Raw genomic sequence first — 72,089 nt, forward strand, 5'->3', positions numbered from 1 at the left:
AAATCTAAAATTCATGTATTCCATGTATCAAATGCTCAATCAGAATATAATCTGTAAAACACTCGATGTGTATGTAACTAAGGTATTACACAGAATATAACTAACAACAGTTAGACAAACAAACAAGTACTGAATATCATGTAGTATCTTGACTTGCCCCAATTAATATATCAATACACACAAACGCGAGAAACATACATAAACATACACTATTTCAGAAGAGAATAGCTCGAGGTTCTACCGAGACCTTATCTGAAATAGATAGAAATAGGCTGTTATCAAACAACATTTTTTTTTTTTTGGGTCATCAGTCTTCTGACTGTTCTGATGTGGCCCGGTACGAATTTCTCTCCTGTGCCAATCTCTTAATCTCAGAGTACCACTTACAACCTACGTCCTCAATTATTTGCTTGATGCATTCCAGTCTCTGTCTTCCTCTACACCTTTTACCCTCTACAGCTCCCTCCTGTACCATGAAAGCCTTCCCCTGATGTCTTGACAGATGTCCTATAATCCTGTCAGTGATTTCCCATATTCGTTTCCTCTTGGATTCTGCAAGAAACTTCCTCATTCCTTACCCTATCAGTCCACCTATTTTTTTTACATTCGCCTGTAGCACCACATTTCAGTAGCTCCGATTCTCTTCTGTTCCGGTTTTCTCACAGTACTTGTTTCACTATCATACAATGCTGTGCTCAAGACGTACATTGTCAGTAATTTCTTCCTCAAAGTAAGTCCTATGTTTGATACTAGTAGACTTCTCTTAGCCAGAAATACCATTTCTGCCAGTACTAGTCTGGTTTTGATATCCTCCTTGCTCCGTCCGTCAATCTTTATTTTGCTACCTAGGTAGCAGAATTCCTTAGCTTCATCTACTTCCTGACCATGAATCATGATGTTAAGTTTCTCGCTGTTCTCATTTCTGCTACTTCTTATTACTTTCGTCTTTCTTAGATTTATTCGCAATCTATATTCAGTACTCATTAGATGGTTCATTCCATTCAGCAGATCATTTAATTCCTCTTCACTTTCACTCAGGATATCAATGTCATCAGCGAATTCTGTCATTGATATCCTTTCAACTTGAATTTTAATCCCACTTCTGAACCTTTCTTTTATTTCCGTCATTGCTTCTTCGTTGTACGGATTCAGCAGTAGGGGGGAAAGACTATATCCCTGTCTTACACCCTTTTTAATCCGAGCGCTCTGTTCTTGGTCGTCAATTCTTATTATTCCCTCTTGGCTCTTGTACATATTGTGTACGTATTACCCGACTCCCCCTATAGCTTGCCCAATTTTTCTCAGAGCTGCGAACATCTTGCACCATTTTACGTTGTCGAGCGCTTTTTCTCGGTCGACAAGTCCTATGAAAGTGTCTTGATTTTTCTTTCGTCGTGCTTCCATTATCAGTTGCAACGTCAGAATTGCCTCTCTGGTGCCTTTACCTTTTCTAAAGCCAAAGTGATCGACATCTAGCACAATTTGTATTTTCTTTTCTATTTCGCTGTGTATTATTCTTATCAGCAACGGGGATGCATGAGCTGTTACTATGATTATGCGATAATTCTCGCACTTGTCAGCTCTTGCAGTCTTCGGATTTCTGTGGTTGATATTTTTCCGAAAGTCAGATGGTATGCTACTTCTCCCAATGATTTTAGAAATTCATATGGAATGTTACCTATCCCTTCTGCCTTATTTGATCTTAAGTCCTCCAAAGCTGTTTCAAATTCTGATTCTAATACTGTGTCCCTTATCTTCCCGTTTCTTCTTTGATATTAAATAAATCCCCCCCATAGAGCCCTTCAGTGTCCACTTTCCACTTATCCGCTCTCTCCTGTGATTTGAACAGTGGAATTCCCGTTACACTCTTAATGTTATCACCCTTGCTTTTAATTTCATCGAAGGCTCTAAGACGAAAGCAAAGGGAACACTCCACGTTCCTTTTCTCCACTGCATCTTTTGCCTTTCCTTCACTAGAGAGGGAGCTCAATAATGGGGTCTACTTTTCAAAGAGGGAGGAGATGGCAAAGGAGGAATTGGCAGAACAGTCACCATGGCTCCAGGATCTCGCAAAGTGAACAGACATTCTGAAGGCTGAGAATCGCACATCAAAACTCTTCTGGGAAATAGTCAGTTCACGGCAGCTGAAAAGGAAGAAGAATATACATATTAGAAAAATAACATACTGGACAGGTTATTCTGATGAAACTAACTTTCCTTTAAAAATATGATGCTGTGCTGCGTTTCTTTCCACAGTGTTTGTTTATAAATAACTTTACTATTATCAGACAAGTTTTTCTTTTATTCACGTTGCACACGACTCGTTTCGGGATATGATGCCCATTTTCAAGTGTGTACTACGCCATTTTTACGTAATATTTTCGACGTGTGGGGTTCTGCCTAGTTTTGTTGACTTGACTGCACTATATAAAAAAGTAAAAAAAAGCAGAACCTCACACATCGAAAAAATTACATGAAAATGAAATAGTACAAAGAGAAACACTTGAAAATAGGAATCGTTTTCGGAAAGGCGCCCTGTACAATATGAATAAAATGAATGTTATAAAAAAACCTGTCGTTATCACAGACGCTCGCTTTAGCAAAACCATTTATAATGGACAAATTCATACTTCTCTCCACTATATGAAAAATCATCATACCGGTTTACTAAATTCAGCTGCCCAAGTATTGCGAAACTGCTGACACGAAACTCATATTAACCCGACCGTACTGACATTGTTTTCCATTGTCTCCTTCCTATTTTGAATCTGTCCACTATCTCTTTATTAAACTGTTAGTGTCTTATTCCACTTTAGATTATCGAAAATAATCCACAAACTTACCTAAACATGGGAATGTAATAGGAGTTTCGAAAATTTCCTCCTATGCGTTTGAGATCCCTTTCCACATTACTTTCTCCTGTTTTATTTAGCTTGATAGGTCTTTCCCTTGTCTTCTGTTTCCACTGCTCTAACTCAAATCATACCAATGGACTGTCTATTTTCTTGACAACAGTCTCATTTATTTGTTCTGTAGTGGCGCTATTCCTATTGGTTGGAAATTCTTCGTTCTAGATTGAGTCACAGTGGTTTCCAAATCTCACGTCTAGTATTAACATATTAGCAGCCTTAATTCTCGCTTCTCCAAAAGTACAGTTAATGTCCGTGCATACAAAACGGTTTTGCCTTCACATCTACATTTCTTCAGATCCTTGCCTGGTCTTGCAGCTTTAGGTTCTTGAATCTATTTATTCCAATTCTGGGATGGTTCCTTCGAAAAGGACACGGAAAAATTTCCTGCCTTATCCATTACAATTCCAGTTTGCAGTCCATCTCCTTGATGCAATACACTAAGACAAAAATCATGCATCATGAAGGAACTATCCGAATGGGACGGGAACTGTAGATATCATGTACGTGTACAGACAAATAGTGATTACAGTTTCAGAAAAATCGTATGATTTATTTAAGAGAAAGCGCTACGCAAATTGAGCAACTCAGTAACGCGTTGGTCCACCACTGGCCCTCATTCAAGCAGTTATTGCGGTTGGCATTGATTCATAGAGTTGTTGGATGTCCTCCTGACAGATATCGTGCCAAATTCTGTTTAGTTGGCGCGTTCGTCGATGTCCCGATTGCAGGATCACTTTGGTTGCCGCGCGACCGCTACGGTCGCAGGTTCGAATCCTGCCTCGGGCATGGATGTTTGTGATGTCCTTCGGTTAGTTAGGTTTACGTAGTCCTAAGTTCTAGGGAACTGATGACCTCAGAAGTTAAGTCCCATAATGCTCAGAGCCATGTGAACTTTGGTTGCCATCCCGGTCAGATTGGCATCCCACTGCAGTCCAGGGCGTCTCTAGACACATCTTCGGCCTAGAATCTCATTGGCTGGAGTAAAAGTGTCTTCAGTGATGGGTCCTGCTTCATACTGAGCGCTGGTGACTAGCGAAGAAGTTTTTGGAGACCCACCGACAGCGGTGGGGTACCAACCTGATTGTCGACCTCCATATGGCCGACAATCAGGAGTAATGGTCTGGTGTAGCATTTATTGTCATGGCAGAAGCCCGTTGCTTGTCATACCTAGCCCTTACGGTACAACGGTACGTTGACGATATTCTGTGACCCGTTTTGTTACCCATCGTGACAAGCCATCCTGGGTTTACATTTCAGCAAGATAATGCCCATCCGCACGCGGCGAGAGCTCCCACTGCTTGTAGTCGTGCTTGCTAAGCCCTGACTTAGCCATCAGGGTTACTGGGTCTCACGCCAGTTGGAGCATTATGGGCAGGGCCCTCCACCATCTCGGGATTTTGATGATCTTGCACGCCAATTGGACAGAATTCGACACGATGTCCTTCAGGAGGACATCAAGGAATTCTATGAATCAGTGCCAAGCCCAATAATTGCTTGCATGACGCCAGAAGTATGAAACTATTTCTGTAGAATAAATCATCCATTTTTCTGACTTTTTTTGTCTGAGAGTGTATATTTTTTCGTCTTGTTGTACGAGGTTACTCGTGAAGTTACTCTGTATTTTATCCCTCGCATTTCCTATTGGTTTCGTTTTTGACTTGTCTGTACTGATGCATTCTGTAGTTACACGGAGTTTTCTTATGTTTCTTCAGCTTTGTGTAACGTCTGATTATCTTATAGTTTATCGTTAGCTTTATTTTCATCATGACTACCCTCTATGTGCTAGTTTAAGACAGGTATCACAGCCGCGGGGAATGTGACATTTACTACGAAATTCTTTAATTGTCCGTCGAAATTCAATTTGTGTATCATCTAATTCTTTTTTATGCCTTCCTATATAGATGTTTACGGTACAAAGCTTAAGTGGGACCGAGTATAAGTTGCTGTTGCTGTAGACGTTTTCCTGTGAACATTATCGTATTCTAGTTTCCAGAAATGTCATTCCGTCTCTCACATTTTATTAATCATCCAGTTTCCCGGTACTAGTCATTTGTCGCTGAGGAAACACTATACGTCGTTCGACCGTCCTAGAGAAACACGCTTCTTTTCAAATATGTGCGTTATCTCGACAGGTGGTCCGATAGGGAGCCACGTCGTTAGTTTACTGTGTAAGTGGTTCCCCTCTTCCCGTAACGGTAGAAACCAAAATATTAGTGGTGGGGACAAGAAGAACATAAAAGGAATGGCGGGCCGTTGCTAGGCAGACACTGTTCGGGACCACCCTTTGCACCAGACATGAAGGTCGCAGTAGCACTAGCTACCACTCTCCTGCTCGTCTCCATAGCGACGAGAGCGCTAGCGGATGGAGGTCAGTCTTGTAGTTTTCCTTCTCTAAGAAACTTGCAGTCACTTGATTTTTCTAGTTTTCAGTCTAGTAGCTGTTCTTCTATACGCTATTTCGATTGCTCCCTAAGTGTCTAGGGGGAACGCATATTAGTTTATCGTTGTAAAGCAGAGTAATTTTGAGATTTCACGACAAGTGGTTTTAAGCTTCCTACATGGGTACTGCCATTATCTGTCACATGCTACGCCCTTCTTCAAAACGATACTGTCGCTATTGACGCGGGGAATCTTCACTAGACGCTTTTTCCCCACGCAGCACAAGTAACTCTGTAAATTCCGACAGACTTTATGGTTTTTGTCCACTAAAACTTGTATTACCAAACAGAACCATGTGCCAAAGTTTATAGCTGATTCACATCCAGTGAGGATTAATGAGGATGTTCTCCCCACAACCATAGAAGGTGGGCATCATATGTGCTCTTGACGCTCCCTTTTAAGCCTCTGGGGCAAGTGTTTGAATAGGCTGTAGTTAGCTGTTATATACAGTGACTGCTTCTAATGTTTTAAAGTAACTGAAGTCAGGAGAAAATCATTTATGGTGATAACTTAAATCAAAAGATCTGTTATTTTTAAAATATCATCTTCTGTTTTCCTGAGTGGTAACGATAGAGATTTTTCCTTACTGAAATGAGAAATGTACAATACATTTACCAAGCTGCTACAACAGCAATTACAGTGGATAAATAGAGTTCTGTACCTATGTCAGTGTACACACAGTTCGTTTCACTATGTACTGTATACCAGATTTTACCGAAAAAGGTGCCACAATCGTTCAAGATACTTTACCTAGACACTCACGAGTGTTGTATCTCCGATTGAGTGCTGGAAGCGGGTAGTAAAGCATGAAATTCTTCCTTCCACGATTAAGAATTCAAGATGTTGTTTCACAGGTCATCGGTCCGAATCCCACCATTTGGCAACCGTTTTCAGAAAGTGATGAGTGTCTAAGGATGGCCGTTTGAAAGTGTACTCTAGCCCGCATCAATCTAATACTCATTTCCCGTACGTAAATTTTAAGACCTCTCTATTTCCACTACTTGATGGACACTCGGTGGTTGACAATGTTCCTCCTTAAAGTGTGCTGCCACCCTCTGGCTATCGCTGGATGTGTGTCGCAACAAACTGAGAAAGGTCTCGAGTCTGTGAAGTGTTCCTGGACACAAGATGAGATTTTAAACATGGCTGAAACAGCAACTGTTGAAATTCTTCACGGTAAATGATAACAGCCAAACAGTTTCAGGATAAAGATTTATTAAAATTCTTGACCACGGTTTCGGTATATCTGAATATACCTTCATCAGAAGTAAAATACACTCAAATCACATCCTGCAGTGCAGATACATAAAACAATTGTGCTGTGTTCGCATCAACCCTCTGTCCACAATTTTGTTGTATAAATGGAGATGATGTTTTGACTACTGACGACGCCTTTGGCACAATTGTTTTATGTATCTCCACTGTAGGATGTGATTTTAGTGTATTTTACTTCTGATGAAAGTATATTTTGATATACCGAAACCGTGGTCAAGAATTTTAATAAATCTTTATCCTGCAACTGGTTGGCTGTTATCATTTACCGTGAACACCAGATGACATGCCGGAATAGACCCCCATCGGGATTTCCGAAAGGCGACTGCCAAGGGGGAAGTGACCATGAGAAAAAGACTGAATAACAAACGAATAGATAATCTTCTACGAGTCGATGCGTAGAATGTCAGAAGCTTGAACGTAGTAGGGAAGCTAGCAAATCTGAAAAGGGAAATGCAAAGGCACATTGTAGGTATAGTAGGGGTCAGTGAAGTGAAATTGAAAGAAGATAAGGATTTCTGGTCAGATGAGTATAGGGTAATATCAACAGCAGCGGAAAATTTTATAACTGGAGTGGGATTCGTTATGAATAGCAATGTAGGGCAGAGAGTGTGTTACTGTGAACTCTTCAGTAACAAGGCTGACCTTATCAGAATCGACAGCAGACCACCAACGATAACTATTGTTCTGGTATACATGCTGACGTCGCAAGCTAAAGATGAAGAGACAGAGAAAGCATATGAGGATATTGAATGGGTAGTACAGTACGAAAAAGGAGATGAAAAATCTAATAGTCATGGGGAACTGGAATGTAGTTATACGGGAAGGAGTAGAAGAAACGGTTACAGGGGAATAGGGGCTTGGGACAAGCAATGAAAGAGGAACAAGACTAATTGAATTGTAATAAATTTCAGCTAGTAATAGGAATACTCTATTGAAGAATACTTGGAAAATGCCGGGTGATACGCGAAGATTTCAGCTAGATTACATCATGGTCTGACAGAGATTCCGGAATCATACACTGGACTGTAAGGCGTACCCAGGAACAGATACAGGCTCAGACACAACGCAGTAGTAATGAACAGTAGCTTGAAGTTTAAAAGCTTAGCCAGGAAGAATCAATGCGCAAAGAAGTGGCATACGGAAGTACTAAGGAACGAATAGATGCGCTTGAAGTTCTCGAAGGCTATAGGTACAGCAGTAAGGAGTTGCTCAGTAGGCAGGCATCTCTAAAAAAAGAGTGCAAGACAAGGATAAAGTCTTTCGCTTCTACTGTTCAATCTGTACATCGAAGAAGCCGTGATGGAAAAAAAAGAAAGGTTCAAGAGTGAGTTTAAAATCAAGGACAAAGGATATCAATGATACGATTCGCTGATGACATTGCTATCCTCAGTGAAAGTGAAGAAGAATTACATGATATACTGAATGGAATGAACAATTTAATAAGTACTGAATATGGCTTGAGAATAAATCGAAGAGAGACGAAAGAAATGAGAAGCAGCATAAATGTGAACAACGAGAAATTTAACATCACGATTGATGGTCAGGAAGTAGTCGAAGTTAAGGAATTATGCTACCTGGGCATCAAAATAACCAATGGCAGGTGGAGCAAGAAGGACATCAAAAGCAAACTAGCACTGGCAAGAAGGCCATTCCTCGACAAGAGAAGTCTACTGGTATCAAACATAGGCCGTAAAATGAGGATGAAACTTCGCAGAATGTAAGTTTGGAGCACAGCATAGTGTGGTAGTGAAACATGAACTGTGGGGAAACAGGTACAGAAAAGAATCGAAGCATTTGAGATGTGCTGGTACAGACGAATGTGGAAAATTAGGTGGATGGGTAAGGTAAAGAATGAGAAGGTTCTGCGCAGAATCGGAGAGGAAAGGAATAAGTAGAAAACACTGACAAGGAGAAGGGACAAGACGATAGGACATCACGTAAGACGTCAGGGAATAAGTTCCATGGTACCAGAGGTGCTGAGAAGGTCAAAAATTGTAGAGGAAGTCAGAGACTGGAGTACATCCAGCAAATAATAGTAAGTGCTACTCTGAGATGAAGAGGATGCCACAGGAAAGGAATGCTTGGCGGACCGAATCAAACCAGTAAGAAGACAGATGATTAAAAAAATTAACACCAAATATTTACACTCCTGGAAATGGAAAAAAGAACACATTGACACCGGTGTGTCAGACCCACCATACTTGCTCCGGACACTGCGAGAGGGCTGTACAAGCAATGATCACACGCACGGCACAGCGGACACACCAGGAACCGCGGTGTTGGCCGTCGAATGGCGCTAGCTGCGCAGCATTTGTGCACCGCCGCCGTCAGTGTCAGCCAGTTTGCCGTGGCATACGGAGCTCCATCGCAGTCTTTAACACTGGTAGCATGCCGCGACAGCGTGGACGTGAACCGTATTTGCAGTTGACGGACTTTGAGCGAGGGCGTATAGTGGGCATGCGGGAGGCCAGGTGGACGTACCGCCGAATTGCTCAACACGTGGGGCGTGAGGTCTCCACAGTACATCGATGTTGTCACCAGTGGTCGGCGGAAGGTGCACGTGCCCGTCGACCTGGGACCGGACCGCAGCGACGTACGGATGCACGCCAAGACCGTAGGATCCTACGCAGTGCCATAGGGGACCGCACCGCCACTTCCCAGCAAATTAGGGTCGCTGTTGCTCCTGGGGTATCGGCGAGGACCATTCGCAACTGTCTCCATGAAGTTGGGCTACGGTCCCGCACACCGTTAGGCCGTCTTCCGCTCACGCCGCAACATCGTGCAGCCCGCCTCCAGTGGTGTCGCGACAGGCGTGAATGAAGGGACGAATGGAGACGTGTCGTCTTCAGCGATGACAGTCGCTTCTGCCTTGGTGTCAATGATGGTCGTATGCGTGTTTAGCGCTGTGCAGGTGAGCGCCACAATCAGGACTGCATACGACCGAGGCACACAGGGCCAACACCCGGCATCATGGTGTGGCGAGCGATCTCCTACACTGGCCGTACACCACTGGTGATCGTCGAGGGGACACTGAATAGTGCACAGTACATCCAAACCGTCATCGAACCCATCGTTCTACCATTCCTAGACCGGCAAGGGAACTTGCTGTTCCAACAGAACAATGCACGTCCGCATGTATCCCGTGCCACCCAACGTGCTCTAGAAGGTGTACGTCAACTACCCCGGCCAGCGAGATCTCCGGATCTGTCCCCCATTGAGCATGTTTGGGACTGGATGAAGCGTCGTCTCACGCGGTCTGCACGTCCAGCACGAACGCTGGTCCAACTGAGGCGCCAGGTGGAAATGGCATGGCAGGCCGTTCCACAGGACTACATCCAGCATCTCTACGATCGTCTCCATGGGAGAATAGCAGCCTGCATTGCTGCGAAAGGTGGATATACACTGTACTAGTGCCGACATTGTGCATGCTCTGTTGCCTGTGTCTATGTGCCTGTGGATCTGTCAGTGTGATCATGTGATGTATCTGACCCCAGGAATGTGTCAATAAAGTTTTCCCTTCCTGGGACAATGAATTCACGGTGTTCTTATTTCAATTTCCAGGAGTGTATATATACAAATAATGGCGATTAACGAAGAAAATCTTCAATATATTTCAACAGAGGAAAACACCCAACTCTTGGTTGCAAGGAATAAAGAAAGACCTCGGTGAACTTGGACTTACAGAAATGGACGCAATGAATAGGGACAAGTACAGAAAGGCAGTAACTGAATTCGATGTTTTTCGGGAGGCTCCAAAACCGAAGACCAATAAGAAACTAATAACTGAACGTCTGGCAAAAATGGCAGCAGGCAGAAGAGCAGCCCGAGAGAAGAGAAAGAAAAAAGTGAACATGAAATAGAATTTGTAACGCGGTCCTTAGCTGGCCAATTCGTGCAAATAAATAAATAATGTTAAAAAATGCAATGTCCCAGCACACTTTACCGTGTCCACTGTAAATACTAACAACACTTTCTCATGTTACAGAGTGTAATCCCGGCGACACGAAGAAGGATGACTGCAACTCGTGCATCTGTGCGAAGGGCGGCGTCTGGGCGTGCACACAGATGGCCTGCCCCAAAGTACAGGACGGTGAGTAACGTCACTGTACTCGCACTGTCATAGTTCAATACCACTTCCCGCCACTTGCGCTCCGAGTCATAATCTTGTATCTCACACTTTTAAATAGCAACAACACAGCACCAACACACTACGTCAATTTATACCAGTTATGTAGTTCCATGGGAGTTGTCATAGGTAGATGATATGGTGTTTGCATGTGTGTGGTTCTGCCACTTTTACGCTGCAGTCCTTTGGCGGTAACGGGAGGCATAGCAACACATACGCAAACAGCATACTCAATGCTCATATAACTTGCGCGAAAATAACCAGCTAACATATTCGACGACCGTCGGTGTTTCGGCAGATGAGTATCTACCTCCTACATGTCTACCATTGTAAAATAAGAAAAAAAAAAAAAAAGAAAAGCGAGGGACCGCTATACATGGTAATGGTCAGACAAGGGAAACCAGTGACCAGTGACGATGTTTGTGGGTTTCGGGAAAATAACACACACAGTACACAATTAAAAATGGATTTATCAATAGTGATACCCATTAATGACAGGTAATCAAGCAGCGCAAACTGCTCCGTCTGAAAGTTTGACCAGAGAAAAAGCGAGAGTTCAGGCAGAATTTGAGCAATAGCCTCTCTATCCACACGTATTACGCTGAAGAGACAAAGAAACTGGTACACCTGCCTAATATCGTGCATGCAGAAGTGCCGCAAAACACGTGGAATGGACTCGACTGATGTCTGAAGTAGTGCTGGAGGGAATTGACACCATAAATCCTGCAGGGCTGTCCATAAATCCGGAAGAGTACGAGGGGGTGGAGATGTCTTTTGAACAGCACGTTGCAAGGCATCCCACATACACTCAATAATGTTCATGTCTAGGAGTGTGGTGGGCAGCGGAAGTGTTTAAACTCAGAGGAGTTTTCCTGGAGCAACTGTGTAGCAATTCTGGATGTGTAGGGTGTGTCATTGTCTTGCTGGAATTGCCCAAGTCCGTCGGAATGAGCAATGGACATGAATCGATGCAGGTGATCAGACAGGATGCTTACGTACGCATCACTTGTTACAATCGTATGCAGACGTATCAGGAGTCCCATATCATTCCAATTGCACACGGCCGACACTACCACAGAGCCTCCACCAGCTTGAACAATCCCCTGCTGACATGCATGTTTCATGGATTCATGGGGTTGTCTTCATACCCTTAGGGTCTACACGTCCATCCGCTAGATACAATTTGAAACGAAACTCGTCCAACGAGGCAATATGGTTGCAGCCATCAACAATCCAATTTCGGTGTTGACGGGCCCAGACAGGCGTAAAGCTTTGTGTCGTGCAAAGGCTCATCAAGAGTACAGGAGTGCGCCTTGGCTCCGAAAGCCAATAACGATTATGTTTCGGTGAATGGTTCGCACGCTGATACTTGTTGATTGCCCAGCACTGAAATCTGCAGCAATTTGAGGAAGGGTTGCACTTCCGTCAGGTTGAACGATTGTCTTCAGTAGTCGTTGGTCCCGTTCTTGCAGGATCCTTTTCCAGCCATAGCGATGTAGGAGATTTGATGTTTTACAGATTCCTCATATTCTCGGTACACTCGTGAAATGGTCATATAGGTAAATCCCCACTTCATCGCTACCTCGGAGATGTTGTGTCCCATCGCAAAAGTGCCAACTATAACACAACGTTCAAACTCACTTAATTCTTATTAACCTACCACTGTAGTAGCAGTAACCGATCTAACATAAGCGCTAGACACTTGTTGTCTTATATAGGCGTTGCCGACCGCTGCGCCGTATTTTTCCTGTTTACATCTCTCTGTATTTGAATTCGCATTCCTCTACCAATTTCTTTGTGTATAAAAGGGTATGTGTGTAGGACTTTCCCACATCTCCTCCTAAACCACTAGACCGATTTCAGCTTAACTTGGTACACATGACACTTATTGTTTGGAAAGAACCACCAGACAGAAAGTAAGAGATCAGGCTGAATTTAAGCTATTTGCCTCTGCATCCACACGTACTATAAGAGTGGACTTATGTCTATTCCACATCTCCTCATATACCATTGGATAGATTTCAACCGAAATTGGTACACATGCCACTCACTATCTGGAAAGAATCATTGTGGAATTAAGAACCACCTACCTACCAAAGATGTGGGAATAAACGTGAAAAACAAGCGTAACTCATGACGCGCAAATAACCTGACTACAGTCGTCCAGTAGCATTTAGTGACTCACAACAAGCTGTACACAATTTCAGGCCTGTTGTTGTTGTGGTCTTCAGTCCAGAGACTGGTTTGATGCGGCTTTCCATGCTACTCTATCCTGTGCAAATCTCTTCATCTTCCAGTACCTAATGCTACCTACATCCTTCTGAATCTGCTTAGTGTATTCCTCTCTTGGTCTCCCTCTACAATTTTTACCCCCTACGCTGCCCTCCAGTACTAAATTGGTGATCCCTTGATGACCCAGAAAATGTTCTACCAACCGAACCCTTCTTCTGGTCAAGTTGCGCACAAATTTCTCTTCTCCCCAATTCTATTCAATACCTCCTCATTAGTTATGTGATCTACTCATCTAATCTTCAGCATTCTTCTGTAGCACCACATTTCAAAAGCTTCTATTCTTTTCTTGTCTAAACTATTTATCGTTCTCGTTTAACTTCCATACATGGAAACACTCCATACAAATACAATCCTGGAAATGGAAAAAAGAACACATTGACACCGGAGTGTCAGACCCACCATACTTGCTCCGGACACTGCGAGAGGGCTGTACAAGCAATGATCACACGCACGGCACAGCGGACACACCAGGAACCGCGGTGTTGGCCGTCGAATTGCGCTAGCTGCGCAGCATTTGTGCACCGCCGCCGTCAGTGTCAGCCAGTTTGCCGTGGCATACGGAGCTCCATCGCAGTCTTTAACACTGGTAGCATGCCGCGACAGCGTGGACATGAACCGTATTTGCAGTTGACGGACTTTGAGCGAGGGCGTATAGTGGGCATGCGGGAGGCCGGGTGGACGTACCGCCGAATTGCTCAACACGTGGGGCGTGAGGTCTCCACAGTACATCGATGTTGTCACCAGTGGTCGGCGGAAGGTGCACGTGCCCGTCGACCTGGGACCGGACCGCAGCGACGCACGGATGCACGCCAAGACCGTAGGATCCTACGCAGTGCCATAGGGGACCGCACCGCCACTTCCCAGCAAATTAGGGTCGCTGTTGCTCCTGGGGTATCGGCGAGGACCATTCGCAACTGTCTCCATGAAGTTGGGCTACGGTCCCGCACACCGTTAGGCCGTCTTCCGCTCACGCCGCAACATCGTGCAGCCCGCCTCCAGTGGTGTCGCGACAGGCGTGAATGAAGGGACGAATGGAGACGTGTCGTCTTCAGCGATGACAGTCGCTTCTGCCTTGGTGTCAATGATGGTCGTATGCGTGTTTAGCGCTGTGCAGGTGAGCGCCACAATCAGGACTGCATACGACCGAGGCACACAGGGCCAACACCCGGCATCATGGTGTGGCGAGCGATCTCCTACACTGGCCGTACACCACTGGTGATCGTCGAGGGGACACTGAATAGTGCACAGTACATCCAAACCGTCATCGAACCCATCGTTCTACCATTCCTAGACCGGCAAGGGAACTTGCTGTTCCAACAGAACAATGCACGTCCGCATGTATCCCGTGCCACCCAACGTGCTCTAGAAGGTGTACGTCAACTACCCCGGCCAGCGAGATCTCCGGATCTGTCCCCCATTGAGCATGTTTGGGACTGGATGAAGCGTCGTCTCACGCGGTCTGCACGTCCAGCACGAACGCTGGTCCAACTGAGGCGCCAGGTGGAAATGGCATGGCAGGCCGTTCCACAGGACTACATCCAGCATCTCTACGATCGTCTCCATGGGAGAATAGCAGCCTGCATTGCTGCGAAAGGTGGATATACACTGTACTAGTGCCGACATTGTGCATGCTCTGTTGCCTGTGTCTATGTGCCTGTGGATCTGTCAGTGTGATCATGTGATGTATCTGACCCCAGGAATGTGTCAATAAAGTTTTCCCTTCCTGGGACAATGAATTCACGGTGTTCTTATTTCAATTTCCAGGAGTGTATATATACAAATAATGGCGATTAACGAAGAAAATCTTCAATATATTTCAACAGAGGAAAACACCCAACTCTTGGTTGCAAGGAATAAAGAAAGACCTCGGTGAACTTGGACTTACAGAAATGGACGCAATGAATAGGGACAAGTACAGAAAGGCAGTAACTGAATTCGATGTTTTTCGGGAGGCTCCAAAACCGAAGACCAATAAGAAACTAATAACTGAACGTCTGGCAAAAATGGCAGCAGGCAGAAGAGCAGCCCGAGAGAAGAGAAAGAAAAAAGTGAACATGAAATAGAATTTGTAACGCGGTCCTTAGCTGGCCAATTCGTGCAAATAAATAAATAATGTTAAAAAATGCAATGTCCCAGCACACTTTACCGTGTCCACTGTAAATACTAACAACACTTTCTCATGTTACAGAGTGTAATCCCGGCGACACGAAGAAGGATGACTGCAACTCGTGCATCTGTGCGAAGGGCGGCGTCTGGGCGTGCACACAGATGGCCTGCCCCAAAGTACAGGACGGTGAGTAACGTCACTGTACTCGCACTGTCATAGTTCAATACCACTTCCCGCCACTTGCGCTCCGAGTCATAATCTTGTATCTCACACTTTTAAATAGCAACATCACAGCACCAACGCACTACGTCAATTTATACCAGTTATGTAGTTCCATGGGAGTTGTCATAGGTAGATGATATGGTGTTTGCATGTGTGTGGTTCTGCCACTTTTACGCTGCAGTCCTTTGGCGGTAACGGGAGGCATAGCAACACATACGCAAACAGCATACTCAATGCTCATATAACTTGCGCGAAAATAACCAGCTAACATATTCGACGACCGTCGGTGTTTCGGCAGATGAGTATCTACCTCCTACATGTCTACCATTGTAAAATAAGAAAAAAAAAAAAAAGAAAAGCGAGGGACCGCTATACATGGTAATGGTCAGACAAGGGAAACCAGTGACCAGTGACGATGTTTGTGGGTTTCGGGAAAATAACACACACAGTACACAATTAAAAATGGATTTATCAATAGTGATACCCATTAATGACAGGTAATCAAGCAGCGCAAACTGCTCCGTCTGAAAGTTTGACCAGAGAAAAAGCGAGAGTTCAGGCAGAATTTGAGCAATAGCCTCTCTATCCACACGTATTACGCTGAAGAGACAAAGAAACTGGTACACCTGCCTAATATCGTGCATGCAGAAGTGCCGCAAAACACGTGGAATGGACTCGACTGATGTCTGAAGTAGTGCTGGAGGGAATTGACACCATAAATCCTGCAGGGCTGTCCATAAATCCGGAAGAGTACGAGGGGGTGGAGATGTCTTTTGAACAGCACGTTGCAAGGCATCCCACATACACTCAATAATGTTCATGTCTAGGAGTGTGGTGGGCAGCGGAAGTGTTTAAACTCAGAGGAGTTTTCCTGGAGCAACTGTGTAGCAATTCTGGATGTGTAGGGTGTGCCATTGTCTTGCTGGAATTGCCCAAGTCCGTCGGAATGAGCAATGGACATGAATCGATGCAGGTGATCAGACAGGATGCTTACGTACGCATCACTTGTTACAATCGTATGCAGACGTATCAGGAGTCCCATATCATTCCAATTGCACACGGCCGACACTACCACAGAGCCTCCACCAGCTTGAACAATCCCCTGCTGACATGCATGTTTCATGGATTCATGGGGTTGTCTTCATACCCTTAGGGTCTACACGTCCATCCGCTAGATACAATTTGAAACGAAACTCGTCCAACGAGGCAATATGGTTGCAGCCATCAACAATCCAATTTCGGTGTTGACGGGCCCAGACAGGCGTAAAGCTTTGTGTCGTGCAAAGGCTCATCAAGAGTACAGGAGTGCGCCTTGGCTCCGAAAGCCAATAACGATTATGTTTCGGTGAATGGTTCGCACGCTGATACTTGTTGATTGCCCAGCACTGAAATCTGCAGCAATTTGAGGAAGGGTTGCACTTCCGTCAGGTTGAACGATTGTCTTCAGTAGTCGTTGGTCCCGTTCTTGCAGGATCCTTTTCCAGCCATAGCGATGTAGGAGATTTGATGTTTTACAGATTCCTCATATTCTCGGTACACTCGTGAAATGGTCATATAGGTAAATCCCCACTTCATCGCTACCTCGGAGATGTTGTGTCCCATCGCAAAAGTGCCAACTATAACACAACGTTCAAACTCACTTAATTCTTATTAACCTACCACTGTAGTAGCAGTAACCGATCTAACATAAGCGCTAGACACTTGTAGTCTTATATAGGCGTTGCCGACCGCTGCGCCGTATTTTTCCTGTTTACATCTCTCTGTATTTGAATTCGCATTCCTCTACCAATTTCTTTGTGTATAAAAGGGTATGTGTGTAGGACTTTCCCACATCTCCTCCTAAACCACTAGACCGATTTCAGCTTAACTTGGTACACATGACACTTATTGTTTGGAAAGAACCACCAGACAGAAAGTAAGAGATCAGGCTGAATTTAAGCTATTTGCCTCTGCATCCACACGTACTATAAGAGTGGACTTATGTCTATTCCACATCTCCTCATATACCATTGGATAGATTTCAACCGAAATTGGTACACATGCCACTCACTATCTGGAAAGAATCATTGTGGAATTAAGAACCACCTACCTACCAAAGATGTGGGAATAAACGTGAAAAACAAGCGTAACTCATGACGCGCAAATAACCTGACTACAGTCGTCCAGTAGCATTTAGTGACTCACAACAAGCTGTACACAATTTCAGGCCTGTTGTTGTTGTGGTCTTCAGTCCAGAGACTGGTTTGATGCGGCTTTCCATGCTACTCTATCCTGTGCAAATCTCTTCATCTTCCAGTACCTAATGCTACCTACATCCTTCTGAATCTGCTTAGTGTATTCCTCTCTTGGTCTCCCTCTACAATTTTTACCCCCTACGCTGCCCTCCAGTACTAAATTGGTGATCCCTTGATGACCCAGAAAATGTTCTACCAACCGAACCCTTCTTCTGGTCAAGTTGCGCACAAATTTCTCTTCTCCCCAATTCTATTCAATACCTCCTCATTAGTTATGTGATCTACCCATCTAATCTTCAGCATTCTTCTGTAGCACCACATTTCAAAAGCTTCTATTCTTTTCTTGTCTAAACTATTTATCGTTCTCGTTTAACTTCCATACATGGAAACACTCCATACAAATACAATCCTGGAAATGGAAAAAAGAACACATTGACACCGGAGTGTCAGACCCACCATACTTGCTCCGGACACTGCGAGAGGGCTGTACAAGCAATGATCACACGCACGGCACAGCGGACACAACAGGAACCGCGGTGTTGGCCGTCGAATGGCGCTAGCTGCGCAGCATTTGTGCACCGCCGCCGTCAGTGTCAGCCAGTTAGCCGTGGCATACGGAGCTCCATCGCAGTCTTTAACACTGGTAGCATGCCGCGACAGCGTGGACGTGAACCGTATGTGCAGTTGACGGACTTTGAGCGAGGGCGTATAGTGGGCATGCGGGAGGCCGGGTGGACGTACCGCCGAATTGCTCAACACGTGGGGCGTGAAGTCTCCACAGTAAATCGATGTTGTCGCCAGTGGTCGGCGGAAGCTGCACGTGCCCGTCGACCTGGGACCGGACATCAGCGACGCACGGATACACGCCAAGACCGTAGGATCCTACGCAGTGCCGTAGGGGACCGCACCGCCACTTCCCAGCAAATTAGGGACACTGTTGCTCCTGGGGTATCGGCGAGGACCATTCGCAACTGTCTCCATGAAGCTGGGCTACGGTCCCGCACACCGTTAGGCCGTCTTCCGCTCACGCCCCAACATCGTGCAGCCCGCCTCCAGTGGTGTCGTGACAGGCGTGAATGGAGGGACGAATGGAGACGTGTCGTTTTCAGCGATGAGAGTCGCTTCTGCCTTGGTGCCAATGATGGTCGTATGCGTGTTTGGCGCCGTGCAGGTGAGCGCCACAATCAGGACTGCATACGACCGAGGCACACAGGGCCAACACCCGGCATCATGGTGTGGGGAGCGATCTCCTACACTGGCCGTACACCACTGGTGATCGTCGAGGGGACACTGAATAGTGCACGGTACATCCAAACCGCCATCGAACCCATCGTTCGACCATTCCTAGACCGGCAAGGGAACTTGCTGTTCCAACAGGACAATGCACGTCCGCATATATCCCGTGCCACCCAACGTGCTCTAGAAGGTGTAAGTCAACTACCCTGGCCAGCAAGATCTCCGGATCTGTCCCCCATTGAGCATGTTTGGGACTGGATGAAGCGTCGTCTCACGCGGTCTGCACGTCCAGCACGAACGCTGGTCCAACTGAGGCGCCAGGTGGAAATGGCATGGCAAGCCGTTCCACAGGACTACATCCAGCATCTCTACGATCGTCTCCATGGGAGAATAGCAGCCTGCATTGCTGCGAAAGGTGGATATACACTGTACTAGTGCCGAGATTGTGCATGCTCTGTTGCCTGTGTCTATGTGCCTGTGGTTCTGTCAGTGTGATCATGTGATGTATCTGACCCCAGGAATGTGTCAATAAAGTTTCCCCTTCCTGGGACAATGAATTCACGGTGTTCTTATTTCAGTTTCCAGGAGTGTACTATCAGAAACGACTACCTGACACTTAAATCTATACTCGATGTTAACAAATTTCTCTTCTTCAGAAACGCTTTCCTTGCCATTGCCACTCTACATTTTATATCCTCTCTACTTCGACCATCATCAGTTATTTTGCTCCCCAAATAGCACAACTCCTTTACTGCTATAAGTGTCTCAATTCTTAATCCAATACCCTCAGCATCAACCGACTTAATTCGACTACATTCCATTATCCTCGTTTTGCTTTTGTTGATGTTCATCTTATATCATCCTTTCAAGACACTATCCATTTCGTTCAACTGCTCTTCCAAGTCCTTTACTGTATCTGACAGAATTACAATGTCATCGGCGAACCTCAAAGTTTTTATTTCTTCTCCATGGATTTTAACACCTACTCCGAATTTTTCTTTTGTTTCCTTCACTGCTTGCTCAATATACAGATTGAATAACATCGGGGAGAGGCTATAACCCTGTCTCACTCCCTAAATAGCAAAACTCGTTTACTACTTTAAGTGTCTCATTTCCTAATCTAAATCCCTCAGCATCACCCGATTTAATTCGACTACATTCCGTTGTCCTCGTTTTCCTTTTGTTGATGTTCATGTTATACCCTCCTTTCAAGACACTGTCCATTCCGTTCAAATGCTTTTCCAGGTCCTTTGCTGCCTCTGACAGAATTACAGTATCATCGGCGAACCTCAAACTTTTTATTTCTTCTCCATGGATTTTAATACCTACTCCGAATTGTTCTTTTGTTTCCTTTTCTGCTTGCTCAATATACAGATTGAATAACATCGGAGATAGGCTACAACCTTGTCTCACTCCCTTCCCAACCACTGCTTCCCTTTCATGCCCCTCGAGTCTTGAAACGGCCATCTGGTTTCTGTACAAATTATAAACATCCTTTCGCTCCCTGTATTTTACCCCTGCCACCTTCAGAATTTGAAAGAGAGTATTAAAGCCAACATTGTCAAAAGCTTTCTCTAAGTCTAAAAATGTTAGAAACGTAGGTTTGCCGTTCCTTAATTTGTCTTCTAAGATAAGTCTTAGGGTCAGTATTGCCTCGCGTGTTCCCGGATTTCTACGGAATACAAACTGATCCTCCCCGAGGTCGGCTTCTACCAGTTTCTCCATTCGTCTGTAAAGAATCCGTGTTGGTATTTTGTAGTCGTGAATTATTAAACCGATAGTTCGGTAATTTTCACATCTGTCACACCTGCTTTCTTTGGGATTGGAATTATTATATTCTTCTTGAAGTCTGAGGGTATTTCACCTGTCTCATGCATCTTGCTCACCAGATGGTAGAGTTTTGTCTGGGCTGGCTCTCCCAAGGCTATTAGTAGTTCTAATGGAGTGTTGTCTACTCCCAGGGCCTTATTTCGACTTAAGTCTTTAGTGCCGTGTCAAATTCTTCACGCAGTATCATATCTCCCGTTTCATGTTCATCTAAGTCCTGTTCTATTTCCATAATATTGTCCTCAAGTACATCGACCTTGTATAGACCCTCTCTATACTCCTTCCACCTTTCTGCTTTCCCTTCTTTGCTTAGAAATGGGTTACCATCTGAGCTCTTGATATTGATACAAGTGGTTATCTTTTCTCCAATGGACTCTTTAATTTTCCTGTAGGCAGTATCTAGCCTTCTCCTAGTTATACATGCCTTGTATTTGTCTTCTAGACATTTCTTCTCAGCTGTTTTGTACTTCATGTCAATCTTATTCTATAGATGTCTATCTTTCACTTATTGCATTTGCTCCTTTGCCCTCATTCTCCTTTTGTCAATTCAGATAAATGTCTTTCTGTTATCCAACGATTTCTACTGGGCCTTCTCTTGTTACCTATGTGATCCACTGCGCTGTCTGTATTTCACCTGTCAAAGCTACCCATTCGTCTTCTGTTGCATTCATTTCCTCTGCTTCAGTCCATCGTTGCCCAATGCTGGCTTTGAGACTCTCAACAACCTCTCGATCCTTCAGTCTATCCAGATTACACCTCCTTAAGTTCCTCACGTTTGCAACTTCTTCAGTTCTAATTTGCATTTCATAACCAATAAATTATGATCGGAGTGTATATCTACCAGTGAAAAACTCTTACAGTTTAAAATGCGGTCTCGAAATCTCTGCCTCAAGTTACGTAATCAGGTCTGAAAGCTTCCAGCTTGCCTCATTTTCTTCCATGTATACGAGCTCCTTTCATGATCCTTAAAGTAAATGTTAATGATGGTTAAATTATGCACTGAGAAGAATTCTATCAGGCGGCTTTCTCTTTGAGTACTTTCCCGTACTACGTTTCTCCTACTATTTTTCTTTATCTTCTTTTTCCTAGTATCGAATTCCAGTCACCAATTACAAATTTCGTCTGAATAACGTATGAATAACTTATTTGTCTAATAATAAAGTCTTTCTATTTCGTCAATACCTGCGGAGCTAGTTGGCGTACAAACTTGTACTACTGTGGTGTTTTTGGCTTTGGTTCTATCTTGGCTACGATAATGTGTGCACTACGGTGTTATTAGTAGCTTATACACATTCCTATTTTCTTATTCATTAATAGGCCTTCTCCTGCATTGCCCTATTTGATTTTGTAGATAATTCTGTACTGTCCTAAACAGAAGTCACGCTCTTCCCGCCTTCGCACTTAACTAATTCCCACTATATGTAACTTGAACTTAGCCAGTTCAGTTTTTAAATTCTCACTCTAAAAGGGTCTAATCTTATGTATCGATCGAAAAACACACCTCAACGCATTTTCTCAGAATTCGACCAACCTTTTGGAAATGCTACCTGCTCAAGGCAAAACGCCACCCCATGACTCAATCGATTCACAGCTGGTCGATAGCGCGATGCACGTCTGATCTGTCTCCCACTATATTCCTTTTGGTGAAAGGCAACTTGAAGGTCGCCTACTCAGGTGACAAAGTGCCAGTAGACGTAGTCCTTCGAACAAAGGTAGGAAGTACCCTTTCACCCTGAGTCGCATGCTGACAACTGAACTACTGAAGATACAAAACACTTAATTTTTCTTCTTAAAAACGGCCTGTCACAATGTATTATCATCCTTCGTCTTGACCACCATCTCAAGGAAGAGAAGACAGCCATCTTTTCTACCAAAGTAATGAAGCGAACATTCAGGTGGCTTAAATTGAGACGTTTTAATAATTTTGTTGCATAAGGATCCACAACCATGATAAACTTTTTGAAATAAATAAGTTTCCTACATCGGCTGTTTCCAATTCACAAATCTTTATTTTTATTTTATGTACCACAACGTTTCTGCTGTGTAGCTATTCCCAAGAAACTGAATACATATCAACCAAAGACGTAAGTACAAATCAACCATAGTTTGCAGTGACCAGAATGAAGAGTAAAACAGAATAAAAAGAGCACTTATAGATGTTCTACAACTTTATGCGAATTCACACTGTCATTTGACCAAAATAACAAAAGTGTCGTCAACATTGAAAGTATCGTCAACGTTTCTAAAAAGCAAGGTGGTTTCAGTGTCTGCAAGCTCCTAGAAATCTTCCATAATGAATTGGCAGCAACAGGTGAAAAAGTACTCTCCATGGCAATTTCATCGGTCTGCTCACAAAACTGGACGTGGAACGGAAAACAACTATAAAATCAATACACCTCGAAACAAGTTATTTCACTTAACAACGAACCTAACTTTAGCTATAACAAATCCGACAGAAGAACGCGATTGAAGAGAGGACAGGTCAAAACTTACTAAAATATGTCACCCTCCTCAAATACAATTTCTCAAATCGATGTATGAAATCTGCAGAACGTACGTGCTGACCAACTTGTGGAGGCAGTAGACAAGCAAGATGTTTTACTGAACGGTAGGATGGAGTACCTGTGTTACCAATCTCACTGTCGTATATCAGACCTACACTAGCCCATAATAACTGTATTATTTCGACACATATAACCTGATTTTTGTAAGGCATCGCTCTTCCACCCAAAATTCTGTATTCTCTTGTATTGTGCAAACCTCCCGTTGATTTAGTATTACTTTACCTAATTATTTAGGAAAGGCATCGCTCGCGCTAACAAACGGGGTAGGGCACAGCCTACAGTTACTTATTCCAGGAACGTACCTGTAGTAAACTCCAACAAAATTTGTGATATATTGTGTTAGTTAGTGAGGATATTTCAGATACTAACATGAAGTTCAAGTGCACTGCATTGTTGGTTAAGATTACCGATACGCTCCTATGAACTTCCATTCATGTTCACGTAGTTAATAACAAATTTTACCACTCCTTCCTGAGTAACTTACTGCTTTAATTATTTCCTTTTAGTGAAATAAGAGAAACACTTTTGTGGGTGACAGCCACATTTAACGAAGGTCAGACTTGATATGGCAGGATGCATTACGAAAATACGGAGAATCACTTCAGTTTATTCCGACGCTAATAATCCTGCATATCTCGCATTCCTACACTGATACGCTGTTTTCATAAATAAATCATTTATACATGGCCCCACGACCAGCTAAAGAATGTATAAATTACCACTGCAATACATACCCACAAGATCATCTTCAGCAGAAACTTCCGAGCACTTAAATTTCCCAATAAAAGTTCACCTGACAACTTCATATTTGTCTTAAGGCACAGAACTCCCAGGAAAGCAATCCTGATTTCTTATGAAAAACGTGATTATCGTTCTAAAATATTTATGATGATAGTTACTGTACATCTGAGAGTTAACAAGTCAGCTGATTTTGTGATGAGGAACTAGCGTAAGACGCGTAATTTTCTAAAATGAGTAATTCACGTGCAAATAACAGCAGTTTTGATGTACATCATTTACGTTCCAGGAGGTGGTGGACTAACTTTATGAATTAGGAGTGCCAAATATATTTTGTTCCTTTTTCCGGTTTGTAGATGTCTGGCTTTTCTAGGGGAATTATTTCTTAACAGTACCTCGGATTCTTTTCCGAAATAGTTCTAAGTGCACAAAATATTAAACATCTTGAGAACGTTTCAATAAATTGAAACAGAAATTGTAGTTCCTAAATTTATATGTCTCGGGTAATCGACCAGACAGTTTATGACAGTTATACAACAACCCCAAACGTGTACAATATCCACACTTTCAAATGTTTCAGCATGTACTCCGGGCGAAAGGAAGAAGATTGACTGCAACTGGTGCACTTGTGTAAAAGGTGCAGGCTGGGCATGCACCAAGATAGCTTGTCCCACAGTCAAGGAAGGTGAGTAACAGCCGAAATCTCCTCTCTCTCACAAATGCCCTACCATATGTTTGTTTCACAGTGAAAAATCATAGTAGGGTTCCTCTTTTCAATCGTCACACGAATACAAAGATGCCAGATATTGACATAACTGATCGAGGAGTAGGAAATGTGAGGTGTCAGCTGAGTTGTTTAGCATACCTCTACGATGCTACAGATACTATACGTGATGACCTACGGAAATGGGAAGCTCCACATAGGATCACGTAAACTTAAGGGGACATTGTATGTCCTATGCCGCCAATGGTAAATTATCGAATTTTGTTACCCATTATCTTGGAAACATTTTAAGACACCAACTTACAATTTTCCGTAATTATTGAATGCACCTTTCTAGGTACACGAACTAGAATTATTACTAAAATTGTATTGTGGGGCATTTTATACTTTTTCTTTTTCAAATACTAAATTTTTTGACAGAATTTTGTAAATAAATGAACATAAAAACAAAACAACTCAGGATATTTTAATTATTCTAGGTTCATATGTGTTGAATCTCACACTTGGCACGCTGTGAAGATTTCTTGTCTCTACCATCAGTACTTTTTTAGAAAACGGATCATTTATTGCAAGAAATGTAGTTCAGGGATATTGAAGTTAAAAACTTTTTAAATCTTAAATCCTTATACAGACTTACATTTCTGCGTCTTTTATGCACTAGAATTGCCCTGGCCCATAGTCTGTGTCTTCTTCAGTGTCCCAATAACCCAGTGCTTGCCCCTCCTTCTCTTTTTTGGTTCTTTTGTCATTTGCTGAGCAGCTAACTCTGCTTCACCTACACGAAGCTCATCCAGTTCCCGCAGTCCTTTAGCTGTGTTCTGTCCAAATCTTACCCCTAACTTCTCCAGAACCTTGAGCCTTGCATAGTTCCCACCATCAAATGTTATTACAGCATCGGACACTCCTAACTTAATATTTATGTGTAAATTGGTGCAGGGTGCCAGAAAATTCAACTTACCTATCTTAACACGAAGTCTTTGGAGGTGGAGACAAAGCATGACATGGCTTTTCATCGGTTGATATTCGATGAAAGAAAAACTCACAAATCTGTTACACGAAAATTTGCATTTCTTGAAGTTATTTTTAAGCTTAGTCATTTTATTTACGTATAAAAAGCAATAGAAGTTAGCTTACTACAAAAACAGCCTATAATCTACTTTCAACGAAAATTAGTATCAGAAACAAAGGACTGATTTGTTTATTCGTAATTGCAACTTCTGTGACGTAGCAGTAGGCTCAAAGTAAAGCAATTCACAGCCTTCTATACTGCGTAGTTCCCAAAATATGAGTGCTCAACTGTGGCAGTATTTGCATAGCTGCGAAATTTGACAATCACGCGTCAACGTTCAAAATATTATTTGAAGGTCTCACAATTGTCTGATTTTAATGTATTATATACCAAAATGTTCAGGAAAGTCCAAAGTACATTATGGAGTAGAAAATAGAAAATTTCAACGAATTTCACGAACAACGTTACCTTAAAAGAAACAAGATCGAGCAATGGATAACGTCTCTTTAAGTAAAAATTACTAGGGATGGCCAATTAATCATGAAAGTAGGGATCACACGGACATATTAATGAACGAAGTCATCACACTACAAGAAGATACTACTGGTCACAAAAAAGATTTAGTTTATGGCCAAAAGACACCAAAAAGATGATGTATCTACTGATCATGGAAACATTTAACAAATGGAGATAGGATTGCAAACATGAACTATAGCCTTCCACAGGTTGGCGGTTACATAAAATGACCGTATAAAACTACATCGTGAATTTGGTCAGTGATTGTGGAAAAAGATTAATGATTTAAAGAAAGATCATCGGATGTGTTAGATGACGATCAGTTTGGCTTTATGAAAGTTAAAGACACAAGAGAAGCGGTTATGATGTTGTGGTTGACAATGAAAGCAAGACTAAAGAAAAACCAGGACACATTCATACGATCTGTAAACCTGGAAAAAGCGTTCGACAATGTCAAATGGTGCAAGATGTTCACAATTCTGAAAAAAATAGGAGTAGGCTATAGGGAAAGAGGGGTAATATACAATATGTACAAGAACTTAGAGGGAACAATAAGAATGGAAGACCAAGATCGAGGTACCAAGACTAAAAAGGATGTAATTCTGGTATGTAGTCTTTCACCGCTATAGTTCAATCTGTACATAAAAAAACCAACGACAGAAATAAAAGTTCAAGAGTGGAATTAAAAGCCAAGTTGAAAAGATATCAGTGGTAATATTGGTACCGTCAGTGAAAGCATGGAATGAACAGTCCAGCGAATATAGAATACGGACTGAAACGAAAGTAATGAGAAGTAGCTGAAATGAGAACAGCAAGAAACTTAACAATAGGACTGGTGATCACGAAGTAGAAGAAGTTAAGGAATTCTACTACTCAGGCAGCAAATTAACACATGACGGCCGGAGCAAGGGGGAAATAAGAAGCAGACTAGCACTGGCAAAAAGGGCATTCCTGGCCAAGAGAAGTCTACTATTATCAAATATGGTTCCTAATCTAACGAAGAAATATCTGAGAATGTACGTTTGGAGCATAGTATTGCGTGATAGTGAATCATGGACGTGGGAAAACCGGAACAGAAGGGAAACGAAACTTTGAAGTGTGGTGCTACAAAAGAATGTTGAAAATTAAGTCCATTGATAAGATATACAACGAGGAAGTTCTGCGCAGAATCGGCGAGTAAAGGAAGACATGGGAAGCATCGACATCTGTTAGGACATCATTAAATAAGTTCAGTGATACTAGAGGGAAGTGCAGAGGGTAAAAATTGTAGAGGAAGATAGAGATTGGAATACATCCAGCCAGTAACTGAGGATGTACGTTGCAAGTTCTACTCTGAGATGGAAAGAATGGCACAGGAGAGGAATTTGTGACAGACTGGATCAAATCAATCAGAAAATTGAAAAAAAACCTAGAAAAGCATGAAAGAACATCACTAGTCTGGCCTAAGCGCATGATGGATACAATTAGCTTGTTGTTAACATTAAAGCAGTAAAACGACACTGTGATGCAAATTAACTGACTCTACGCATGTCTCACCTCGGTAGTTGTAACGACGGCTCATGCTTATTACTCTTTAACTGTGCGAGTGTCGAAGACGTCTGCGGTAGTGGCTGAAAACTCTACGTCCGGTTCGGCCTCTGTAGTCTTCTCCAAGTTGGAGACATGTCCCTCTGCAGCTCTCCGCAACGACAAAGTATCTTCCACAGCTGCCTCGAAACAATTGTGTTCTATACGCCATTCCTGAAGCAAGCGTGTTCTAACTTTAGCTGGTGCTGCCAGCATCCAAATGTCGCCGACCAGCTGCGACAGACCTGGGCTGGTTAGCATAAATATTCCTGTCCAGAGCCTGCACACAAACATGAACTGATCGACTCTCAAGCCACACAGTGACTGTCATTATAAAGTGCACAAGTCCCTGCTCTAACGTCTGACCAGTCATTTATTAGTTTCAGTGAACACAAGAAAATATTTATGCACGTGAGTCATTAACAACTTTATACTGAGTAGAGCTGGATCGTAATCATCATTCTCACAGACAGGTTCATTCTTACACACAAAAACTAGTAATTGGGAGTAAACAATTATATTACAAACTTATTATGTCTCCTTGGCCTCTTGGAAGTGAGAAACTGATATCTTGGCTGCTTGGCCTTTAAACTGCTGATTATCAATGACATAACAGTAAGTTATTACAGATATATCTTGGCTCCATGGCCTCTTAAAAGTGAAGAAATGGATTATTCGTATTCCTTGGCCTTTTAACAACGAACAACTAAATCAATAAAGAATCCGCACGTCCAGTGCGGATGTGCGGATGTCCACCAGGCTCGAACTCTTACGGGAATAGGAGAAATGCCGCGACTAAAGTGGATAATGGACAACGGGCGCCACATTCGTAATGTATGGATACATTGAGAATTTGGATCTGACGGGAAGCGTACTAGGGTAGACCGTGCAGTCGCGCTGGCTGCTATGCCCGGATGGCACAATGATCAGCGCATCTGCCTAGTAAACAGGAGATCCGGGTTCGAAATGCAGTCTGGCACAAGCTTTCAACTTTGCCCATTGATTTAAATCAAAGCCCGCTGGCGGCCAATGTCTGTAGTCCCTTTTTGTGCAGTTACAATTGTTTAATAGTGGCATGGAATCTAAAGCGGAAGAAGTATCTGTCAGAGTATTACGCGAAAGAACGCCCTCTCCTTTTAGCAGTAGTTTACGTAGGTCGCTTGAACAGTGAAGGATACCCAGGGACGAAAAAAAAAAAAAAGAAAGAAAGAAAAGAAAAGCGCAGGAGATTCTCATTTTCAGTGAGGAATGTAGGACAGATGCACCTAAGTATGGCATACATGGCTACTGTCAACGTATTTCAGAATTGTGGAACATATTTTACGCTGACCTGGAATTCGTAAACAGAGGTCTTGCGAAACTGAGCGCCCTCTGTTCGTAGACAGCAGAAGGAGCTGCTGAGGATTGATGACACGTGCGGAGACTGGTAGTTCATCCTGAACATTATATAAATTATTCGTCCGGCCCCTAGGGAGTCTAAACAGTCTAGTTGCGGGGAACCTTCTTGGACCAAATGGCTCTGAGCACTATGGGAGTAAACATCTGAGGTCATCAGTCCCCTAGAACTTAGAACTACGTATACCTAACTAACCTAAGGACAGCACACACATCCATGCCAGAGGCAGGATTCGAGCCTGCGACCGTAGCGGTCGCGCGGTTCCAGACTGAAGCGCCTAGAACCGCACGGCCACACAGGCCGGCGAACCTTCTTGAGAAGAAGCTAGGAGACATTGTTGACCACGAGACGAAATTGGAAACATTGTTGGCCAAGAAAGGAAGCAGCTAGATATTGTTGACCACGCGAGAAACGGCTTGGGAACGCGATGGGCGGCATGTGCATTAGCTCCGACCTACGCAACATAGAGCGTTCGATGGACTCTCTCTGGTCGTTTGATGTTAACAGTGAACATCTGCATATCAGGCTTCCCAGCTAATTGAATATACAAGCAGCAGGCCCATGCTTGTGTTCATCGGATTTGCTACTTCCTCCCCTGTATGAATCTGTGACGAGATCTTATATTGTTTCTTCTTTTTCCTGGCCTTTATCTCGTACCTTCACGCAGTCAACATGTTAATTTCCATGTGCGGGAATATTAGTTCGTCAGGTGCCCTTCGTGTCGCTACCCCTTTCCACACAGGGACAGTTCCCCAAACGTCTACGCCTAGTTTTATCCCATGTGAAAATGTGGAAACCTTATCTAAATGTTTGATTATCGTGTAACTGAGGTGAGACGTGGGTACCAGTCCGGTATTCACCAAGTCGTGTGTGGGAGACAGCTTAAAAATCACATCCAGCTTGGCCGTCACGCTGGCACTTGTCGTTAACCTGCCGAGATGATTCGTGTTGGGGCCGGTGCCCCTCCCCACATCCTGGAAGCGGCGTGCTAATGCGCGCCACTTTTCGGACGGCTCTGATTTAATCGTATATTAATCAACAAATTTGTTACCTATCGTAAGGACTGAAGGACACCAGCACAGAGGCCTCTCCACGTGTGTGTGAAAAAATCAATGAAAAAGTTCAGGTTTACGAGCTGTGACGATTGTACACTCCTGGAAATGGAAAAAAGAACACATTGACACCGGTGTGTCAGACCCACCATACTTGCTCCGGACACTGCGAGAGGGCTGTACAAGCAATGATCACACGCACGGCACAGCGGACACACCAGGAACCGCGGTGGTGGCCGTCGAATGGCGCTAGCTGCGCAGCATTTGTGCACCGCCGCCGTCAGTGTCAGCCAGTCTGCCGTGGCATACGGAGCTCCATCGCAGTCTTTAACAGTGGTAGCATGCCGCGACAGCGTGGACGTGAACCGTATGTGCAGTTGACGGACTTTGAGCGAGGGCGTATAGTGGGCTTGCGGGAGGCCGGGTGGACGTACCGCCGAATTGCTCAACACGTGGGGCGTGAGGTCTCCACAGTACATCGATGTTGTCGCCAGTGGTCGGCGGAAGGTGCACGTGCCCGTCGACCTGGGACCGGACCGCAGCGACGCACGGATGCACGCCAAGACCGTAGGATCCTACGCAGTGCCGTAGGGGACCACACCGCCACTTCCCAGCAAATTAGGGACACTGTTGCTCCTGGGGTATCGGCGAGGACCATTCGCAACCGTCTCCATGAAGCTGGGCTACGGTCCCGCACACCGTTAGGCCGTCTTCCGCTCACGCCCCAACATCGTGCAGCCCGCCTCCAGTGGTGTCGCGACAGGCGTGAATGGAGGGACGAATGGAGACGTGTCGTCTTCAGCCATGAGAGTCGCTTCTGCCTTGGTGCCAATGATGGTCGTATGCGTGTTTGGCGCCGTGCAGGTGAGCGCCACAATCAGGACTGCATACGACCGAGGCACACAGGGCCAACACCCGGCATCATGGTGTGTGGAGCGATCTCCTACACTGGCCGTACACCACTGGTGATCGTCGAGGGGACACTGAATAGTGCACGGTACATCCAAACCGTCATCGAACCCATCGTTCTACCATTCCTAGGCCGGCAAGGGAACTTGCTGTTGCAACAGGACAATGCACGTCCGCATGTATCCCGTGCCACCCAACGTGCTCTAGAAGGTGTAAGTCAACTACCCTGACCAGCAAGATCTCCGGATCTGTCCCCCATTGAGCATGTTTGGGACTGGATGAAGCGTCGTCTCACGCGGTCTGCACGTCCAGCACGAACGCTGGTCCAACTGAGGCGCCAGGTGGAAATGGCATGGCAAGCCGTTCCACAGGACTACATCCAGCATCTCTACGATCGTCTCCATGGGAGAATAGCAGCCTGCATTGCTGCGAAAGGTGGATATACACTGTACTAGTGCCGACATTGTGCATGCTCTGTTGCCTGTGTCTATGTGCCTGTGGTTCTGTCAGTGTGATCATGTGATGTATCTGACCCCAGGAATGTGTCAATAAAGTTTCCCCTTCCTGGGACAATGAATTCACGGTGTTCTTATTTCAATTTCCAGGAGTGTAAGTTGTCGCTATAAGAAGTAAGCTGCTTGTCGCAGTAATGAACTAAATAATATGATCTGGTGATCAATTTTGGCTTATCTCAAAGTACTGGGACTATCGTTCCCTGTTATCTAGCGATTTCACGAAAAATATCGTTCAACCGCTATAAAACTGCGGACCACCAGTATAAAAGTAGGTGGGGTCTATTGAGTCTTCTGTAGAGAAGAAGTAAGAACAGATTGGATCGGTCAGGGAAGCTCAGTGACTCCGAGCATGGACTAGTCATCGGATGTCACGTGAGTAAGACCTCCATCAGCCAAAATTCGACCGTTCGTGATGTGGATGTGAAGTGGAAACGCGAAGTAACAACTGTAGCTGAGTCAAGACCAGAGAGACCTAATGTGCTAACGGGCAGGGACCGCCGACAGTGGTGGAGAATCGTGAAACCGAAATGCTACCAGGAGTCTGGCTAACGCCCCGACTGAGTTTAGTGAGTTAAACAGGACTGTGGTACAGCAGTCGATCAGCTAGCAGTAAGCCATGCCATATCCGTAGTCACTGTTAAGCGACACTTGAGGTGCAAAGAGCGACGCCACAGAACGTAGGAAGGCTGGAAACCAATGATGGGGAGCGACGATTCACGCTGTATGCTGTGTCAGACGGATAGAAGTGTTTGGGGCAAGCAAACGCTTGGAGAAGCTTACCTGCCATCGTGTGGAGTCGCAAAAATGAATTACAGAGAAAACAGTGTTACGGGATGGTTTTGTTTTTCTTGGCTAGGGTGTGGTCCGCTGACTGCCCTTCAGAAAACGATGAAAGAAGTCTACTGGGGCACACTTGTACGTGGCACCCGAATGTGATAATAAGACTAATGTAAACTAAAATGAAACTAGTATATTATAAACGATGTATGTCTTTGATAGGCTTTATAAAGCGGATCGTGACTGTGCTCGACCGCAGACCCAAAGATACTGTTTCTGGTCTAAGATTGTAGTGTTGGAGTAAGAGAGCGCTTGGCGCACAGTGATAGGTAGCTGTCTGTGAGCGAAAGAGGATGGAGTAGGCAGTTTTTGTGGTGTGCTTTGTGAAGCCACAAAGAGTTGGATTAATATAGGAATTATGAGAACATGGAAGCAGAAGTCTTCACGCAAGATATAGATATTAAATAATTATGACTTTCCTTTTGCCAGCGCGTTAGTATGGATGGGTTGTGATAATTTGTAATTGTTGAGTAACCTCAGAATGGGAGTATACTGATTTGATAAAAAGGTTAATTAGATATTTACCTTTCGTAATGATTCTAAGATTTGTTAACACATGTATATGCAATTAAATGATTTGTATTTATGCTTGTTTAGTGAGGTTAGATAATATTTGCTGTGTAAATCTCATTCTTTGTCGATCAATTGATAAATATAATGTAATTTTGTGAGCACTGTAATTTCAATTTTCAGATGTTTCGACAGGTCAAACTTAACTTGGAATGTAATTCACTAAAAACAAAAAATCTGTGTTAGTAATTTACCACAATTAGTACCACCTCCCAGTCCACGTCATATGTTTTTCAAAGACTTTGGATTTTTCTTAAATATTTACATTTATCAGCCAAAAAAATTTCATGTACATTCCAAAGTATTACGGTGAGCACTGCACACCGCTGAGGCTGTAGCAAGCATATTTGTATTTTCTTTTTTTGTAAGAGAACAGAATACGAGTATATCGCGTTCCACCGTTGCTGCTTTAGAGGTAAGACAATTTAATTTATTTTTTATGTGCACAGGGACCAAAGTTATCAGTTTTGAACAGGGCCAGACGATTCAGTGGCTAAGGGGCTGAATGTATTTTGCAGTGACTGTATTTCTTTATTAACATTGGGTTGCATTCCCCAATCAATTCATACAAAGATTTTGCTAACAATAACACCGAGTAGGTACACCACTTTGCAACACGCTACACGATATCTCCAGTCTGTATCCATTCCTCAGTCACGCATTCATTCAGTGTGCTAAAAAAAGATTTTTTAAAGAATATTACACTTTCTTTCAATGTACGACAAAGCAGATCAAGTAAGACAATTTATTTGTTACGTGCACAGGCACTCACTTAAGTATCTTGAAGAAAGATATTTAAAGAAGGTTACAACGATAGAAGCGGAAGGACAGAAACACATTTAAGGGGCTCCGGAACGCCCTATACTTGCAATGTTAAAATAACGCTTATAAATTACATCTTTCCTCACAAAGTATTTGAGGTAGGAAGTTGAACTTTTTACAGATTATTTATTGGAATATGGGCTACAACTTAACACCGGGATTTTACAAAATTTTAATTCAGTTATTAAAGATGATTTTTTTTCAATTTTAATGAAAATTCACAATATTTTTTTCAATTTCCTATTTATATATTCAAAAATATACAGTTTTTTGGAAAAAGTCTGTGTTTAATTATGCAGAAGGTACTGTGTAACATTTACTGAAAGTTTGAAACAAATATGTTTGGAAGATCCTTAGAAAACATGTAATTAGTATGAGAAAATAAAAGTTTTGGGAATCGAGCGACCAAGATTGGATTAACTTTTTAGTGCATTCCAGGTCCATAGGATGGATTATCTTCATCCTCTGCAAACTCCTCCTCCAGCTTCCTCTTGTTCCTCCTCCTGTTTACTCTTGCTTGTATTTCTAGACTCTTTACAGCCCTGTCTGCAGCCTGAAGGCGTTCCTTGTCTAAAGCAAGCATCGCTCGTTGTTGTGTTCGTAGATTTTGCTACCATTTTCTTCAGTTGCAGTTACTGCAACACTGTTCCAAAAGGTGGTCATGTATGAACACTTATCACATTTCAGTTGTATTTCACTAGCAAGTCCTACGTGCTTTATTATGGAGAGTTCCAGACCAACTTCACTGCAGTGAATACATCTTACACAGTTTGAAAAAATTCCTTTGAGAACCGACATATCAAATATTTCATTCACATCCGATTCGCCCATAAAACATTCATAGTTTTCACTCATTGAACCAAGCTTCTTCTGTGAAGTATTTTCTTTCCCATTTTGACTGCTATGGGCAGGTGTACTTGAGAGGTTAGGTTCACTCACTTGGTTATCGTCTTTATTGTTTACAGTAATAACACATACTTTTGGCTTTCCAACATTTCTCCTTTTCTTAAAAGCCTTCAGAGGATTTCTAATAACTTTACTTTTACTCATTATTATACTTCAACAAAACAGAGACTCAAGAAACAGAATTAATTACGAATATTTTCGAGATAACGACAGAGTAAATAAACATGAAACAATCGACAATCACACCAGCGATATATATTGAACCATCACAGGTTAGCCACAACACATACTTTATCTCACATCACTAAAATGTACCTGATGAACACGGACGTTAATAATAACACCATTTGACAGCAGTTTAACAGCGCCACAGTGGGTCACGTCCATGTAGAACACATTTCAAAAAAAATTTAAGAATAGTTGTAGTCTTCGGAATTGAATAAATTATATATCTATTAAAAGGTAATAGTCTGCAGATTCAGAAAACGCAAAAAAGTAAAAATTGAACTTTTCAGGATTTTGAGTCTTTCCGGAGCCCCTTAACTGCTTTGTGTACTGCGTACAGTAGAGGTATGGTTAGGAGATGATGATTGTATCAGCTTGACAATGCACGCTGTCTTAAAGCGGCACCTGTGACTTTGAGGACAGTAGCGTTCCTCAAATAGACTGACCTCCCCAGCGTCCTGACCTGAAATCAATGGAAGACCTTTGAAACGGGTTACAACGTCATCTTCGATCCAGACCACATCATCCAAAATCGCTACTGTTCTCTGGTTTCGGTTCTTGAGAAAGAATCTGTTGCCGTCCCACCACATACAGTTTTACAACTCACTGAAAGTGTCTCCAACAAAGTAACGAGAGTCGAACAACTCCTTATTTATGTCCACTATTAGCTGTTCGGACACTTTTGATTAGATAGTTCATTAACTGAGAGGTCAGCGTGTACATGTGTATGTGTATGCGAGTTTCGGATAGGGAGATGGAAGGTTTGTGAATGGGTGTAAGCTTGTGTGTATCTGACAGTATGTAACTTCAAATACTTCCAGCAACCTTATTTCTTCCTCTGTGATCTTCCCTGACAAGATACCAAGGAAAAACCGAGTTTGTCACTGAACCATTCCTAACAAGTTCAAATTTTCGCTATGCTTTTGTTCTGCAAAAATTTAAGTGAAGCGAATAGAAAACTTAGTACAAAAAGTATTTTTTAATTATTTTAAATGTTCACAGTCCAAATGAAATGCGAGCCTGGCACTACTTTCAAAGAAGACTGCAACATCTGCCTCTGTGGTTCGGACGGCCTCACAGCAGCCTGCACACTTAAAGAGTGTTCCGGTCGCAGGCGTCGCGGTAAGTGCCGGTCTGAGCGTACAGCTGCATTATCACAAGCGACATCACAATTTCCGAACCTGTTCAGCCAAGGGTCCTGTTATGAGATCAGAGTTGCTCCCGACGACATTCCAAACTACGTATACTACTGACCCTGTGTCGTAATAATGACATAAGCAGATCAATCACCGGCTGTCTATCGACTACGAACAGCAGATACAAGCCTCAGTTTTGTCGAAAGGTAGAGATTTTTAGGCAGATATGAGGCAGCAGGTAAACAGAGACTGCGTTGTATAAGACTCCTGCACGCTTTACGGGTCACCTAGGCAGTCTAACAGGTATCGGGAATTTTCATAGCTAATTTTAAATTTTCTTCGATTTAAATCTATGCTTTCAATAGTCAGGCACTAACTATTACGGCCTACTTGCCCGGCATAAGTTGTTTGTTCTCGCAAAATACTCTGCCTGGCAAGCTCCCACGTACTGCATCTGATGGGGAGGACCCTCTGACTGCTGCAAAACACGGCCGAAGCTTTGGGACACGTGCAGACGTCTCTCTCTTGTGTCCTGTATTCCAGCAAAGCATGAAGTACTTTTTCTCCTCTCCCTCTCTCCCCTAATTGCCCTAGGACTTCTTTCTGCTGCAAAACGATGTCTTCCATGGGCACCCTGAATGGCTAGGAGTCTGTCTTTGTACCCCGGGACGCGTCCAGTTCTATAATGCACAGTCACAATATACCACCCTCCCTCTGGAATCCTACATTCCTCAATATTCTGGAACTTATTTCTGAGATGAAACCTGGCACAGCACCATAAAACCTTTTTTTTTTAGAAAATATTCAGTCTCTTGACTGGTTTGACGTATCCTCCCACATTTCTTATTGTTGCTAGTCTTTTCATCGCTACGTTAACTACTACACCAAGACCGCTATGTAATTCGCTTTGCATATTCTACTCTTGGTATGCCTCTATTCATTCCAACTGCTCCTTCCAGCACCAAGTTAACGAATTCTGGATGCTGTAACAAATATCTCTTAAACTTGCCAGTTATTCTGGTAAGAGTCGGCCGGAGTGGCCGTGCGGTTCTAGGCGCTACAGTCTGGAACCGCGAGACCGCTACGGTCGCAGGTACGAGTCCTGCCTCGGGCATGGATGTGTGTGATGTCCTTAGGTTAGTTAGGTTAACGTAGTTCTAAGTTCTAGGGGACTGATGACCTCAGAAGTTGTCCCATAGTGCTCAGAGCCATTTGAACCATTTTATTCTGGTAAGACTCTTCTTTCCCATTTTTAGCATTTCTAATACTTTAACTGTCTATCAATTTTGTAACATTAACTCTTTCAGACCCTCTGGCTGCAATTATGTAGATTATCGTTTAACGTGTCTTAGCTGCAACAGACATATTTTCCCCAAGTGGAAACCTCATACACATTTGTGAATCTTCAGTCTTTTCATCATGTAAAGGTGCTGCCAACTTTTGGGCATCACTATAAAAATATATCAATAAGCTAATGTAGCAGCAAGCAGCAGCTTGTGATCGCCGAAATACACAGAAGTGGTTGATTAGTTATAGTTCACTGTACAACTGAATAATATTGTTGCTATTTTGGTGATAGTGAATGATCAGTTAATTTATTACAACAGTGTATATTTCAGTATAATTTATTGTGGCCTTTAACGAGAAGGTAGGCGTAAAATTATAATTTTGGAAACGGGTACATATTTTTGGAGAAATATTGAATTTAAAATCAGTAAAAGATAACCTAAGGGCATTACAGAATAAAGAAAATATTTCTTTAGTACAGAAAAACTTCAGATCTGATAGCATTAATCTTAAGGTTGAAGATTTTGCATCCATGTTTGCTTAAGAATAAATTTGTTTTTTGGTGGAATCCGTCTTGAGTTAATCAATCTATTTTCTTTTACCAAGACATTTTTCGCTGAATTTATAGCTTCACCAGCTTTTTCTTTCATTTTATATCTATTGAATTACAGTAAAATTTCTCTTTAATATCTTTACACACATAAATGTGAGTTTTTACGAAAGTATTCAAGAATTCGAAAACATACATGGTTTTTTAATATATATGCTTTACTACCACATTCTGTGGTTGTAGTTTTCGTGTCTTGCGTTACAGTTGCCTTTTTATTCATTTTTTGTCATCTGCAGGCGTAGACAACTTATGTAGAAAAGTTCTTTACTTAGAAAATTTACGACTTGGGTATCTTATGGTAAAAATAACATATTTTATTCTATGGGGATGTGTGTGTGTGTGTGTGTGTGTGTGTGTGTGTGTGTGTGTGTGTGTGTGTGTGTGTGCATCTTTTGCTGCATATGTGCATATGACAAACAGTGAATGAGGAGCAACTGTGAAGCATAACATAGCCACAAAACCCACAACATGTGGTGACAAATTATATATATAAAAAGCTTGTCTTGTTTGTATATGTGAAGATTGTAAGAGAAATTTTCCTTTATTAATTAGAAAGAAAATAAAAAATACCTGACGATGCTGTAACATGAGCGAATCGTGCCTGGGTAAAATGAAAGGAAGGAAGGATGGAAGTGTATGGTTTAATGTCCCGTTGCCATCAAGTGGATGGTGGTAAGAGAAAAAGGAACTAGAAAAATTGTTTGCTCAAGGCGGATCTCATCCGAAAACAAAAATTAATTTTGGAATGATCTTTGACGCCAACACATCATAAATGCTTATAGTTAGTTATTCGCCAAGTTTCCGTTTGCCAACGTTTCACTTCCATACGGTGCTCTGAACCACGCATACACTCTCAAAATTTTTCCTCATATTGTGTAATTTAGTTTCCCTAATTTGTTTCCTGTTCTCTTTGCACGGTAACTATGCAGACGAGAGTAATGCATTCGTAAAATCTTCAGCGAGCTAAGATTAGCCATGGTCGTCATTCACCATGCTCTCCTAATAGGGTTTGGCACTGGAGTTTGTTGAGCTTTACAGCCTTAACCATCCCATATTCGTATGGAGTCCAGAGAAATGAATAGCAATATTCGAGAATAGCTGCTTGCGTCCACTCGGGATGGTGAAATGCTAAGTCTATGGCCTCTCATTCCTGAGTGTTGTTCAAATCCCTGCCTGGTCACCGAGATTTGGGTTTTTCTTGGTTTCCCTTGACTGATTAAGGGGAATACCTGGGTCTCTTCCATAAACAACAGGCTGATTTCCTTGCAAATCCTTCCTTTCACAGTCCGAGCCTGTGCTCTGTCTCTAATGATAGTATCATTCCTTCCTTCCTTCCTACTAGCTGGCGGTTTTCACATCAAAAATATCCCAGGAAAGCTCCTCCAACAACAACAGTATAGAGCTTTACCCCCTTCTCTACCAACATTTTGAAGACTGAAAGGCTGAGAATTCTCCCATCACAACTTAACTTAGCATTGGCTTCCATTATTCCGTGTGTGTGATTGGCAGGAAAGATACAGGAAATACCTAGGTAACCGTAATCTCTTTATATAGGAGGCAATGTCTCGATTGACTAATAGACTCCCTCACTAACTCATCATCGCCCAGCCCAAACCACTAAGGACAGAAACCTGAAGTTTGTAGAGGGAGTTTATCTTACACTGCACGCGACGTTTAAGAAGGTGTTTTTCGAAATTCCACCCTTAAGGGAGTGAAATAGGGGGTAAAAGATTTTTCGAAAACATGTCGCTATTAAGAGAATTTTGAAGCTAGACCTCAGAAAATTATTATTTGGTTTCTCAATCAAAAACAAAAAAGTTTTTTAGCATTTTGGAAATTCAACCGCTGAGGTGTAAAATGTAGACGAAAACTTTTGTGAAAATAATTCGTTATTAAAGAACTACTAAAGAATTTTTTAAAGCTGCACCTATGTAAACTAGTATTGGACTTCTCTGTTAGAAACAAAAAAAAATATGTTTCCCGTTTTTTGGCAGTTTAACCCATAACATATGGAAATAGGGGATGAAAATATTAAAATATTTCGTTTCATTAAAATTTTTTGAAGCTAAATGTATGTGAACTCGTGTTTCGCTTCTCTAAGAAGATGTAAAGAAATATTTGTTAGGGGATGAAAATTACTGTCGAATATCACCACGAGAACGCAAAAGGTATGATAAGAAAAATTTTGGACTCACGCTTTTTGGTTAGACATACATTATGAAAAGACCATGCTTCTGTGACCTTCATTAGCGTGAAAAGCTTAGAAGTCGTTGTAGTTTGTGAACATCATAAAGATTAAATTAGACGCAACAAAAAGAAGTGCAGAACATAAAAGGAAAGTAACGAGAGGCCCCGTGAACTGTGCACACAAAACCACTTTTTGTATGCGTAAATAACTGAACAGATGAATAAGAGAAAAGACAAAGTGTAATTAAGAAAAGCCGTAATCAACCACACGATTGTTTTAAACATATTGTCATGCTGGAAGTAGCATGCCCTTACCTAGTTCTGACATTGGAACTGACCTAATCGGGCTCTCACAGGGGAGTTGCAGTTTAACATGTTCTCAAACCAACGTTGCAGACTGACTGTTCCTCCTATTGACAATTGTTACCAGAGGTGAAAGAAGCGACAAGCGACATAAAAAACAGTATGACCGATCAATGGTAAAACCCCGGGTCTTTGGATCCATAGTCTTGCATTTAGCCACACAATGACGATATCAAAGCGAAAATTCTAAGAGCAACCGGTGGATGAGGTGTTGATGTGTTATACTCATTATACAACAGAGTATTGTACATACTGTTTTCGGTCTCGCAGAAAGAAACGGAGATCCTGAGGAAAAGAACTAGATGGAGTGTCCTGAATACCAAACTAATTATACAAAAACATACCTGCTAAATACTTCCTGTTGTGTTATTTTCAGACTGTTGTTTCCTGATCTGAATCCCTCAAAATTGCACGAGGTAACACAACTGCATGTTCTTACTAGTTTTTTAACTATGCAACCTTTGTTTGTGTTCATCTTATAACCTCTTTTCAAGACATTACCCATTCCATTCAGGTGTTCTTCTGAGTCCTTTTACTCCTGTTACTGAATTACAATGTCATGGGCAAGCCTAAAAGTTTTAAGTTGTTCTTACTAAACTTTAATTCCCGTTCTAAATTTTTCTTTCGTTTCCTTTACTACTTGCTCAATTTACATATTGGATAACATGGAGTATAGGCTGCAACGTAGCTTCACTCCCTTCTCAATTACTGTAGTGGATAACCTTTCGAGCCTTGTATTTTATCCGTCATCCCTTAAGAACTTCAAAGAGTGTATTCTAGTAAACAGTATCAAGAGATTCTCGTAAACATACATCCGCACGTGGTAGCCGCTCGGTGTGAAGCGCCTAGCCACGGTTTGCACGGCTCTACCCTCGGGCATGGGTGTGTGTGTTGTCCTTAGAGTAAGTTAGTTTAAGTTAGACTAAGTAGTGTGTAAGCCTACGGACTGATGACCTCAGAAGCTTAGTCCCACAGGAACTTACCACAAATTTCCATTTTTCCCCCTAAATATACAGCTGCTATAAACTTGGCCTGTGTCTTTCTTAATTCTTTCTATTAAGGAAAGTCGGAAGTCGTTGTTGCCCCGCATGTTCCTACATTCCTCCGGAATCTAAACTGACTGTTTCAGGCTTCTAATAGTTCTTCCACTCTTTCGTGAACAATTCGTGACAACTATGGTTTGGCAGTACTCATACCTATCAGCGACTGCCTTCTTATAAAACAGATACGCCCCAGGAAGGAATTAACCAAGTGGGACGGATATCGGTTGATGTGTCGTACATGTACAGACAAACAAATGACCTCTGACCCATATGAAAGCAGTTATTCGACTTGGCACTGATTGATGGAGTTGTTGGATATCTTCCTTCAAGGATATGGTGCCAAATTCTGTTCAAATGGCGCGTGAGATCGCCAAAATACTGAGCTGGTTGGAGGGCTCCTTCCACAATGCTCCAAACGTTCTCAACTGGGGAGACACTGATCTTGGTGGCTAAGGTAGTTTTTGGACAGCACGAAGATAAGCCGTATAAGCTCTTGATGGGGTGTAGAATATCGTATTTGACGGTCATCAGCCTTCAGTTCGAAGCTGAATCCTTACTGAAGACAGTTCTACAAAAATCAAAGAGATTCAGGGCGAAGACGTGTCTGGAGACCGGCTAGACAGCGGTAAGGTACCGATCTGTCTGTCGCCCAACATACGGCCCGACAACCAGGGGTGGTGGTCCGGCGCGTCACTTATTGGCACAGCTGGACACCTTTGGTTGTCATCTGCGCCCTCCTTACAGCACAGTGGTACACCGATGATATTCTATGCCTCGTTCTCTTTCCCTTCATGGTAAGCCATCCTGGGCTTACATTTCAGCAAGACACTGGCCGGCCACAAACAGCGAGCGTTTCTACTGCTTTTCGTGCTTGCCAAATTTTATCTTGATCAAAAGGTCGTTGACCTATCCCCAGTTGACAGCGTTTGGAGTGTTATGGGCAGAGACCTCCAACGAACTCGGGATTTAGATAATCTAGCGCTCCAATTGAACAGAATTTCTCACGACATCCCTCAGGGGGACATCCAGCAATCCTATCAGTCAATGCTAAGCCCAATAACTGGTTGCATAAGGGCAGAGGTGGACAAAAGTGTTATTGACTTGCTCAATTTGTGAAGCTCTTTCCCTTGAATAAATCGTCAAAATTTTCGAAATTGTAATCATTTGTTTATCTGTACACGTTCATCATATCTACCGATATCCGTCCCATTTTGATAATTCCTTCGTGGTTCGACGTTTTCCTTAGAGCCTGATTCGTGTATCTTGAATGTAGCTTTTGTGCTTTTCAGTCCAAAGACTGATTTGATGCACCTGTCCACTCTAGCCTATCATGTGCGAGCCCCTTCTACTCAGAACCCATTGAACATGCCCACTGTATTAACCCCTTGGACTCCCACTATAATTTGTACCTCCCAAACTGAACTCCATTACCATACTGACGACTCCAGGCTGTGTCCAATCATCTGCTCTCTTCTTTTACTCAACTTGTGCCATACATTTATTTTTTCTCCAATTCTCTTCGTTTTTTATTGGATCTACCTAGTTAATCTTCAGCACTCTTCTACAGCAACATGTTTTAAAAGATTCTGTCCTCTTCTTGTCTTCTTGACTGAAGTACTTTTCGTCCACAATGCACTTCCATACCAGGCTATACTACAGATGAATATCTTCAAATAAGAGTTCCTAACACATCAATTAATATTGGATGTTGACATACTCGTCTTTTGCAGGTGTGCCACTCGGCATTTTGCATCCTCTCTACTTGTCCCATTATCATTTATTTTGCTATTTTCTCAAAACCTGACATATTCTGCCCGTGGCTGTATACTAAATATAGGTTGACTCTTACACAGAAGATTACAGCAACCAGCCACTTTTTATAACGCTATTTATATACTTAAATAGCACCGTTACCAGTTTAGAACTGATAGGTTCATCTTCAGACTGCTAGTTCACGTTTTACACTACCTTTTGAGTTTTGTTTCCCTGTCTGACGATACTTCTTTGGGGTGGTGATGCCATTGGCGCGGATTCATCAATGCCATTGGCGCGGATTCATCAATGGCATCACCACCCCAAGGAAGTTTCGTCAGATGGGGAAACAAAACTCAAAATGTAACGCAAAACGTGACCTATCCGTCTGAAGAGGAAACTATCGGTTCGAAACATGTAACGGCGCTATTTAAGTAAACAAATAGCATTATAAAAAGTGGCTGGTTGCTGTAATCTTCTGTGTAAGAGTCAACGTGTAGGTTATTTTGCTACCAAAATAGCAAAACTCATCTACTGCTTTTAGTATCACGTTTGCTAATCTAATTCCCTCAGCATCGACTGATTCAATTTGACGACATTCCATTACCTTTGTTTTACTTGATGTTCATTTTACAATCTCTTTTCAAGGCCCTATCCATTCCGTTCAACCGCTCTTCAAAATACTTTGGAGTCTCTGAAAGGTTTACGATGTCATCGGCAAATTTCAAAGCTTTCATTTCTTCTCTCTGAATTTGAACTACTTTTCCTAATTTCACTTCCATTTTCTTTAGAGTTTGCACAGTGTATACATCGCCTACCACCGGGGATAGGCTGCAACCCTATCTCACTCAGTTCTTAAATATAGATTAGCATTCATGTCCTTCGATACATTAACTGCCGTCTGGTTCCTGTACAAGTTGTAAACAACTGTTCGCCCCCTGTATCTTATCCCTGCTATCTTCATAATATAATAGTGTATTCTGTTCAACATTGTCAAAGGCTTCTCTTTCAAGTCCTTCCACTCTTGCAGCTGCAGTCTGGTTTCTAAACAAGTTGTAGATATGCACGAATGCATGCCCTCGCGCCGATATCAATTAATAAGATGTTCTCGGGTGTCAAGCCGCGTCAAGTAGTCAACTGCACACGAGATTTCGGCAGATGTGTCGTCTATCATTGTGAAGTGGTTGACTGTCATGTGGGTGACGCTGCCGTGCTTATATATTTAAAATAGGCGAACGGCGTCGCTATGGGGAGTCCTTTAGCATCAGTTGCAGGCAATCTCTTTATGGAGCATTTGGAGTACATCACCTTGGACACGGCTCCTGCAAAGCCTTGTTGTTTTTATCGCTACGTCGACGATACCTTCGTCGTACGACCCCATGGACATAAAATGCTGGAAGAGTTCCGGGTACACGTCATCAGCATCCACGACCACATACAGTTGTCGATCGTAGACCGCCGTAAACCGAACAGGAGTCCCGGCACAATGTTTACCGCAATCGCACCCACACGGAGCGGTATCTGCAAGCCACCGGCTACCATCATCCAGGACGAAAACGGTACGTTCTGAGGACCTTGGTACGTCGAACTCAAACCGTGTCAGACGCCAAAAACCTGTCGAGTGAACTGTGCCACTTATGTAATTTCTTCAGGGGAAGCGGTTACAACAGACTAATTTCGGAAGCAGTTTCGTCTAAGCCACGAAATCAGAAGGCCTCCGAAAAAGACACGAAGAAGATGGTGTTTTTACCGTTTTGTGGCCCAATAACAGGGAAGATTAGCCGGCTCCTTAAGAGTCATCAAATCTACAGTCTTCAGGCACCCAGCATAGATACGGCAACTGATGTAGCCTATGAAAGACGATGTAGGCCTCAGATTACCTGGAATGTACTAAAATACCGTGTCGATGTAGGCAGGTTTATGTTGGCCAGACTGTCCGCATTGTTGAACAGCGCTACATATTACGTGAAAGGTGTTTCCGCTTACGCTATCCCGAAAAAATCAGCTGTAGCGGAACATACATTTGAAAACGGACACCGAACTGCATTCGACGAGGTTTCTATTGCTAAACGGACCAACGGCTTCAGAGAGAGTGGAATAGACGAGGCGGTAGAGACTATAATATTGGACAAAACCGTCAATAAATGCGTTGGACTACAGCTGAGTGCGGCCTGGCATCCTGTGATTGAGGTGAAACGGGCGTGGTTGTCTCGCCACCAAAGCGTTACCATATATACGGCGCAGGAATGAACACCAGTGACGTCACTGGTCGAAGCGAGGCTATGTAAACACGGCAGCGTCACGCACACGACAATCAACCACTTGACAGTGGCAGAGGAGATCTCTTCCGAAAACAACTTGACGCGGCTGAAACCTTAGAACATTTTATGTAGTTGTCGATAGATTTTCATTCCATATCTCTTATTGCTGTTACCCCAAAAATTGTCAAAAGCTTTTGGTAAATCTGCATATGCTATAAATATCTCTTACAAAATAAGTTATAGATTTAGTGTTTCCTAGCTTGCACCTATCTTCTTCCGGGAATCAAACTGATCTTTCCCGAGCTCGGCTTCTACCGATTTTTCTATTCTCTGTAAATATCCCGTACCAGTGTTTGGAACCATTATTTATTAAGTTATGTTTTTATAATTATGACTCTCCAAAGCATCTCAATAATTTTGAGGGACTACCGTCTACTCTAGGGGCCTTATTTCAACTTAGGTCCTTCAGTGCTGTATGGAGCTGGCCTGAGTGGCCGAGCGGTTCTAGGCGCTTCAGTCTGGAACCGCGCGACCGCTACGGTCGCAAGTTCAAATCCTGCCTCGGGCATGGATGTGTGTGATGTCCTTAGGTTAGTTAGGTTTAAGTAGTTCTAAGTTCTAGGTGACTGATGACCTCAGATGTTAAGTCCCATAGTGCTTAGAGCCATATGAAACTTACAGAGCCCTTCTAGATATTTCTTTACTTTTCAGCCTTCCCTCGTTTACTTAGTGATGGTTTGCCAACTTAGCTCTTGACATTTATCCAGCTGCTTCTCTCTTCTCCAAAGCACCTTTCAATTTTCCTATAGGCTGACAATAGTAATCATGTCCATTATAATTATCCGTGCTGTTATGCCGTGGTCGGTTGATGAATTCTGTGGTGATTCCCAACGTTTCGTCTCCGACTGCGGGAGACATCTTCAAGGGGGTCCGTAGCTTGATGGAAGGTCCAACACACATACTGGCTCGCTACTGTTCCAGTGTGTGTGTTGGACCTTCCATCAAGCTACGGACCCCCTTGAAGATGTCTCCCGCAGTCGGAGACGAAACGTTGGGAATCACCACAGAATTCATCAACGACCACGGCATAACAGCCCGGATAATTATAATGGACATGATATTTCCGGCCGTGAAAGTTTACATTTTAGTGACAATAGTAATGCCTGCTTTTAAATTCTTGTATTCTTTGTTTAACCATTCCTGCTTTTCCTGCTTGCACTTCCTGTCAGTCTCATTCTTAGACTCTGCATTGCCTTTTTCCTGCTTCATTTGCTGCATTTTTTATATTTTCTACTTTCTTCAGTTAGATTCAGTATCTCGTGCGTTATCCAACGATTCCTACTTGATCCTTTGCGTCCTTCATTATCTCGTTTTCCAGGGCTATCCATTCGTCTTTCTATTGTGCTCCTTACCCCTGTTTCATTTCCAATTGTTCTCTTTGAAACTCTCAATATCCTTTGGTCCTTTCAGTTTATCCAGATATCATCTCCGAAATGTTCTAGCTTTCTACAAGTTTTGTAATTTTGACTGACAGTTCATAGACAATAAATTATGGTCAGAGTCGACAATCTGCCACTGAATATATTTTTCTATTTAAAACGTGATTTTGGAATCTATTTGAAATCTTCCTCTGTCTCCAGATCTCTTTCACGTGTATTACATTCTTTCATGAATTTAAGTACTATCGACGGTTAAATTATGCTATGTGCCAAATTCTACCAAGCGGCTTCCTCATCCATTTCTTTTCTCCCAGTCCATGTTATCCTACAATTTTTTGTTCTCTTCATTATCCAGCTACCAAATTCCAGTTTCCCATCATAACCAAATTTTCAGGCCCACAACGATCTCAGAACTACTTCCTTCATTCTACTAATCATTTGCGGAACTGTGTATAAACTTGAAACAATGTGGTGGGTGTAGGCTTTATGTCTGTCTTGGCAATAATAAGCGGTCACTATGCTGTTCATAGTAAATCACTCGCAGTGCTTTTCGTTTCTGCTGTTGCCAGTCTTACCCTGTTTTAGTGAAATATGTATAAATTTCATACAAACACTGGTAAAATAAATTAATGATGAAAGTTATGATGTACACATCACATAGAAGAGTAACTGTCATTTGCATAGTTCATCCGTCATTGCGTTATCATGTCACCTTCATCATCAAGAGCAGCATCTGTTTGATACCCATAGATACGTAAAAGACCTGTCTAGAATTTTCTGTGCATTGGTGTCTTCAATAACACGACTCCTATATGTGTTTGTGTCATTTTCCCACCGTCCGTGAGGCCACGTCTCGATTGTCCTTGTATTTCGGGATCCAATGTGAAGTTTCCGTTGTCTGTCTCCCATCCAATCACCCGCCTATGTGCATGTTATTCGGTTATGGTCATAATTACCTGTTGTATTCCACTCTGTTTCCTTATCCCTCTACGTGTTTTCTGCCTCTCTTAGTAATTCCCAACATATATTGCTCGACGAACCGCTCTTAGTTTTTGAATGGTTTTCGTACGCGTATGCCAATTTGTTTCTTCACTCATAAGGTACCACACCGCGCCCAGTACACGTCCACCGCGGCCCTCGGGGGCCACAGCACAGTTGCGACACCTGAGGACGGGCTTATGAGAGCCCGAAACCGGTCGTAATAATAAAAGAAATTTACAACTGAAGCGGTATTTTCAACCTCTGGCTTAAGAAATTAGTTACAATACTGAATTAACTACTGTTGTAAATGCTAGTTGAATATGCTGATTAAACTGAATGATATTGCGACAATTTAAAATGTGTGTGTGTGTGTGTGTGTGTGTGTGTGTCTTTGCGTGCGTGCGATTGTGTATGTATGTATGTATACGTACCATTATTAAATGTACATTTTGTGTGCATTTTCAATATTCTCATGTTCTCATCGTGGTGTTCGTTTGCAAATGAAATGACGTTGATGTTTTCTGTTGAATAACGCAGACGCGATACCACATGAGCTGTTTCTTTCTTTAAAGCTGCAACATAGCGTCAGACGCTGACGAACGGCTTTCTTTATTTTGCATGGGTTCACTCTTGTCAAAATCTGCCGACATCTGTAGACCAGCACTCGTGTAACAGCGACCAATGTTTTGTTACAGAGGTGTCCTGCAAGCCGAATACAACGTTCAAGGACGACTGCAACATTTGTAAATGCGGCCCAGATGGCAAGAATGCTGCGTGCACGTTCATGTTGTGTCCGAAGCCATAGGTGAGTAATATATTGTCGACAGTTCTACAGCACTATCTCAGAGTGTGCCGACGAGGTCGCAGCTAAATATGGCAAACCTAGCACAAGGGTAGTTACTTCTGTTGGGAGACTGTTGGAGACTTTGCTAACTGACCGTCATAGCTGAGCACAAGAAAGTTAACCGCTAATTAACGAAGTTAAATTTTCAAATAACCGATTAATTTTTAATTTAATTTATAAAAAACCGTTATAACGGACTTTCTAATTTCCGTTGACTTTCTTTCAATCCGTTAACGGTTAATTAGATATCTACTAGTTACGACATAAATGACGCTGTGGGGCCCACGAAAATCATGTTCTGACAAATTCGGGTTGTGTGGATGTGTGGCTACGCCGGCGTGCACGCGATTCGCGATTCGTGTAAACAATCAAGTGAGTAGGATATTCAAATACACTTGGAAAACAAAGGTCACAAGTCCATAAGATCTTAATGGTCCCCTGATCGATAGGACAGTAATGAAATAAGGAAGGGAAAACCGCTCAAGAATAAGAAATATAAAACCTTTCATCAGTAACAACTGTGCCCTGTACACTCTTACCATGTATTAGGTATGTAACGACGCACCATTAATTAGTGTTACTCACTTACACGCGATCTCTGACTTTGAGAAACCTTTCTGTTGTAGGATTTACCATCATACACATCAAAATGTTAAGGATTTTATATGAAAGCGAGACTCGTGAGCCATGGCGCTAGTTAACTGGCGCGCCAGTCTCTTGGATGTCCATTATCGATCCTTCGATGTTTCTTATCTTTGCTTGGCTTGTTGTTTTCCCATTCGCTGGGCGAGTGGCAGTTGACGTTTGCTCGGTCTTCCTATTGAGACGCCGCGAGGTACGAGGTGGAAGCAACCACGATATGTGTAGTTGGTTGTACGCGGTCTGCCGGTTAAGGATGGAGGATATGTGTTGGCTGCCTGCCTGTTTGCTCTCCTGGTTTTGCTCGCCGTGCCTTGCGACCGCCTAGCTTGGGTTGCTGCCTGGTGTATCCTACACGAGCCATACCGGACGTCCAGCAGAAGCCAGCAGAAGTTAAGCAGCCTTGTGTTTCTTTAAAGAAAAGGAGGAAATGTATAAGACCTTTTGTAACCAATTTTGGTGGCCTCTTAAGTGTGGCCTTCGCGTTTACACTGCCTTTGGGAGAGAGCTAATTCCTTTAAATTTAAATCGTTGGAGTTCCCTGTCCTTTCTAATATTTTGGGGGTTTTATTTGAATTTTCTCTTTGGGGTTCCTTCCTTGTGCTTGGTTAAATGTTTACTTGTATAGCGTGAAGTGACTCCTGGTTAAAACTCGGAGAAGGTGCTTGATTTTACTGTCGCTTCCGGCATTTATCTTTTCAATTAAGATTTGTCATCCCTTAGAGCGACCTGGTGTCACTCCTCGTTAATTAATGCTGGTTTATGTGTACTTAATTTTGAATTGGCCATTTGAATTATTTTGGAGCGCGGTATAGCACTAAGGCAACCTCATTGTATACCACTTTGTTCCTCGGTCTAGTACCTTAATTTTCAGTGGCACGAGTTAGCTCCACTACCGGTTTTACTGACGTGCTCCCTTCAAAATCTTGTCTTGTATAAGTTTGCCCCATGTGTGTCTGGGAACACAGAGATGAGCTTTAGTGTGACTTCAGTGCTAGTCAGTTAATGGAATCTTCATTTTGGCTTGGCTTCCACTGAAGAGTTTGAGTGGAGCGTAGTGTGTTTGATTTGTTATTCATTTAATTACTGTAAGTTTGTTTATTTAATGGGGAGCAAGACATTTAAAGACCATTGATATGAACTCCCGTAGTTGCGGGGTGTTGCTAATTCGTTCCAAATGTCCTACTACTTATTCAATGGCAAGGCTGTTGATTAGTTGGTTACTGTGAGTACAAATTCACGCTATCTATTTGTTACCGAAATTGTTGAGGTGTCTGTGTAGTGATTGAATCACTATCTACGTGTTTGAGCTAATTTGATATAAATCTTACATGCCTCCTTAAAATTTGTTGCCAGCAGAAACCCTTAAGACAACTAAGTTTTGTCACTGCTTATGTTAACCTTTACTGGGAGCAATATTTCATGTAGTTAAATTTTGTCTTAAAATGTGTATTTCTCTGAAGCAATAAAAGAGTGATAAAAGAAAAAAGCAAAGGGGCCTGGTCCTTCCCATTGTGTCCGGTTTGTAACACGTATCAACTCGTGTAGGAGACTAAATGTTTTTGCTTTTAAAAAATTCCGACTCCATGCTTTAGTTTCCGCAACCAACCCACTAACAAAAGTACTTAACGTGAACATAGTAAACAAACAACAAACAGCCTACACCTAATTACCGTCGCTCGCTCTTGATTGTATACACGAATCACGAATCGCACGCACCTCGGCGTAGCCATACATCTACATGACCCGGACTTGTCAGAGCATGAATTCGTTGGGCACCGCGGCGTCATTTTTGTCATAAATAGTAAATACCTAATTAACTGTTAACCGACTGAAAGACATTCAGCCGATGTTAGTCTTTTTACAGTTTTTTAGAGTTAACTTAAAAATTAATCAGTTACTCAAAAATTTAAGTTCGTTAATTAACGATTAACGGTCTTGTGAACAGCTATGATGGTCGTTTAAGTCTCTAACAGTCTCCCAACTGAAATAACTAACTTTATGCTAGGGTTGCCTTACCTAGCTGGGACATCGTCGGGACACTGAGACGGGGCTGTAGAAATGAAGTAAAAATTTTAGTTAATATACTTTCTATCTGGGACACAATTACATGGAACTTGTTGCGACAGAAGTAGTTGAAACACCATAATTTTCGGAGGATTTCACTTTTTCAGCAAGTCTTTTTTTCCTTTGGAGTATTTCTAAAACTCCACGCAAGTCAGCCTGTAGTTAAACTGGCACAGTAAGACTGATTCAACAGTCCCTGGCAGCAATCGATTTCCTTCATCAGTCCATTGTACCGACATCAGCGAAAATTCTCGTTCCACAATGGAGTTACGTATGGCAATAGAAAACACTCAGATAATTTTAGCAGTTGGTATTTGCTTGCAGGATTTCCGGTTTTCTTAAGGAAGTAAACCTACTAGTAAACCCACCTTTCCCATGGAAAGTTTAGACTTCCATGCTTCCGAGCTATGCTTGGATCCTAAAAAATCTTCTGATACGTAAATTCCTGAAAACAACTGTCGCCTGAAATCCTTTCACTGTTTTTAGACAGTTATGTGATAGTGTTTTCAGTCATTACCTAATCCGGGGTTTCAGATAGCGTCATCCAATCAAATACTTGATTTTTATTAAAAGAAATAGCCAATTTCTCTAAGCAAATTCTGTGGGGTAGAAATCCATTCTCTTCCTCAGATTTCCAAATCAAATGAATTTTATCTTGGCTAAGGTTCACATTCTTTAATTTTTGCAACTCCATCTTGGCTTGCATACCAATAAAATTGATTCAGACATCTTTTACTGTCGATTAAGATATTTCTTATTTCAATTATCGAGACTTCATTCTTCTCCACGCCTTTTATACATTTTTTAAAACAAAGAATAGTTTGACTGTAGAAATATGAATAATCTGTTATTATTCTAGGTGGGCTGTCTTCGGAGTTAAAAAACTGTTTCAATGGAATCCAAAGCTTAAGACATCTGTCAACTGCGGGCATTAACGACAGACATCTTGTTTCGGACTCGGATAAGTCTGATAATTGACATCAACGTATATGCAGAACTCTTTCAGCCACTCAGTTCTTATTTTGTGTATTGAAAATAATTAGTGTCGATTAGGTCTCCAGCAGGGCTTGATATAGTGTTGTCGAGAATATGGGCAGGGCATTCAATTCCTTCTACATTTTTCCTAGTTCTTTAATTTGGTGAAACGCATTCCGCTGGCCACGTCGGTGAAGACCTTCGAAGTTGGTATTGCGTCCAAAAAAAGCGATTAATTTATCTAATGGAATTTGCAGTTGTCTTAAAGCGTCTAGAAGAAACTTTGCAGTTGTCTCCTATGTCTCGTTATTTAGCGAATCAAACTGTAACACCTTATGCTTGATTCCGTCAGTTTCAATGAAGTATTGAACAACTGAAGGACACATCTTTTCAGCCTTGTGATTCGATGCGTCGGTACCTATGCCGTAAAATGAAATAAAATGAAACGTCTTGCAATTGTTTTATACATTCTGAGACGGAGTGTGGTGCGAGAATATTTTTAAGAATCGCTGTAGATTTGTTTCTGGCTGTAGACTGCTTTTCGGCAACTTTGGAGTCAGGATGCATTGCGGCATTCAGTTTTACGGTACAGTCAAGACAACTGAAGGAATGGTGATGCTTGACAACTTTATAAGTTGTTGTTAGTTCTGTAGCGGCAACGAACAATTGTTCCTGGGCATATTCTTTAATCACAATTGTAGAAATAGGTTTTGATGCCGAATCTATTAGTGTGATTCTTCGTAGAAATGTGATGGCTCACATTTGCCTTACTTTCGTGAGTTACTCAAATTAAACAGCTACAAATCTCACACAACGCCTCCTAATCCGTACGTCCTTCCTTGAAAAAAGACCACTTCTTTGTGTAATCAACCGGAAAGTAATTTCGCTTTCCATCCTTAGGCAGTTCCTAAGCTATGATAACTTTAATAGTTGGCAAAAAGTCGACCATAACACTTCAGCCATCGAAATACACGTCGCTATACACTTCACGCCCTATATACCAGCAGTAAACATTTCATATTAAGATTAGAAAGAATCGTCTTATCAGGTCGCTTTTCAGATGGGAAATACCCGAATCTTTGGTATGGAGCTACTTAAATAGTTTCAGCCTGGTACTACTGGAGAAGTCTGGATTTTCTCGAATGGTAGCGCTGGATCTAGAAGGTGCTTGCATCATCGATACAGGATACGCAACATGCAACGTCATCTGTGAGACGAACTTGTCAACATAAACTTATTGACATAAATAAAACAGAGGCTGCTTTTACAAGTTACGCTAACAGATTGCGTTACTTCAGTACTTGAGCTAAGCTGGTAGCAGTATTTTGCAACATCGGGACAAAATTGGATCACGTCGGGATAAGAACGTGCATGATGATGGCGGTCCCAATAAATCGGGACGGATGGCAGCCCCGCCTTGTGCTCATGGCGTCCTGCTTCATCTTAAAGAACCTGTTTACAGTCCCATAATTTTTTCTGAAAATTAATAATTTCAAGTTATATAAGAATTATCATCCAATGATACTTCTGTACCTATTGAAAATGTACTAATTCGCATCTCTAACGTCTCGGAACAGATAAAAAATCCTGAAGTATATTTTTACTCCGTTTAATTAGAAGCCGCTCGGGATAGCCGCGTGGTTTGAGGCGCCTTGCCACGGTTCGCGCGGATCACCCCGTCGGAGGTTAGTCCTCCCTCGGGCGTGGGTGTGTGTGTTCCCTTAGTGTAAGTAAGTTTAAGTTAGATTAAGAAGTGTGTAAGCCCAGGAGCAGATGACCTCAGCAGTTCGGTCCCGTAGGAACTTACCACAATTTTCCAAAATTTATTTAAAAACGTATTTACTAAACCAAATATTCTACGATTTTATAAGTCTGTTTCAGTTTTAACCTTACCATTATAGGTCTTTTAATATCTGTAGCGCACTGGAAAGCTACACTACACGGTTTTAATACGATCTTTCAGGATATCTCTTTTGCGCTGTAGTACGTATTTAATGGAGTAACCAGACTGTTATGTCATAACACGAGGAATAACTACCTTATTCTTTATAAGGATAAATGCATCGCCGACTCTGCAGCCAAATCTCACTGATGATCACGGACAAAAATTGCTGTTTACTCACACTTTTAGTTTAGTAAGTTGGCAGCATTTTTTTAAGCCGGTACACATTTTTAGCGATTATTCGTTAAGTTTTTTCAAGGTAGAAAGTTCTCCGAAGTTATCAGTTTTCGAAAGACTTAATGCAAATATCCCTCTAAATTAGTTGTTCTTTTTTAACTTTCTTTTGGTTACTGTTTTCAGGCTATTAACACTGATTTAGATCTGTTATTTTTGCTTTACAGTGATTCTACTTTGATTTTAACGACTCCATGAGGCAGTCTAGTAGATTGTGAAGAGGACTTTGGCAGGAACAAGAGTAACTATCATTCACCTCGCAACCACTGCAACGCATGCATGCTGCCTGCACAAAGTATATGAAAGGAATTGTACAATGTTTCAGTGTTAAAATATCTTATTCTCGAATTTGTGAAAAATAAATATATGTTGCAACAATACTTTGTATTTCGTACGCAGCTCATTTACCTTTCCATGTTCTTAGGTAGCGACATGACAAGTTTCTGAGGAACTTGTAATAATGTTTTACTGTAACAAGACACTGACACTGAAAAATGTTTTTCCCCTTAAAAAATAATACAATGACTCCCCATCACCATATTCCAGGTTCAGCAAACTACCTGCATTTCCTAACTGGACACGATGTCTATCAAAAGCAGGTCTTCTTGTGGACAATTTAGTGAAATGATTGTTTTTTCACCAGACGGCTGAGATACGTTGCCCAATTAATTGCTTGAAGGATTTCGTCAAACATGCTGTTTTAGTACACCTTACAGTATAATTTAATATCGAGGCACAATGTGCCTAAATATTTGACATCGTCACAGTTGATAATGATATATACTGAGGCAAATCAGAATATCTTGAAGGGTATTCATGTTTGTTGTATTCAATGAAGCAAGTCTAACACCAAACACACAACGTAGCATTGAGCGAGCCGCCTACACAGAATAAGCGTTTGTGTAGAAGGTAGCTGGCATGCACACTTGCAACGAATCTATTCGCAAGTAATACGGGCAATACACTGTGAAACATGCAAGAGATATTTGTTAAAAGACTGCGTACATAATACACAGATTTGACAGCCTAGCGCGTGGCACTATGTACAAGTCCTATTATCTGACTAAGCTAGCAAAATGAAAGTTAACTATGGTATCTAATCTACAGAGTTTTCGTTCGGTCTGCTGTCTGTGACAGTTATTAAGTACAGTCTTTGAATATGAATTTCGGTAGATACTCGGCGTTTAACTATCCAATGATCACTCATATAGCGGTTTGCTATTACGGTGGCTCATTATGTATCCTCTAGTATCTGGGATATCCTGAGATGAGGTAATTATGAATCTCCAGAGATCTGTAAACTACTTAGCGGTACCTTAGTAACTTTCCCATGGGTATACCACCATTAACATCATTATTTAATTTCGGTAATGTATCCTTGATGCCATAATAAATAAATAAAATTACGGAGGCCACTGTTGATTTGCGCCGGCTGATAACTGTAGACCGGAACTGCACGAGCTATGAACTAGATACACAACTGAAAATATGGAGGTGGTTTGCCTATATTTATCCACTACATGCGGAATGATTTCCATTTGCGCTCTACTTTGTGGAATTGAGTGGCGATGGATCGGAACTGATTGGTGTCAGCTACAAACTGTGCCTGAATGGTAGCATCATCTAGTGACATTGCTGTCTACCATGCGGCTATGTACACAGCAGTAGCGAAATTAATCGTGGAAAAAAAAAGAACGACGCACCACGAAGGAATTGACAAATTTTACGAAAACCGGTAGCACAGTGATGTACACACAAATGATTACTATTTCAGAAAAATTGGATGATTTATTCTAAATAATGAACTTCACAAACTGAGCAAGTCAGTAACGCTATGGTCCACCTCTGACCATCATACAAGCAGTTATTCGGCTTGGCATTGATAAATAGAGTTGTTGGCTGTCCTCCAGACTACCATCGTGCCAAATTCTGTCCAAATGGTGAGTTTTTTTGTGTTGGGGAGGAGAGGGAGAGGGGAAAGGTACGTTATGTCTACTGACTGGTTTGATGGACCCGCCTTTGATTCCTCTCCTGTGACAATCTCATCTAGGAATAGCACTTGAAATCTACGTTCTCAGTTGTTTGTTGAATGTATTCCAGTCTCTGTCTTCCTATACAATTTTTGACCTCTACAGCTCCCTCTGGTACCATGGAACTTATTCCCTGACGTCTTAAGATATGTCCTATCATACTATCCCTTCTCCTTGTCAGTGTTTTAAAGGTATTCCTTTCCTCTCCTATTCAGCGCAGAATCTTCCCATTCCGTACCTTCTCAGTCCACCTAATTTTCCACATTCGTCTGTACCACCACATCTCAAATGCTTGGGTTCTCTTCTGTCCCGGTTTTTTTTTACTACCATACAATGCTGTGATCCAAAGTTACATTCTTTGAAATTTCATCCTCATTTTAAGGCCTGTGTTTCATACTAGTAGACTTCTCTTGTCCAGGAATGCCCCTTTTGCTCTTAATGTCCTCCTTGCTCCATCCGTCATTCGCTATTTTGCTGCCTAGGTAATAGAACTCCTTAACTTCATTAACTTTGTGACCATCAATCGTCATGTTAAGTTTTTTGCTGTTCTAATTTCTGCTATTTCTCATTACTTTCGCCTTTGTTTGATTTACTGTTGTAAGACGACGTGGTCTCCTGACCCTCATTGCTTACATATTCCGCCATCACAATCATATTCCGCACTTCAAGACGCTTCATTCAAACCCGAACTCTATAAAATAAAGTCAATGTTGTATGAATTCATGTAAACGATATGCAAATAACAAGTGCACACCGAGGTGGAAATACTCAAGGCTGGCATGCACACATACATTCCAGACACGACGGTCACAGGAGCTTTTAGTTCGAGAGAGGCAGACCACTCACCGGGAGGCCAGACCCTACAGAGGACGAGTCAACCTCGGCCGCCTGTGGAGCAGACAGCATGTGCCAGAGTGAAAGGGGGAATGACCCCATGTTTTGCTTAAAAGCAAATTTCGCTATATTGTGTGGGAGCGTCCAACCTACGCATTATTTACACATGGCATGCAGTTTCAGAGATTTTCACAAGGAGACAATAAACGCCAAACGCCGATACTACAGATTTCCGGATTGGTCGCCTTAAACGAAACGTCATTCTCCCGTTTCAGTAGATCAATGCTGATTGGCAGACGATATTTCTGACGCCTTGTGCTGAAGGAGTAATGGAAGAGACCGAAAGATGTACCCCTTCACGTCTGGCGTGGAGAGGTGCCATTCCGTTGTCGCTCTTGGAGCGAGGAACAAGTCTCTCCTCAGTACTTCACTGGGAGAGCACCTCTGTCGAGAGCGAATCGAAGTGCGACTCCATATTGAGTCTTTGTGATTAAGCATTGTTCACTGTTGGCTGACACACTTATTGTGCGGTGTGAACGGACAGTTATAGTTAAACGGCTGCGAGCGAATTTTTGAGTAGCATCGCGGTAGATTGGTTATCTGACCGGTGTACCACGCCAATAGTTAGACTAGGGGCGAATAGGAATCCTTGACTTCATCAAGGCGTAGGGAGAGTTTGATTGGCGAAGGTCAATCCAGATAGAACGATAGTTATCTTATGTCAGCAGCGAGCGGCGCAGACACCAGTCATCGCAGCTTACGGTATTGTGCGCTACAGCTATTGCGAGCCTCATATTTCCTCCACAACAGTACATTTCACTGCATTTCACACGCGACAGCCTCGACTGTACCTAGCAACATTCAAAAGGATAATTATTAAAGTTAAGTAGGTGCGCCTCTCAGCCATTCTGCCAAGTCAACAACAATCTTAAACTTTGTATAGAAATTTCATTAGCGAATCCTGTCCTTGAGAGGTTACTTCACATTCCGAAAAGAACCAGGATATAACTTGTTCAATTCATAACTAAAAGTGCCACTGTGGTTTCTCAGAATTTTTGCAAAATAAATAATAGTTTAATGTTTTCTTACACTAACTAGCAATAATCCAGTACCCAAGTATTCCACTAGTTACGTAAGAAATTTTGTGAATTTTTGTGTCATTTCATTACAGCGGACGACTCCAGAAGATATTTATTGCTGAAAGTTTTTAAGGCATTTCTCTTAAGAACGTTAGGACCGTCTGTCTGACTTCTGTAGTAGTGTCAGGGTGGAAATTGCATCTTGCAGGAGCCACAGGGTAAAGGGTACATCTCAGATTAATCTGTTGCGCAGAATAACAGAATAGCAGATCAACCCCACGCTCACACTGTCAACCCATACTCTGTACTCATTAGACTGTTCATTACATTCAGCAATCATGTAATTCTTCGTGACTTTCACTCAGTGAATCGCATCATTGATATCCTTTCACTTTGAACTTTTATTCCACTCCTGAACTTTTCCTTTTTTCCATCATTGCTTCTTCGATGTAAAGATTAAACAATAGGAGCGAAAGACTACATCCCTCTCTTCCGTCCTCTTTAACCCAACACTTCGTTCTTGGTCGTTCGCTTTTATTATTCCCTCTGTGCTCTTGTACATGACCCGTATCCCCATATAGCTTACCCCTACTTTTTCGGAATTTCGATCATCTTGCACCATTTCACATTGTCGAACTCTTTTTCCAGGTCGACAGATCCTATGAACGTGTCTTGATTTTCGTTTAGTCTTGCTTCCATTATAAACCGCAACGCTAGAATTGCCTCTCTGGTGCCATTACATTTCCTAAAGCAAAACCCATCGTCATTTAGGACGTCCTCAATTTTCTTTTCCATTTTTCTGTGCACTATCCTTGTTAGTAACTTGGATGCATGAGCTGTTAAGCTAATTATGAGACAATTCTCTTGTAGCCATCAGAATTTTTCCGAAAGTCAGATGGTATATCGTGAGAATCATACATTCTACACACCAACGTGAAGAGTCGTTTTGTTGCCACTTCTCCTAATGATTGTAGAAGTTCTGATGGAATGTTGTCTACCCCTTCTGCTTTTTTGATCCTCAGTCCTCAAAAGCTCTACTAATACTGAATCACCTGTCTCTTCCAAATAGACTCATGTTTCTTCTTCTATCACATCAGACAAATCTTCCCCCTCATAGAGGCCTCCTATGTACTCTTTCCACCTATCTGCCCTCTCTTCTGCATTTAACAGTGGAAGTCCAGTTGCACTCTTTATTCTACTACCCTTGCCTTTAATGTCACCGAAGGTTGTTTTGACTTCCCTGTGTGCTGAGTTAGTCCTTCCAACAATCATTTCTTTCTCAATTTCTTCACATTTTTCATGCATCGATTTCGTATTATCCTCCCTGCTCTTCCTATCAATTTCATTCCTCAGCGACTTGTATTTCTCTATTCCTTCAACATTTTTGTACTTCCCTCTTTCATCGACCAACTGAGGTATTTCTTCTGTTACCCATGGTTTCTTTGGAGTTACCTTCTTTGTACCTATGTTTTTCTTTACAACTTATGTGATTTCCCTTTGTAGAGACGTCCATTCCTCTTCAACTGTACTGCCTACTGAGTTATGCCTTATTGCTGTATCTGTAGCCATAGAGAACTTAAAGTGTACCTCGTTATCCCTTAGTACTTCCGTTCCCCACTTCGTTGCGTATTAATTCTTCTTTGCTAATCACTCGAACTTCAGCCTATTCTTCATCTCTACAGTATTGTGATCTCAGTCTATATCTGCTCCTGGGTACGCCTTACAATCCAGTTTCTGATCTCAGAATCTCTCTTTTCCAAGTACACCTCTTATGATTCTTGAGCAGAGAATGCGTTATTACTGGCTGATACTTATTACAGAACTCAGTTAGTCTTTCTAATCTCTCCCTCCTTTCCCCAAGCCCACATTCTCCTTTACCTTTTCTTCTAACACTTCCCCTACAACTGCATTCCAGTCACCAATGACTGTTTGATTTTCATCCCCTTTATGTGGTATATTACCATTTCAGCATCCTCGTACGGTTTCTCTATATCTTCAGCTTGCGATGTCGGCATTTATATCTGAAATATCGTTGTCAGTGTTGGTTTGCTGTCGATTCTGGTAAGAGCAACCCTATAACTGAACTGTTGACTTTAACATACCCTTTCCTCTACCTCCCTATTCATAGCGAATCCTACTCCCATTATACCACTTTCTGCAGCTCTTGATACTACCCTATATTCATATGACCAGAAATCCTTGTCTTCTTTCCGTTTCATTTCACAGACCCCTACTATATCTAGATTGAGCCTTTACATTCCCCTTTTTAGATTTTCTAGCTTTCCTACCACACTCAGGCTTCTGACATTCCACGCCTCGGCTCGTAGAACGTTATCGTTTCGTTAATTATTCAATGTTTTTCTCACGGTCATCTCCCATTTGTCAGTCCCCTTTCGGTAATTCGAAGGGGGGACTATTCCGAAATATCTGCCAAAGGAGGGATCATCATGACTCTTATTCAATTACAGGCTGTATTTCCTGTGGATACACGTTATGTATCTTTAATGTTATGGTTTCCATTACCCTCTGTACCCTCATCCCTTTGTCGTTGCTGATTTTTCTTCCTTTAGTGGCACCACAAGGATAAGAGACTGCCTGAATTTCCGTCCACTCGTCCGCCCTCTTTGACAAGGCCGTTGGCAGAATGAGGTTGACTTCTTATGCCGGAAGTCTTCGGCCGCGAATCATGATTATTAATCATAATATAAGCGGTGGCGGGTTTTGAATCCGAGACCGAGGAAGTTTTGATTACTAACCAAAGACGCTACACCTAGACCACTTGTGCAACTCCAAGTGGCACGTTAGTCAAAATCTCGCGCTCGTTGAAGGTCTTTGCCCTTAATGCTCCGAACGTTGTCCTTTGGGGAGCGATCTAGTAACTTTATTGGCCGAGGTAGCGTTTGGCAAGCACGAAGACAAACAGTAATAATCGTCAGGGCACTACCTTGTTGAAATATAAGCCAAAGACGGCTTGCCATGAAGGGTAGCAAAACGGAGCGAAGAATGTCGTCGACTTACCACTGTGCTAAATGGTGCCGCAGATCTACATCTATACTCCGCGAGCCACCTTACGGTGTGTGGCGGAGGGTACTTATTGTACCACTATCTGATCCCCCCTTCCCTGTTCCATTCACGAATTGTGCGTGGGAAGAACGACTGCTTGTAAGTCTCCGTATTTGCTCTAATTTCTCGGATCTTTTCGTTGTGATCATTACGCGAGATATATGTGGGCGGTAGTAATATGTTGCCCATCTCTTCCCGGAATGTGCTCTCTCGTAATTTCGATAATAAACCTCTCCGTATTGCGTAACGCCTTTCTTGAAGTGTCCGCCACTGGAGCTTGTTCAGCATCTCCGTAACGCTCTCGCGCTGACTAAATGTCCCCATGACGAATCGCGCTGCTTTTCGCTGGATCATGTCTATCTCTTCTATTAATCCAACCTGGTAAGGGTCCCATACTGATGAGCAATACTCAAGAATCGGACGAACAAGCGTTTTGTAAGCTACTTCTTTCGTCGATGAGTCACATTTTCTTAGAATTCTTCCTATGAATCTCAACCTGGCGCCTGCTTTTCCCACTATTTGTTTTATGTGATCATTCCACCTCAGATCGCTCCGGATAGTAACTCCTAAGTATTTTACGGTCGTTACCGCTTCCAATGATTTACCACCTATGGCATAATCGTACTGGAATGGATTTCTGCCCCTATGTATGCGCATTATATTACATTTATCTACGTTTAGGGAAAGCTGCCAGCTGTCGCACCATGCATTAATCCTCTGCAGGTCCTCCTGGAGTACGTACGAGTCTTCTGATGTTGCTACTTTCTTGTAGACAACCGTGTCATCTGCAAATAGCCTCACGGAGCTACCGATGTTGTCAACTAAGTCATTTATGTATATTGTAAACAATAAAGGTCCTATCACGCTTCCCTGCGGTACTCCCGAAATTACCTCTACATCTGCAGATTTTGAACCGTTAAGAATGACATGTTGTGTTCTTTCTTCTAGGAAATCCTGAATCCAATCACAAACCTGGTCCGATATTCCGTAAGCTCGTATTTTTTTCACTAAACGTAAGTGCGGAACCGTATCAAATGCCTTCCTGAAGTCCAGGAATATGGCATCAATCTGCTCGCCAGTGTCTACGGCACTGTGAATTTCTTGGGCAAATAGGGCGAGCTGAGTTTCACATGATCTCTGTTTGCGGAATCCATGTTGGTTATGATGAAGGAGATTTGTATTATCTAAGAACGTCATAATACGAGAACACAAAACATGTTCCATTATTCTACAACAGATTGACGTAAGCGAAATAGGCCTATAATTATTCGCATCTGATTTATGACCCTTCTTGAAAATGGGAACGACCTGCGCTTTCTTCCAGTGGCTAGGTACTTTACGTTCTTCCAGCGATCTACGATAAATTGCTGATAGAAAGGGGGCAAGTTCTTTAGCATAATCACTGTAGAATCTTAAGGGTATCTCGTCTGGTCCGGATGCTTTTCCGCTACTAAGTGATAGCAGTTGTTTTTCAATTCCGATATCGTTTATTTCAATATTTTCCATTTTGGCGTCCGTGCGACGGCTGAAGTCAGGGACCGTGTTACGATTTTCCGCAGTGAAACAGTTTCGGAACACTGAATTCAGTATTTCTGCCTTTCTTCGGTCGTCCTCTGTTTCGGTGCCATCGTGGTCAACGAGTGACTGAGATGGGGGATTTAGATCCGCTTACCGATTTTACATATGACCAAAACTTTTTAGGGTTCTTGTTTAGATTGTTTGCCAATGTTTTATGTTCGAATTCGTTGAATGCTTCTCTCATTGCTCTCTCTACGCTCTTTTTCGCTTCGTTCAGCTTTTCCTTATCAGCTATGATTCGACTACTCTTAAACCTATGATGAAGCTTTCTTTGTTTCCGTAGTACCTTTCGTACATGATTGTTATACCACGGTGGATCTTTCACCTCGCTTTGGACCTTAGTCGGTACGAACTTATCTAAGGCGTACTGGACGATGTTTCTGAATTTTTTCCATTTTTGTTCCACATCCTCTTCCTCAGAAATGAACGTTTGATGGTGGTCACTCAGATATTCTGCGATTTGTGCCCTATCACTCTTGTTAAGCAAATATATTTTCCTTCCTTTCTGGGCATTTCTTATTACACTTGTAGTCATTGATGCAATCACTGACTTATGATCACTGATACCCTCTTCTACATTCACGGAGTCGAAAAATTCCGGTCTATTTGTTGCTATAAGGTCTAAAACGTTAGCTTCACGAGTTGGTTCTCTAACTATCTGCTCGAAGTAATTCTCGGACAAGGCAGTCAGGATAATGTCACAAGAGTCTCTGTCCCTGGCACCAGTTCTGATTGTGTGACTATCCCATTCTATACCTGGTAGATTGAAGTCTCCCCCTATTACAATAGTATGATCACGAAACTTCTTCACGACGTTCTGCAGGTTCTCTCTGAGGCGCTCAACTACTACGGTTGCTGATGCAGGTGGCCTATAGAAGCATCCGACTATCATATCTGACCCACCTTTGATACTTAACTTAACCCAGATTATTTCACATTCGCATTCGCTAATAACTTCAATGGATATTATTGAATTCTTTACTGCTATAAATACTCCTCCACCATTGGCGTTTATCCTATCCTTGCGGTATATATTCCATTCTGTGTCTACGATTTCGTTACTGTTCACTTCCGGTTTTAACCAACTTTCCGTTCCTAATACTATATGCGCACTATTTCCTTCAATAAGAGATACTAATTCAGGAACCTTGCCCTGGATACTCCTGCAGTTTACCAATATTACGTTAACTTTTCCTGTTTTTGGTCTCTGAGGACGGACGTTCTTTATCAACGATGATAATGTCCTCTCTGGTAAGCCGTCAGGTATTTTATCGTTTCGCCCAAGGGGGGGTCCCTCTAACCTAAAAAAACCCCGTGTGCGCGCCACACGTACTCTGCTACCCTAGTAGCTGCTTCCGGTGTGTAGTGCACGCCTGACCTGTCTAGGGGGGCCCTACAGTTCTCCACCCAATAACGGAGGTCGATGAATTTGCAACCATTATAGTCGCAGAGTCGTCTGAGCCTCTGGTTTAGACCCTCCACACGGCTCCAAACCAGAGGACCGCGATCGACTCTGGGCACTATGCTGCAGATATTAAGCTCAGCTTGCACTCCGCGTGCGATGCTGGTTGTCTTCACCAAATCAGCCAGCCGCCGGAAGGAACCAAGGATGGCCTCAGAACCCAAGCGGCAGGCGTCATTCGTTCCGACATGTGCTACTATCTGCAGCCGGTCACACCCAGTGCGTTCAATAGCTGCCGGAAGGGCCTCCTCCACATTACGGACGAGACCCCCCCCCCCCCCCCAAAGGGGTCTCGCTATGAAAAGAAACGGCACCCGAGACCATTACTCGTGGTTTTTTAATTCAAAAAACTTTACCAACAGCCGTTTGTTTTGGTTTATTTTATTTTATATCTCAAATGGTAGTAGTTTCGGCAACTCAGTATTGCCATCTTCAGGCCCCATACGCTATTATCGATTTAACAATCTTATCGAATGGTGCCATAAAACCGAAATCGTAAATCCGATCGTTATGCAACAGATTCCTGTGAACGGGTGACACTGACTGAGCCTACTCACAGTGGTTGTCTGGCTGTTCGGTGAGCGACAGTGCGGTAGGTACCCCACTGCTGTCCTTGGGTCTCCAGATACCATACCGGCTGGAATCTGACTGACAGGAGTAGAATTGTCTTCAGTGATGAGTCCGGTTTCGAACTGAGCCCCGTTGACCAACGAAGACATCAACTCGACTGTCTTAGTGCAGCAACAGTCCAAGAACATGAATGCAGCCAGTAAGAGTCATCGACCCAAGTAGACAATACAGAAATGGGCCTAAAAATATACATACCCTTGTAATTTGCCCATTATCTCCGTTAACAAGCCCTGGATATTCTTTATCAGACTTCGTGGTCATAGTTGGGACAGAGTCTACAGCTCTTTATGAAATTATCACTTTAACGTAAATATTTTCTCACACAACGAGGAATGTAACTGACCAATATTAACTTCAAATCAAGCCAGTACATTAAGTAATCCAGTCAATAAAGTCGAACTATCAGTCAACTCCAAAACTGAAACAAATTACTCTTAACATAGATTTCCTTTTCCCACATAGTGTTGCGTCGTCATTCCCTAACTAACATGAATCAGTATTATTCCAGCTGAAATTAATACCAACAAATCTGGCCTGGCGAGTACATGCAATATCGTACACATCTGAAGACAGTACGAGTCTCTGTTAATACAATGTTACATTCATATCAATCTTCCAGTGATCCCAGTCGGGGGCTCCTTGACGGCCGACCACGAGGTCACACTAAGGGCAGCGTTGCCCCAGTAATTACATCAGCGGAAAAAAGCTCGTATCTGACCACAAAAAAGTGAAAATCAAGCTGTTCATTAACTTTGTGACCATTAATCATCAGCCGGCCGCGGTGACCGAGCGGTTCTAGGCGCTTCAGTCTTGAACTGTGTGACTGACTGCTACGGTCGCAGGTTCGGATCCTGCCTCGGACATGGATGTGTGTGATATCCTTAGGTTAGTTAGGTTTAAGTAGTTCTGTGTTCTAGGGGACTGATGACCTCAGATGTTAGGCCCCATAGTGCTCAGAGCCATTTGAACAATCAATCGTCAAAACTCTGAAAAGTGGCGTACCAGCTGCCTCATTCTGTCACCGTCAGTACCTTTAAAAATTTTCCCACAAATAATGGCATGCAAATATATTCGCTCTCTTTTTAACATGCAACTCACTTCTCATTCCCACCAGCTGCCCTAACTGTAGCTCGCTCAGACCCACTACCTCATCCCGTCAAGACGCACACACTCATCCACTTCCACCTGCCCATTTCATTCACTCATTCACATCAACTCATTGTCATTATTTCCTGTGTCTCTCTGTCAATGTCTCCCGTCTCACAGCCATAGTCTCCGTCGTTCTGTCCTACTACTGTCACCTCATCTCCTCGCACTTCACTCCCTCTCGCTCTCTCTTACTACTATCTCATTCATTCCTTACCACTTTTGTTGTCTCTTCTCGCTGTCAACATCTCTCTCTTACTCGTTGTCATTGTCATAGACTCTGGCTGTCATTATCATTCGCTCTCACCCACTTGCATTTTCTCCTTCTCTTTACTTCTCGCTCACTGGTAGTCGTACAGTTGTCACTTCTACGGGTCTCGCTCCGGCTTCTGCCCACCCGCAGCCATAATGGCGGTCAAAAGCCTGAAGATGATGTGAGGAAAGGGCCGAAAGCGGTTTCCAACAAATAGATTGTGTCCTACTACAATTTCAAAAGAAGAATTTAAAATATTTACCAAAATTTTCGAAAAAAATATAACATAAAAATATTGGGACTCGATGTTACTATTCGTCTCGATATATCGATAAGAGAGGGAAAGTAGTGTCGACAATATTTATCTGCATATTTTGAAGAAAATGGACTTATCGGTTATCGATATTTTATTAACACTCTTGGTATCGACAAGGCAGTTGTTTACCCTCCGCCATCTGTGGGGTGAAATTGCACTGCAGCCACCAAAGTTTACAGTTTTCCGTTTTCTGTAGATACCTGTATGAATATCATTTTGACAAATTTGCACAACTACTTTGTGGTACGTTTTCTTTTTTTTTTTTTTTTTTTTCTTTTCGTCTGTGAGTCCTGTTACAAACTCACTTGGCCATCAGTGACCAATGTAATCATGAGGTGATGTAAAAACTCTGTCTTGCTGAACGATGTGGTTTTGAGTTTCTGACAGTCCGAAGCATCACTCTGGCTTTCAACTCGTTATTGTACGGAATCGTTGAATTCGTTGACCCATGATGAAGGTACTTGTACTGAGGACCACATTTTGGAGCACTGATTAACAAATTACAGTACATAATTATCTTCTACAATATTTCCTCTTCCACTGTAACATTTCTTGAATCCAGTTGTTCAACTGCTATTGCATGACTGATACGATCTTGAATTTTAGCCTTCAGTAAATCTGTGGACAGTTTGGACATAAAAACAATCCAGGAGACATGACACTGTTCAACGTACCTGACAGACATGTGATTGTGGTGTAATTTTCCCACACGAAATAGTTTTTCATGCACTGACTGCTATATACCTACCTTCAGAATTTCGGAGCAACAATCCTATACTGAAAATTGGACAAACAGATTATATTTATGTCTCTGTTCATCAAACGTTTGATCACAGCAAGAAACACGCTGCGCATTACCAGTATCACAACTAAATTTTCATTGCGTACTTCGTTTCTGGCCACTAACATTGCTTGGAAATACACTAGGTTGCGGTAATTCACTGAAATTATGACTGACAAGTAACGTGCGTCGATTCCTTGTCTACAACAGCCCAACAAAATATCGCAAGTCATTTTCAAGCACTGCACGTGTAAGGGAAGAACCGGTTGTAGTGACGCTGCTGCTTTTGTTTCGATTGGAATCATTTACTCATGCTTACATGAAAAAGCAACAACATGCTATGTGTATTTCATGGAATAAATGTCTCCGATAAATCTGGTTACACACTGGTGCAATACTATCCACTAAATTTAAAGTTAGTAGCATTTTTTTTAAAAGTGTTTTGTTGAAATGTTATTACCGAATACTGCCAACAAATGAAAACTCTTTTTCTTTAAGTGTCTACGTTGTGATATGAATCTTTATAATAGCTATATATAAACCAAACTTAGCTTGTCAAGTAACCTACAGTAATTATTATACAGTTCTTGAGATGTCTAAAATTTGTAATGGATGTACAACCATGATCATAACAGAGATTTTTTGTACAAGGTTTTTTTTTTTTTTGGAAATTCTAGAATTAGCTTCGTAACAGAATGTGAAACACATCAGTTGACAGAATTGTTACTTCTCACCATTGTTTAATGAATAGCGGGAACACAACTTCTACATATAAAGGTACCCAGCTTACATCGATACTTTTATACACTATCCATCATAAGATCGAAACATGTATAAAATACTCAATTTTGGTTGATTTTTGCCGCGATGCACAATCGCCATTAAAGAACAAAGGAAATCTGTGAGAGAATTGTGAACAGGAATATGTACTCAGCAAAATTTGTCGCAGAATACACAAAATAGAATAAGTTTCAACAGTAACAGTCACTACAGAAGTACTAGAATCACCAGAAGAGTATACAAGCAGACACATTGAAACACATTTTACAAATTTTGACAATACTCATTACCTCGAAAACACACCAGTGTAGCACGCAGCTTAACCTGTGGAAGTTGGTCTGCTTTATGAAATACAAAAAATGATTAACTCTTTAAATACGGGGCAAAGAACCAACTGACACGTCAAGCTCAAAAACTGCAAAACACCGATGGAAACTATACGTATATACCAGGACAGACATGCAGTGTATGATACTTCTATCAACCTCACTATGCTTCACATAGAAATTAAAGGGAAGGAACCTAGATAGAAAACTGTGAAACACTTTTTCACAAAGTAAAATACACAAGTGCGTATTAAAACAACAGGTTCTTAAGCCATATTTATTTCATTAATTTAGAACAGTTATGTTTTCCTCAAATAGGCAAAACGCATACTGTAATCAAGTCGATCACACATCTAATGTTTGAAATACGCAGTAAATTCTTGTCTAACACTACTAATTCCAGGCGTAGGAGTGAATCTGATATCATTATGTACAGGTAACATTTCTCTTTTTTATAATATCCACAGAAGATCGACATATGTGTAACAAAAGATCATAACGTTCAAAAGCAAAGCAATTCGACGTTGTACCTGTTTCGTATAAGGTCTGTTAGACACAGTACGAAGTTAATTGAAGAAGTGCTGCAACCGGCACACTTGTTGCATAACTTTATTTGTTCCTATACGCGTTTCGGGTATGCGCCCATCTTCTGTCAGAGTAATACACTTGCACCTTCATCATTATTAAGTAGACATCGACTGCACTTTTCACGCTACAGTTGACGGTTGGCGATGCGAATCTTAACTGATGTAAACTCCTCTCAGTACGCACACGGAGCTCTTAACACATTGTGAATGTTGAATTGTATGACACTTCATGACTGCTGTCGGACTTTTAGTTTGTCTTGGTATTTATGCCACAACTCTTGGAGGGAGGCTTGCCTGGAAAATCTGGTTTTGTGTTTTCCCTGCGCCGACAATCGCTTATACTCTCTTGCCTACACGACGTGTGCAGTGCACCTAAGAAGGAAGGCACTACTCCTGAGTGCCCTGTAATGGACATGTCGCAACAGCCTGGTGTACGTCTCTCAACTGGACGCCAGTTAGACGACTTTGGTGGCCCTGTGCAAAGCACTCTCGATATCCCTAGACGGTCACCCGTTCAAGTAATACGCGATTCCGAAATTTGTTAACTTCTGTGATTAGGCGAGAACCGGTGAAACCAACGTGGCAAAGCTTTTGAAAACATTTATAATGAAACAGTGAAAGTCAATGTACTGATGCCACACACGCACCCTGAAAAGACGCGCTCTGTGCATTCCGTGCTGAGGAGACATTTGCAAACGCTGTACTGTTCGCCAAATTCTGGTATATCTGAGAGAGACTGCTTTCAGGGCGACATGAAATAATTGTCATCCGATTTTACGAAAACTATTTCGTGAAAAAAATGGACAATTGCATATCTTAAATTCTGATATCTTCGGTCGATAAGTAGTTGAATTTCTTTTCGTTATGTGTCATACTTACTGCGCTGCATCAAATTAAGAAAAACAATGCACGAAATTTTAAAGTGATTGCTGAGGTAAAAACGTGTTGCGTAATCTGTGTGTATGGTTGATATTAGCTCGTGTATTGCAGTCAATGAATTGTAGATAAGATATCGCTATTTTATTTAAAAGTGAGAGCAGAAAGATATTTCGTTCTCGAGTTGGTGGGTACTATATCCGACGGCGCGCCCAGATCTGTGGATGTGAACGTTTCGCAATGTGCTTGATATAGGCATACAGTAGGGAAATCCTGTCTCACGGTGGTCAGAAGTCCTCCACTGGAGCCTTGACGACTGGTCTACCTGCTGTCACGTCCCCATGCACTCCAACATCAGACCACGGTCACCTCCACATACCACACAAATTTGGATTTTGCACGTTTCGACCAGCCGACGAAATGTAGCAAAACAATAAGGCCCCTAGAAAACTCTGCAAGTAACGCTATATTACACGAATACGCGGCGTCTCCGTGTCCTTCATAGTTATAAAATCCAAAGCTTTTCACGACCTAATATACTGAGCCGTGTATCGACTCGTGCTACACCTTGTATTTAGATTGCCTTGATGACGGCCGCGGTGGTCTCGCGGTTCTAGGCGCGCAGTCCGGAACCGCGCGACTGCTACGGTCGCAGGTTCGAATCCTGCCTCGGGCATGGATGTGTGTGATGTCCTTAGGTTCGTTAGGTATAAGTAGTTCTAAGTTCTAGGGGACTGATGACCACAGCTGTTAAGTCCCATAGTGCTCAGAGCCATTTGAACCATTTTTTAGATTGCCTTGATTTTCCTTTCCTCCCCTGACATGTTTGTTTGATGTTGTCTGTCATTAAGTGGCTGCTTGGTTGTCTTTTCCCTCTGCTATCGATATCTGCGTTTGCTTCCGGGAAACTGCTATGGAGGAAGTGAGATCTCTGACCGGTGGTAACTTCGTGTGGTAGCGCGGAAGTAGGGGCGTGGTGCGCTGAGAGAGTCTGGTGGAGACGGGAGGGCAGTGTGGCTCGCCAGCGCGGACCAGGCGTGGTCGGTTGTACCGAGTCGCCACGTGATGTATGTCGTTTGTGTGTAACGAGCGGGTGGAGTTGACGGAAGAGCTCCCCGCGGGTTGGTTGTATACAGAGTCGCCCCACGAGAAGTTGCTGTTAATTTCACCTTGGTGGGACGTTAACAAGCTTCTTTTTTATGTACTCCGTTTCAACACTGGAGTTTAAAAAGGAGACACATAACATAAAGGAGCGGTCACTACCCGTCAACGTTGCAGAGAAGCCGTGAACTCCGGTGACAGAGCGTGCTGTCGCGTGACCGTGGCGTGTTGGGTACACTGGCGACGCGTGCGAGGTCGGATGTGTGGATCCTTGCCATCGGAGGTCCTGTAAAGACTGTTCGAGCATAATTGCAAGTTAAGTTAGTGGAAGGTTTAAAGTAATAAGTTTGCGTAAGCAGTGTCTCTTCCGCCTTGTGGCCTCCGGCGATCGGGTTTCCTGTCCCCAGCAGCGGTGTAATTGAAGACAGTGATCTTTCCTCCTCCTCTCGTTACTGCCCGATGGGAGGT

General features: G+C 42.4%; 1 protein-coding gene across 1 annotated transcript; it reads left to right on the forward strand.

Annotated features, from left to right (window-relative positions):
• Positions 1-5,207: 5,207 nt before the first annotated feature.
• LOC126419381 (U-reduvitoxin-Pr21-like) lies at positions 5,208-48,883 on the forward strand. The gene is made up of 6 exons (XM_050086569.1): positions 5,208-5,280; positions 10,612-10,716; positions 15,233-15,337; positions 24,553-24,657; positions 36,022-36,141; positions 48,774-48,883. The coding sequence occupies exons 1-6, from the start codon at positions 5,208-5,210 to the stop codon at positions 48,881-48,883; spliced, it is 618 nt and encodes a 205-aa protein (XP_049942526.1).
• Positions 48,884-72,089: the final 23,206 nt, after the last annotated feature.

The sequence above is a fragment of the Schistocerca serialis genome, chromosome 9 (genome assembly GCF_023864345.2).
Source record: "Schistocerca serialis cubense isolate TAMUIC-IGC-003099 chromosome 9, iqSchSeri2.2, whole genome shotgun sequence".
Taxonomy (NCBI): domain Eukaryota; kingdom Metazoa; phylum Arthropoda; class Insecta; order Orthoptera; family Acrididae; genus Schistocerca; species Schistocerca serialis.

What these genes read in the sequence shown, in the direction of transcription:
- LOC126419381 (XM_050086569.1), top strand. Translation starts at nt 5,208, where the DNA reads ATGAAGGTCGCAGTAGCACTAGCTACCACTCTCCTGCTCGTCTCCATA. An exon ending in CTGCCCCAAAGTACAGGACG is followed by an intron (nt 10,717 to 15,232) that starts GTGAGTAACGTC and finishes CTCATGTTACAG; the next exon opens with AGTGTAATCCCGGCGACACG. An exon ending in TTGTCCCACAGTCAAGGAAG is followed by an intron (nt 24,658 to 36,021) that starts GTGAGTAACAGC and finishes AAATGTTCACAG; the next exon opens with TCCAAATGAAATGCGAGCCT.